We start from the raw sequence: 71877 nt of genomic DNA, 5'->3' as shown, positions 1-71877 counted from the left end.
AGATCCAGTCCTTTGCATTCCTACACTGATTGATGCAAATATGTTCCGTAATATCTTCATCTAGGAGTGCCCACACGCACCTTGTCACTGTACATTCCAACAGGGAGTGACGCCGATTATTGTCTACTCAGAGGATTTTTCTAGTGTGAATCGATAGATGCTTCATCCAGCTTCTCTATCCTTCTACTATAATGTTTACAAGTTACAGTTAAGCCCCTCTACTACTTTACATATTACAAGGACCTCCAACACTCCCCTCAAGATGGGGCAAAGATATTTTTTTTTGAGGATGGATGGGGCAAAGATATCAATAAGCCGCATCTTATTACAAGTTCTAGCAAATGATACAACACTCATTCCCTTGGTCAAAACATCAGCTAGTTGATCTACAGATTTAACATAAGTAACTTGAAGTACACCCTCCTCTAGTTTTTCTTTGATGAAATGTCTATCTATTTCAACGTGCTTAGTCCTATCATGGTGAACTGGATTGTGTACAATATTAATTGCAGCCTGATTGTTATAGTACAACTGGAGAGGTACACTCTGGTGCGTTGTAGTTCTATTAGCAATATTTTTATCCACATCAACTCACATAACCCGGATGCCATTGCTCTAAATTCAGCCTCAGTTGTTGACCTTGCAACTACCGTCTGTTTTTTACTCCTCCAACTAATTAAGTTACCACCAAGAAACATGCAGTAACCCGGCGTAGACCTTCGGTCATCTAAACACCCAGCCCAATCAGCATTCGTAAACCCCTCAATATTCAGATATCCATGAGCAGAAAACAAGATCCCTTTTCCAGGGCAACCCTTGGGATATCTAAGAATTATGTTCACTGCGTCCATATGACCAGAACTCACCGTACTCACCGCACTGACAGATATGCTATATATGGTTTAGTATGTGACATATATATATATATATATATATATATATATATATATATATATATATATATATATATATATGAGTCACCCAACTAATCGTTGGTATTGTTGTTTATCCACATAATCCCCATAGTCAATATCATCAACATATACAACAAGTACAATAATTGTATCATGGTTTCGCGTGTAAAACAGGGTATGATCAGCATTGCTTTGTTTAAATCCCATTGAACAAATCTTATTCCGGAATCGTCCAAACCATGCTCTAGGTGACTATTTTAACCCATATAAACACTTTTTCAGCCTCCACACTTTACCCTTAGTCTCTTGTGTACTAAACCCAGGAGGAATCTCCATATAAACTTCTTCATGCAAATCTCCATGAAGAAAGGCATTCTTTACATCCATTTGAAACAATTTCCACTTATTATTTGCTGCTATAGATATAAGGGTCTTGATGGTGTCCATTTTTGCCACCGGTGCGAAGGTCTCATCATAATCCACTCCATAGGCTATAACCCTTTGCCACTAATCTGGCTTTATATCTTTCTACTTTACCATTTGGATTTTGTTTCACGTTAAATACCCACTTACAACCAACAACCCTTTTATTAGAAGGGAGAGTAGTGAGTACCCACGTGTTGTTCTTGTCAAGCGTTGCCATCTCCTCCATCATAGCTTACCTCCATTCTGGATATTGCTCGGCTTCCTGCCAATCACGTGGTATAGGTAAAGTGGAATCTAGTCCAGCTATACATGATTTGTACTGAGAACCCAGAGATAATTATGAAACATAATTAAAAAGATCATATGGAGACAAATTTGGTGGTAATTTTCCAGCTGTGGCACGAGGCTTTTTTCTCAGAGCAATAGGAATATCTAAATCATCTGAGTAGATATGTGTACCATCGTTTGGAGGAGATGAGCCATGCAAATCTGATTGCGTCAGGCCAACCAAGGTCCCTTCTTGTGCTTGTAATACATGCGTTTCTTGATGATGTCGATGTCTCCGTGAATACACTTGAAGATTGTGATCTTCGTTGAACCTTGGCCACCGCATAGCATTTGATGTGTCTTGAATTCTTGATGCTCCCTCTGAACCTGTTCTTGCCCTGCAGTTCAAACATCATCATGCGCATCTTCTCTACGTATATATAACTCCAACTATTGTCTCTCTTGATGCCATGATCTGATTCTCATCTTCCTTATCTTCCACTATTTCACAGTTTATATCTGAAACATCACTTGTAAACATGTATGGAAACACATCAGTAGGGTCAGTTGGCTCCCCATAAAATGATTCATTCTCCATAAACGTTACATCCATACTGATAAGCATTCTTTATCAGCAGGACACCAACATTTATAACCCTTTTGTTTCCCTGAATATCCAACAAATATACATTTTAAAGCTTTGGGATCTAATTTACCAACCAATTCAAAGGCATGTAATCCTTCACAAAGCATACACACCCAAACATTTTTGGAGGCACCACAAATGTGTTCTCACCAGTTAGACATTCTATTGGAGTCTTATGTTCAAGTACCCTTGATGGCATCTTGTTTATCAAATAAGTTGTTGTCATTATAGCCTCACTCCATAGATATTTAATTACATTCATTGCTAACATTAGGCTTCTGGTAACATTTAAAAGATGCCTATTTTTTCAGCCAAACCATTTTGTTCTAAAGTACCTGGGCAGGTAGTTTGATGAATAATCCCAAAGCTAGATAAATACTCGTCAAACTCTCTATTCAAATACTCCGTACCATTATCCGTACGGAATATTTTCACACAAGCATATGGAAATCTCGGAAGCATTCAAACACATCACTTTTATGTCTTAATACCATGTAGCCCATTGATCGATCTCACACCACTAGGCCCCCATACATCATAGTGAATAGTATGCAGGGGTTGAGTACTTCTGTTATCCGATGACACATAAGAACTCCGAGTGTGCTTCCCAAACTCACATGCATCACATACTAAACTATCCTTCTTAATCCTACTATAGAGGACATATGTCCTAGCCGACGATGTTGGAGTAGAAACTCGTTTAGATGAGAGGGTGACATAACAGTAGCTACCACGGGTGAAGTATCCTTATCAAGGTAGTACAATCCATCATGCATCATCCCCGTCCCAAGCCTTCTTCCAGTCCCAAGCTCCTGAAACAAACACCATGACGGGAAGAACAAAGCAACACAATTCAACTCATTTGTAATGCCACTGATAGAAAAAGATTTATAGGAAATGAGGGAACATGCAACACAGAAGATAAGGATATGTTAGGGTTGCACACAACTGTCCCAAAACTCATGATATGTTGTGTCGATCCATCGGGGATTTTACCGGTTTCTCTCTTTGAACTAGGGAAATATTTCAAGAAGTCGTTGTAGGAACCAGCCATGTGTCGTGATGCACCCGAATCAATTAACCATGGTGCATCATTGTAATTATACTTAGCAGAATTAGAGATATTACCACAAATTTTAGTAGATGCAGTAGCAGCTTGGTTACGTCCTTTAGCACCATGTTTCATCCCTTGAACTGGTGTCATTCTTCTAGCTCAGCGGAATTCATCTCAACCTTTATATTTTGTGATGCATCATCAACAGTGGTCAAAGCATTTACCCTTCCATCTGGATGTTTTTCTTGGCCACGAATGCCACCACTATGGCCTTGAAGGGGACGTCCACCACCACGGCCTCTCCAGACCTGACCTCGCCCGCGCCCTCCTCCAATTAGTTCAGGACAATTTGGCTTCAAGTGCCCTGATTGACCACATTCGAAACATGTTCTGTCATATGTAGTTGTCCCAAGTTTTTGATAGTTACCAACTTCAACGAGCAAGGATGAGCACCTTTGTGATATGCCATGAGCCATTGGTCCCGCTACCTCCAATTTGAGATGAGTCTTCTCGCTTATTATTGCAGAAATCGCTTGCTCTAGAATTGACAGCTTCTCACTACCATAAAGAGCAGCTCTCCTATTTTGAAACCTGTGATGGAGACCATTTAGGAAATCCCTAACATGCCTTTATCATTCCACTTATTGTATTTCTCAATACATTTTCCACATTCCATCTCAACAGGAACATAGTAGTCTAGATCACTCCACAATCTCTTCAATTCCGACACATACTCGATCACAGTCTTCTCACCTTGGCTCAACTCTTGCAATTCCTTCTAAATTTTACATGCCAATATTTCATTTCCCACTCCTGAAAACGTACCCTTGAGGAGCCTCCAAATTTCTGAAGCTTCCTTGATCCTCTCAACTTGTTTTGCGATCTGAGATGACACTGAACTTAAAAGCCAATCCCTCACCAAAGCATTAGTCACCTTCCACTTTTGACCCTCTTTAGAATCCTCCTCCATGGGTTTCTTTATCGTTTCAATATGTATCCCTCTAATTTTCTTGAGATTAAGATGGTTTCAGCATGCTCTGCAGCTGACATAGGTTTCTCGACCTTCTAGTTTTATATGTGGCAGCTATAAAGGATGAATTTCCTCGTTAATCTCAGCTTCAAGTCTTAATCCTCTATGTTTTCTGCTAAGGGCGTCCAACAAAAGCCTGTACTTGTCATCCATTGCCTGCAATACAGCTATAAGCTCCCCAGACGTGACCCCTGCATGAGTTATCTCTCATCTTCTACCAACACCACTAATCACCCCACTGTTATGTTCTCTACAATACTACAACCTCACTGTAGATTCGCAAGGAAACCTCTCCCAAAAGATTCGACCACAACACACCTCCAAAAATCTCAGGTAGCAACAACACACCATCAGCAATCCTTATTATCTCCACTCCACCCTTCAGGATAGCAGCAGCCACAGACCCTATTCTCCTCTTCAAATGTCTTGTTGTAGGTGATCTGCTCGTCCCATATATCAGTACAGATCTGCCACTCCAGGAGACCAGGACCCAACTCCACCAACCTCCTTTCTCCTAGGGCTCGTCTCCAGCCACAAGTCACAGGATACGATCCCCTTCTTCTCCTTTCCAATCCAGCAGCCGCAGCACCCCCTTCCCTCCACTTCTCCTCACCGAGATCTCCTGCACGGGAACCGGGTTCAACGCCGGCGAGGGCCGAGGGCTGCCTCCTGCTCTGATACCATGTCTACTGAGAGGATTTTTCTGGTGTGAATTGATGGATGCTTCATCCAGCTTCTATATTATTCAATTATACTCCCTCCGGTCTCTTTTAATTGACTCGGATTTAGTACAACTTTGTACTAAATTTGAGTGAATTAAAAAAGAACGGAGGGAGTAACAGTTAAGCCCCTCTACTACTTTACATATTACAAGGACCTCCAACAATTATCATCAGTAGCTCCACATATAATGCAACTCGGATTAGTTGCCATGTTGCGGTGATGGAAAACTTCACCTGTTGTGAGAGAATGATGTGTAAGTCTCCATAAAAATACCCTTATCTTACTCGGGACTTTAGTCTTCCAGAGAGTAGTCCAAGATTTATGTTCCGTTGCTGAAGATGATTAGATGAACTAGCTGGCCAACCTCTCTAACTTTCTTCGTTGTAGCCATCATCCGATCAGCCAAGCGCACATAGAAATTCCCCGATCTCTGGAAGTGCCACACCCAAGCATCTTCTTGATAAATTACTCAGTGGTATTGACTTAATTATCTCAATATCCATTGGAAGAAAACTTCCTCTATCACTTGGGATTTCTTTTCTGGTTAGGACGACTGCCGATCTTGAATAGTTTCATCGATTTTTGCAGAATCTTTTCTGGTTGGGACGACTACTGGCAGTCTGATGTCCCACAAGTATAGGGGGTGTATCGTAGTATTTTCGATAAGTAAGAATGTCGATCCCAACGAGGAGCAGAAGGTGTTAAAAAGCAGTTTCGATGAAGGGTTCCCTGTAAATGCTCACAGACAAGTATTCAGGGGGTTTTAGTGTAGCAGATGAATAAAGTACGAGTAAGTAAAGTGCGAGAGAAATAATTGCAGCGAGTGGCCCAATCCTTTTTAGCACAAAGGACAAGCCGGTTTGTTTACTTATAATGACCAAACGTTCTTGAGGACACACGGGTATTTAGTCTAGTGCTTTCGCTTCATATAGCTGATTAATCTTCATTGTTTTGATAAGTGTTGTGTGGGTGAACCTATGCTAATGCACCGCCCTTCCTAGGACTAATACATACGTTTGATTATACCCCTTGCAAGCATCCACAACTACAAGAAAGTAATTAAGATAAATCTAACCACAGCTTTAAACTCTGAGATCCTGCTATCCCTCCTGCATCGATATACCAACGGGGGTTTAGGTTTCTGTCACTCCGGCAACCCCGCAATTAGCAAACGAGTACAATATGTATTCCCCTAGGCCCATAAAGGTGAAGTATCATGTAGTCGACGTTCACATGACACCACTAGAAGAATAACACCACAACTTAAATATCATAACATTGAATATTACCCAACATAATTCACTACTAACATTTAGACTTCACCCATGTCCTCAAGAACTAAACGAACTACTCACGAGACATCATATGGAACATGATCAGAGGTGATATGATGATGAATAACAATCTGAACATAAACCTTGGTTCAATGGTTTCACTCAATAGCATCAATAACAAGTAGAAATCAATACCGGGAGAGTTTCCCCTATCAAACAATCAAGATCCAACCCTAATTGTTACAGCGGTGGAGACGGCGGTGATGATGATGGAGATGATGATGATGGTGATGGAGATGATGTCCAGCTCAATGTCGGTGACGATGGCGTTGATTTCCCCCTTCGGGAGGGAATTTCCCCGGCAGATTTCAGCCTGCCGGAGAGCTCTTTTCTCTCTGGTGTTTTCCGCCCCGCAGAGGCGGCTGTGACTCTTCGCGACTATCCCCCTAGCTTAGGTTTTCGGGACGAAGATGTACGCGAAGAAGAGGAGGCCAGAGAGGGCTGTGGGCCCCCTCCCCACAAGGCGGCGCGGCCAGGCCTTGGCCCACGCCGGCCTGTGAGGTGGGCCCACGGCGGCCCTCCTCGGCTCCCCCTTCTAGCTCCCTTCGTCTTCTGGAAAAATAGGATTTTCCGTATAATTTCTGTCAATTGTTGATCTTCCGAAATATTGCCTTCTGACGACACTTTTTCCAGCAGAATCCTGGCTCTGGTGCGCGATCCTCCAAAAACTATGAAACATGCAAAATAGATGAAATAACATAAGTATCATCTCCCAATATGAAATATATCAATGAATAACAGTAAATTATGATATGAAATAGTGATGCAAAATGGACGTATCAACTCCCCCCAAGCTTAGACTTCGCTTGTCCCCAAGCGAATCTGAACTCGGTAAACAGGACCACATGTTTATGGAGTGAAGAGTCGATAAATGAAATACGGACAAGAGGCATCATATCAATTCACACAAGACATTCTAATGAACAACTTCCTCATATAATTCAACTTGAAACAAGTAGAGGGTAATCACAAATAAAGGTGCATAAGAAATCATAATTGGTGATGGCAAACTTCGTTCTTGGTCAGAGAACAATTAACATATTATATTAAAGCTAATATGGCACAACTTGCGTACTCAATCATAATAATCTCCTCATAATCATTGATAACCTTCAAAGCTATATTCATTCAGATAAAACTTGTACTAAACAGGGAAGAATAAAAGACATGATGAAGTAAATCACAATATAGATGGTTTGATTACAACAACTCAAATGCTTGCTTAAGATGGAGGGAAATAGGTTTACTGACTCAACATAAAGTAAAAGACAGGCCCTTCGCAGAGGGAAGCAGGGATTACATCATGTGCTAGAGCTTTTTCAGTTTTGAAATCATATGAAGAGAATAAAAGTAACAATTTGAGAGGTGTTTGTTGTTGTCAATGAATGGTAGCGGGTACTCTAACCCCCTTGCCAGACAAACTCTCGAAGAGCGGCTCCCATAAAGTTTTTTAGTTGGCACTCCTTCCAACCTTTACTTTCACAAACCATGGCTAACCGAATCCTCGGGTGCCTGCCAACAATCTCATACCATGAAGGAGTGCCCTTTTATTTTAGTTTTATTTAGATGACACTCCTCCCCACTTTTGCTTTCTCAAGCCATGGCTAACCGAATCCTCGGGTGCCTTCCAACAATCACATACCATGGAGGAGTGTCTATTTGTAAAATTATGAAAGTTAATTAATCGGGGCTGGGAACCCCATTGCCAGCTCTTTTTGCACAATTATTGGATAAGCGGATGAAGCCACTAGTCCATTGGTGAAAGTTGCCCAACAAGATTGAAAGATAAAACACCACATACTTCCTCATGAGCTATAAAACATTGACACAAATAAGGGATGATAAATTTTGAATTGTTTAAAGGTAGCACACGAAGTATTTACTTGGAATGGCAGGAAATACCATGTAGTAGGTAGTTATGGTGGACACAAATGGCATAGGTTTAGGTTAAAGTTTGGATGCATGAGAAGCATTCCCTCTCAGTACAGGTCTTTGGCTAGCAAGGCTAATTAGCAAGCATAAGAGTTGAGGGAAGCAAACAAATATACATGTGATAGAAACAATCATGCATCTTCCTTGTAAGCACAAACAATTTTAACTTCAAAATAATAAGCTATGAGCTAACAAGAAAGGAAGACAATGAAACAACTACATGAATTTCTCTTTCCTACTTAATCCTCAAAGTGTTGTTGCTATTGACCAATGCTAAGTTTGCCAAAACCAAATAGATTTACTCAATGCTCCCAAAGTGATACCAATACTAATAACAAGATCAATCATATAATAGAGATTGCAAACTAAAATGAGATGTGCAATATGTAAATGATAAGACTTCTCATTAGTATTTCATAACGATAACTCACACCAAGGGATACATAGACAACCAACTAAAGGAGAGATACTTCCACACTGCAACCCATCTTATATGATAACTTCCCTACTCATGATATGACACTACTTGATAGTAAAAAGTAAAAGATAGTGATGATGTGATACCGCGGAACTCCCCCAAGCTTGGAACAAACCAAGGGGATGCCAATACCGATGATGAATTACTCCTTCGGCGGTGGTGATGATGAATTCTTGACAAGCTTCTCAACCAGCTCCTGAAGCTCATCAATCTTGTACATGAGGTTGCGGATCATCTCCGAATTGTGCTCGACGCGGTTGAGAAGTATGTCCGATGGCGAGTCCCAACTCTTGGAGTTATCTCCCCACTCTTCAGCTTCAGGCTTCATCCTTCCTGCAGTGTTAGAACGATCTATATCCCAATTGCTAGGCAATGCTGCCTTGGGAGTCCTTTCAATTTGACTATTGTAAATTAGATTGCGGAAGGGGTTATAGGTGCCTGGAGAAGATGTCTTTGGAGCTAGGTAGTGGCGTGCAACCTGTCCTCCGGTGCGAATTCTTGCGCTCCTCTTGGCACTGAAAGGGTTCTCCACCACCCTGATGCTTGCGATTGTAGCACGCAGGTGCGCACGTGAGTCTTCCTCCACTTCTTCTTCATCTTCTTCCTTGACGCTCTCGTCCACCTCTTTCCACTCGGGATCTTGAATATCTTCATCCGAAAGCCCCTTGCCTTTGTTGTTGTTGACCATGGTGCTTCTAGATTGAAAACAGATCCTGGCAGAAACAGCTCGAAACAAAACACGTCGAGAAAACGATATACGGACCTCCAGGGGTCCGGGGGATTATATAGAATAAATTTTTACGGCAAAAGGAAAGTACCAGGTCGAACCGGAGTCGGAGAGGGGCAACGAGGGAGCCACCTCATAGGGCGGCGCGGCCAGGCTGGGGCCCGCGCCGGCCTATGGGGGCACGCCCTCGTGCGTCTCCTTCACTCCGTTTCGATCTTGTAATTTTTCATATTTTCCAAAATCAGCAAAAACATTGTCGAAAAGTAAAACGCGAACTTTTTATTACCAGTACTGTTACCTATTCAAAGTCGAACTCTGCAGAACTGTCAATTTGACCTTTGATGAAAGCTTCCGAAGTTACCACTCGAATAACATCAACATCTTCATTATAAGAATCACCTGAGATATAATGCTTGAGTCTTTGTCCATTCACTACTTGTGTGGCATTGCCTTGGAGAGAGCTAATTTTAATTGCTCCTGATCGATACACCTCTTCAACCACATATGGTCCTTCCCATTTTGAGAGTAATTTCCCTGCAAAGAATCTGAGACGAGACCGATACAATAGGACTTTATCCCCAATATTAAATTCTCTTTTGATAATTCTTCTATCATGCCATTTCTTAAATTTCTCTTTAAAGAGTTTAGCATTCTCATAAGCTTCGCTTCTCCATTCATCTAGAGAACTCAATTGTAGCAACCTCTTCTTACCGGCAAGTTTAGGATCTTTATTTAGTTTTTTTACCGCCCAATAAGCTTTGTGCTCTAGTTCTAAAGGTAAATGACAAGCTTTCCCATAGACCATTTTATATGGTGACATACCCATGGGATTTTTATAAGCAGTTCTATAAGCCCACAATGCTTCCTTCAATTTACTAGCCCAATTCTTTCTAGATTTATTAACAGTCTTTTGCAAGATAGATTTAATCTCTCTATTTGATAGTTCTACTTGCCCACTAGTTTGAGGATGATAAGCGGAAGCAATTCTATGATTAATACCATATTTAGCAAGAGTTTTTCTAAAACCACCATGAATAAAATGAGAACCTCCATCAGTCATAAGATATCTAGGAACTCCAAATCTAGGAAAAATAATATCTAAAAGCATTCTTAAAGAAGTCTCACCATCAGCACTTTTTGTGGGTATGGCTTCCACCCATTTAGTAACATAATCAACAGCAACAAGTATATGAGTGTTACCTTCTGAAGAGGGGAAAGGTCCCATGAAGTCAAATCCCCAACAATCGAATGGTTCAATAGCAAGAGTATAATTCATAGGCATTTCATTGCGTCTGGAGATATTACCAACCCTTTGACATTCATCACAAGATAAAATAAACTTCCTTGCATCTTTGAAGAGAGTTGGCCAATAGAAACCTGATTGTAGAACCTTTTGCGCGGTTCTATCTCCGGCGTGATGTCCTCCATAAACACTACCATGACATTTACTCAATATCTCTTGTTGTTCATATTCGGGAACACATCTTCGCAGAATACCATCCACTCCTTCTTTATATAAGTGTGGGTCATCCCAAAAATAATGCCTCAAATCATAAAAGAATTTCCTCCTTTGCTGAGCTGAAAAGGTTGAAGGCAAGTACTTGGAAACAATAAAGTTAGCATAATCAGCATACCAAGGGCTATCTCGTGAGCTCACCTTTATTACAGCCAATTGTTCATTTGGAAAACTATCATTAACAGGAACAGGATCATAAGCAATATTTTCCAATCTAGACAAGTTATCAGCAACAGGATTATCAACACCTTTCCTATCTATAATATGCAAATCAAATTCTTGCAACAAAAGCGCCCATCTAATAAGCCTTGGCTTAGCATCTTTGTTTTGCATAAGGTATCTAATTGCAGCATGATCAGTATGAATTGTAACTTTTGAATCAACAATATAGGATCTAAACTTATCACAAGCAAAGACTACAGCTAACAATTCTTTTTCAGTTGTAGCATAATTTCTTTGAGCAGCATCAAGAGTTTTACTAGCATAATGAATAACATTCAATTTTTTATCTACTCGCTGTCCAAGAACAGCACCTACAGCAAAATCACTAGCATCACACATAATTTCAAAAGGTAAGTTCCAATCAGGAGGTTCAACTATAGGAGCAGTTGTTAAGGCTTTCTTTAGAGTTTCAAAAGCTTCCTTAGAATCATCATCAAAAACAAAAGGTACATCGTTTTGAAGAAGATTAGTAAGAGGTTTTGAAATCTTGGAGAAGTCTTTAATAAATCTCCTATAAAACCCAGCATGACCAAGAACACTACGAATACCTTTAACATCCCTGGGATAGGGCATCTTCTCAATTGCTTCAACTTTAGCTCTATCAACTTCAATACCTCTCTCAGAAATTTTATGTCCCAATACAATTCCTTCATTATCCATAAAGTGGCATTTCTCCCAATTAAGAACAAGGTTAGTTTCTTCACATCTCTGCAAAACTCATTCCTTACCACATCCTTCATCTTAGGAATTAGACGACGCTGATGTTCAACAACAGGCTTTGCATCATCTTCCATATTAATGGCATGTTGGCAAATAGAGGGAGAAATCCCCTTCAAGTCATCCAGAGTGTAGCCAATAGCTCATCGGTGCTTCTTCAGTATTTCCAATAACCTTTCTTCCTCAATCTCTGAAAGCTTAGAACTAATAATAACAGGATATATTTTCTTATCATCAATATGAGCATATTTAAGATTATCAGGCAATGGTTTTAAATCAAAAACAGGATCTTCTTTTGGTGGCAATGTTATACCTAGATCTTCTACCGGTAAATCATGTTTAAGTATAGGTTGACGAAGGAAAATTTCATCAAGCTCATTTCTTTCTTCCCTAAAAACTTCACTCTCACTATTCTCCAAATGTTGCTGCAAAGGATTATTAGGAGCAAGAGCAATAGATGCACACTGTTCAACTCTAAAATCATTATTAGGCGAATCAGCTTTATAAGGAGTTTTGGCAAATTTAGAGAAATTAAACTCATAAGATTCACCAGCAAATTTAGTCAAAATTTTCTCTTTCCTGCAATCTATAACAGCCCCACAAGTATTTAGAAAAGGTCTACCAAAAATGATAGGACAATACTTACTAGCTGCAGAACCAAGTACCAAAAAGTCAGCAGGATATTTAATCTTACCACATAGAACTTCCACATCTCGAACAATACCAATTGGAGAGATAGTCTCTCTATTAGCTAGCCGAATAACCACATCAATATCTTCAAGTTCACAAGAACCAATTTCATGCATGATCTCCGTGTAAAGCTCATAAGTAATAGCACTAATACTTGCACCAATATCACATAAACCATAATAGCAATGATCACCAATTCTAACAGAGAGCATAGGAACACTAGCTTTCCTAGACTTATTAGGATGTGAAACAATATTAGAAGCATCTTCACAGAAAATAATATGACCATCTTCCACATTTTCGGTCACAAGATCTTTAACTATTGCAATAGAAGGTTGAACTTTTATTTGCTCTTCAGGTTCTATAGGTTTCTTTTCACTTTTATTAACCGCACTATTTATAACAGAGTACTCCTTCATTTTAGCAGGAAAAGGAGTTTTTTCAATATAAGCTTCAGGAATAACATGATCAACAGTTTCAACTACAACACATTTATTTATAGATGAATCAATTTTATCTTTATACGGTTCATTATACTTATCAAAATTCTTCTTAGGCAATTCATAATGAGAGGAAAAAGCTTTATAAAGATTTGCAGCAACTTGAGAATCGAGACCATAAGTGGCACTCATATTACGAAATTTATCAGTATCCATAAAAGCTTCAATGCATTTATAATCACAATTTATACCTGATTCTCTATCCTTGTCGTTCTCCCATCCTTCAGTATTCTCCTGGATCCGATTAAGAAGGTCCCTTTTAAACTCTTCTTTGTTGCGTGTAAATGATCCACAACAAGAAGTATCCAGCAAGGTCTTGTCTTGAAAAGAAAGTCTTGCATAGAAATTATCAATGATAACATTACCAGGAAGCTCATGAATGGGGCATTTGAGCATTAAAGACTTCAATCTCCCCCACGCTTGGGCAATACTCTCTCCATCATGAGGCCAAAAATTATATATGCGGTTCCGGTCTTTGTGAATTTCACTTGGAGGATAGAACTTAGAATAAAATCGGGGCACAATATCATTCCATTCAAGAGAATCCCCATCATCCAGTAATTTATACCAATGCGCCGCTTTATCAGACAGCGATATAGAGAATAGTTTCTTCCTCACTTCATCCATAGCAATACCTGCACACTTGAATAATCCGCATAATTCATGTAAGAACAGTAAATGATCTCCAGGATGGACAGTTCCATCCCCTGTATAACGGTTATCCACAACACGTTCAATAATTTTCATAGGTATTTTGTATGGAACCTCTTCCTCACCTGGCGCCTCATCCACTACCTTTGCAGTAGTAGTAGATTTTCCAAATAAAAATTCAAGAGAAGATCTCTCCATAATGAATTATAGCAGCAGGCAGAAATAAAATCAGCACAAACAGTAAAAGTTTACCTTACCAATTCCACTTACCAATAGCGCTTCACTCCCCGGCAACGGCGCCAGAAAATAGTCTTGATGTCCCACAAGTATAGGGGGTGTATCGTAGTATTTTCGATAAGTAAGAATGTCGATCCCAACGAGGAGCAGAAGGTGTTGACAAGCAGTTTCGATGAAGGGTTCCCTGTAAATGCTCACAGACAAGTATTCAGGGGGGTTTAGTGTAGCAGATGAATAAACTACGAGTAAGTAAAGTGCGAGAGAAATAATTGCAGCGAGTGGCCCAATCCTTTTTAGCACAAAGGACAAGCTGGTTTGTTTACTTATAATGACCAAACGTTCTTGAGAACACACGGGTATTTAGTCTAGAGCTTTCGCTTCATATAGCTGATTAATCTTCATTGTTTTGATAAGTGTTGTGTGGGTGAACCTATGCTAATGCACCGCCCTTCCTAGGACTAATACATACGTTTGATTATACCCCTTGCAAGCATCCACAACTACAAGAAAGTAATTAAGATAAATCTAACCACAGCTTTAAACTCTGAGATCCTGCTATCCCTCCTGCATCGATATACCAACGGGGGTTTAGGTTTCTGTCACTCCGGCAACCCCGCAATTAGCAAACGAGTACAATATGTATTCCCCTAGGCCCATAAAGGTGAAGTATCATGTAGTCGACGTTCACATGACACCACTAGAAGAATAACACCACAACTTAAATATCATAACATTGAATATTACCCAACATAATTCACTACTAACATTTAGACTTCACCCATGTCCTCAAGAACTAAACGAACTACTCACGAGACATCATATGGAACATGATCAGAGGTGATATGATGATGAATAACAATCTGAACATAAACCTTGGTTCAATGGTTTCACTCAATAGCATCAATAACAAGTAGAAATCAATACCGGGAGAGTTTCCCCTATCAAACAATCAAGATCCAACCCTAATTGTTACAGCGGTGGAGACGGCGGTGATGATGATGGAGATGATGATGATGGTGATGGAGATGATGTCCAGCTCGATGTCGGTGACGATGGCGTTGATTTCCCCCTCCGGGAGGGAATTTCCCCGGCAGATTTCAGCCTGCCGGAGAGCTCTTTTCTCTCTGGTGTTTTCCGCCCCGCAGAGGCGGCTGTGACTCTTCGCGACTATCCCCCCAGCTTAGGTTTTCGGGACGAAGATGTACGCGAAGAAGAGGAGGCCAGAGGGGGCTGTGGGCCCCCTCCCCACAAGGCGGCGCGGCCAGGCCTTGGCCCGCGCCGGCCTGTGAGGTGGGCCCACGGCGGCCCTCCTCGGCTCCCCCTTCTGGCTCCCTTCGTCTTCTGGAAAAATAGGATTTTCCGTATAATTTCTATCAATTGTTGATGTTCCGAAATATTGCCTTCTGACGACGCTTTTTCCAGCAGAATCCTGGCTCTAGTGCGCGATCCTCCAAAAACTATGAAACATGCAAAATAGATGAAATAACATAAGTATCATCTCCAAATATGAAATATATCAATGAATAACAGTAAATTATGATATAAAATAGTGATGCAAAATGGACGTATCATAGTCCTCCTTTTCCAGTCATGTCTTCGATGTTGCAGGTGGGTTGATGTTGCCAAAGTCAATTTGTAAAGACAAGGTTATCCATTTTCATTCTTAAGGGTCACGTTCAACCAATGAAGGCCACGGTTCAACAAATAGATGATGTGTATGTGTTACTATTACCGAATCTGACCAGTGAAGGAACATCATAGATCTTCAACATGCAAAAGCACGAAGGATGTTTGAGATATCATATGACATTGTCTTTCTGCGCCATCCAAACCTCTACACGAAACCACCGTGCTAAGGGAAATTAATAGAATAACAAATCCGTCTGCAGTTCTTCTACATATCCCTTTGTATCTGTTTGATATTTTTTTAAAAAATTCTAGCCTATTATGGTAGTTAACACCCTAGTTATGATCCATAAAATATTGCATGTGATCTTGATCCGATTAGATGATCCAAGATTGACATGAGATATCCCATGCCGATATGCGTAGCTGCTAAAAAAAACTATGTTTTATCTGAATGTGAACCCAGTTTCTAGTGATTTATCCAAAATTGGAACAAATTTCACTTAATATTTTGTGACTTTGTGAAGTTGAAATAGCTTTAACAGTAGCAAGCCAACCTAATATTAATATCTACGGCATAATCAACATCCTAATTCTTAGCTACATTGCTTTCGCGCATTCTCTATAAGAATGAAACATAATAGATATAATAATTGTTTTACAGTGGTAATATTTATTTGTATGTATAATGTAGGAGTATAAGGTGCGTCGATGATTAAAAAATCCTTCGCGAAGATGTTTATTGTCAAATCACCTCATAATTCAAAGAAGTCGCATAAAAATCTCAATAAGGTTAATGGTCTCTTCTATTGAATTTTTTTAGACAAGAGCTGAGATTATTGACTCTGTTTTTTTAGTTCTGTTCTCCGGCGAGGTGCCTGGATCCATTCTGGACTAAATTGATGAATGAAGAAAGGAGGGAAGATATACAATGGCCACACACACTTATTTCTAGCAGAATAAAGTAGTAAGAACAACCATATTGTGCTGATCATTGCTCATTACAACTTTCTTGGATTTTTTTATTTGATCAAGCATGATCATCTCCATGTATGAAAAATAGAGATCTTTGTCCTCCACTTGTAATGATATTTGCATAAATTTAAAACAAATACAATTTATACTAAACTTTTATATTTCTAGAAAAGTTATTTTAGCATGTTATTGTCATAACAAGCTCAATTTTATTACTTCAATACAATGATCTCATGAGCTGCCTTACATGATTGAGATTCATATGAGGAGCTTTGTATCACTATTAATCTATGTGCTACTCTAGTGATGTTATTAAAGTACTCTATTCCTCCTCCATGATGTAATGGTGACAGTGTGTGCATTATGTAGTACTTGGCGTAGTTTATGATTGTGATCTCTTGTAGATTATGGAGTTAACTAATACTATGATGGTATTGATGTGATCTATTCCTCCTTTCATAGTATGATGGTGATAGTGTGCATTCTATGTTAGTACTTGGTATAATTGCGTTGGTCTATCATGCACTCTAAGGTTATTTAAATATGAATATCGAATGTTGTGGAGCTTGTTAACTCCGGCATTGAGGTGCTCTTGTAGCCCTACACAATTAGTGGTGTTCATCATCCAACAAGAGAGTGTAGAGTGGTTTTATTATATGATCAATGTTGAGAGTGTCCACTAGTGAAAGTATGATCCCTAGGCCTTGTTTCCAAACATCGAATCTCCGTTTATTTACTGTTCTGTTGCATGATTACTCGCTGCCATATTTTATTCAGATTGCTATTACCACTCATATACATCCATACTACTTGTATTTCACTATCTCTTCGCCGAACTAGTGCACCTATACATCTGACAAGTGTATTAGGTGTGTTGGGGACACAAGAGACTTCTTGTATCGTGATTGCAGGGTTGCTTGAGAGGGATATCTTTGACCTCTTCCTCCCTGAGTTCGATAAACCTTGGGTGATTCACTTAAGGGAAACTTGATGCTGTTCTACAAACCTCTGCTCTTGGAGGCCCAACACTGTCTACAGCAATAGAAGCATGCGTAGACATCAAGTACTTTTCTGGCGCCGTTGCCGGGGAGATCAAGACACACTGCAAGGGGAGTCTTCCACTTCCAATCTCTTTACTTTGTTTTTGTCTTGCTTTACTTTATTGTATTTACTGCTTTGTTTGCTTTCTTATATCAAAATACAAAAAATTAGTTACTTGCTTTACTTTATTTACTGTCTTGTTTGCGCTCTCTATATTAAAAACAAAAAAAAAATTAGTTACTCCCATTTACTTTACTTATTTCATCATGTTTCCTTCTAAGTTCACACTGAAAGACATACCGGTAGGACAAGGGTCTATCATTGGAAGAGATAATATAGAAGAATTTTTCACTCATGTTAGTATGATTGAAGATTTTGAAGATAGACACTTGGTAGAACTTGCTCCTACTTAAGAAATTGCTGATGCCTCTTTGGTACACATGATGGAAGCTAGATTTGTCAATCTCAATCCTATAATGCAACATATGTTTCTTACATTAGGTGATATGGAAGAAGGAGAAAAGAAAGATTTTGTCTTAGAAACCCTTCTCAAAGAATTTGGTGGTGTAGCTAGAGAGGCTAGAAAAGTTTTTATTAAGCATAAGAGGCTTGGGTTGTTCACCGACTTCGCAAAAACATTTGAAAAAATGGACATGGATAGAATAAGGTACACTAATAATGTTAATAATGGTGAGGAGATTAAAGTACCAATACCTATTAAGCTCTTAGGAATACATGAAGCACTAGAAAAGAATTTTGATTGGATTGTTCCTGAAAATTTGTTTGATGAGAATAGCAAGCCTAAGAGTAATGAAAAAGGAGCCTCTGAAACTTACATAGATAAGATACAATGCATTGATGCTTCATCTCTCGATAATACTTGATACACACTTTCTGCGCCTAGCTGAAAGGTGTTAAAGAAAAGCGCTTATGGGAGACAACCCATGATTTTACTTCTGCACTTTTGTTTTATATTTGAGTCTTGGAAGTTGTTACTACTGTAGCAACCTCTCCTTATATTTATTTTATTGCATTGTTGTGCCAAGTAAAGTCTTTGATGGTAGAAACAGTTTTCTTGCTGTCACGAAATTGAGTCGCCACGTCTGTAGGTAACTCAGAAAAATATGTCAATTTACGTGTGTGATCCTCAGATATGTACGCAACTTTCATTAGTTTTGAGTTTTATCATTTGAGCAAGTATGGTGCCCCAGAAAAATTCGTATTTACGGACTGTTCTGTTTTGACAGATTCTGCCTTTTATTTCGCATTGCCTGTTTTGCTATGCTTGACGGATTTCTTTATTCCATTAACTTTCAGTAGCTTTGTGCAATGTCCAGAAGTGTTAAGAATGATTATGTCACCTCTGAACATGTGAATTTTGGATTATGCACTAACCCTCTAATGAGTTTGTTTCGAGTTTGGTGTGGAGGAAGTTTTCAATGATCAAGAGAGGAGGATGATACAATATGATCAAGGAGAGTGAAAGGTCTAAGCTTGGGGATGCCCCCGTGGTTCATCCCTGCATATTTCAAGAAGACTCAAGCATCTAAGCTTGGGGATGCCCAAGGCATCCCCTTCTTCATCGACAACATTATCAGGTCACCTCTAGTGAAACTATATTTTTATTCCGTCACATCTTATGTGCTTTACTTGGAGCGTCTTTATGTTTTTATTTTTGTTTTGTTTGAATAAAATTGGATCCTAGCATTCATTGTGTGGGAGAGAGACACGCTCCGATGTTGCATATGAACACATATGTTCTTAGCTTTATTCTTAGTGTTCATGGCGAAGGTTGAAACTGCTTCGTTAATTGTTATATGGTTGGAAACAGAAAATGCAACATGTGGTAATTGGTATAATTTCTTGAATAATTTGATACTTGGCAATTGTTGTGCTCATGTTTAAGCTCTTGCATCATGTACTTTGCACCTATTAGTGAAGAAATACCGTAGAGCTTGTTAAAATTTGGTTTGCATCATTGGTCTCTCTAAGTCTAGATATTTTCTGGTGAGGGTTTGAACAACAAGGAAGACATTGTAGAGTCTTATAATGCTTGCAATATGTTCTTATGTAAGTTTTGCTGTACCGGTTCATACTTGTGTTTGCTTCAAACAACCTTGCTAGCCTAAGCCTTGTATTGACAGGGATTACTTCTCGTGCATCCAAAATCATTGAGCCAAAAACTATGCCATTTGTGTCCACCATACCTACCTACTACATGGTATTTTCCGCCATTCCAAAGTAAATTGCTTGAGTGCTACCTTTAAAATTTCATTCCTTTGTATTTGCAATATATAGCTCATGGGAAAAATAGTTTTAAAACTATTGTGGTATTGAATATGTACTTATGTATCTTATTTCTTAATAAGTTGCTTGTTGAGCGATAACCACGTTCCTGGGGACGCCATCAACTATTTCACTTTGTTGAATATCATGTGAGTTTCTATGCATGTTCGTCTTGTCTGAAGTAAGGGTGATTTATCATGATCAAATGGTTTGAGTATGCATACATTGGGCCACTAACTAAGGCCATGATCCATGGTGGAAGTTTCAGTTTGGACAACAATCCTCAATCTCTTACGAGAATATTATCTGTTGTTGAATGCTTATGCATTAAAGAGGAGTCCATTATCTGTTGTCTACGTTGTCCCGGTATGGATATCTAAGTTGAGAATAATCAAAAGCGAGAAATCCAATGCGAGCTTTCTCCTTAGACCTTTGTACAGGCGGCATAGAGGTACCCCTTTGTGACACTTGGTTAAAACATATGTTATGCAATGATAATACATGTAAATCCAAGCTAATTAGGACAAGGTGCGGGCACTATTGGTAATCTATGCATGAGGCTTGCAACTTATAGGATATCTTATACATAACACATATGCTTTATTACTACCGTTGACAAAATTGTTTCTTGTTTTCAAAATAAAAGCTCTAGCACAAAAATAGCAATCCATGCTTCCCTCTGCGAAGGGCCATTCTTCTACTTTTATGTTGAGTCAGTTTACCTACTTCTTTCTATCTTAGAAGCAAACACTTGTGTCAACTGTGTGCATTGATTCTTACATGTTTACCTATTGCACTTGTTATATTACTTTGTGTTGACAATTATCCATGAGATATACATGTTACAAGTTGAAAGCAACTACTGAAACTTAAATCTTCCTTTGTGTTGCTTCAATGCCTTTACTTTGAATCTATTGCTTTATGAGTTAACTCTTATGCAAGACTTATTGATGCTTGTCTTGAAAGTACTATTCATGAAAAGTCTTTGCTATATGATTCAGTTATTTACTCATTGTCTTTACCATTGCTTCGAATCACTTCATTCATTACATATGCTTATAATAGTATTGATCAAGATTATGATAGCATGTCACTTCAGAAATTATCTTTATTATCGTTTACCTACTCGAGGACGAGTAGGAACTAAGCTTGGGGATGCTTGATACGTCTCAAACGTATCTATAATTTCTTATGTTCCATGCTACTTTATTGATGATACTCACATGTTTTATACATACTTTATGTCATATTTATGCATTTTCCGGCACTAACCTATTGACGAGATGCCGAAGAGCCAGTTGCTGTTTTCTGCTGTTTTTGGTTTCAGAAATCCTAGTAAGGAAATATTCTCGGAATTGGACGAAATCAACGCCCAGGGTCTTATTTTTCCACGAAGCTTCCAGAAGACCGAAAAGATTACGAAGTGGGGCCACGAGACGCCGCCACACCAGGGCCGCGCGGCCAGGGCTGGGGCCGCGCCGCCCTGCTGTGTGGGGCCCTCGTGTCCCCCCTAAACCTAACCTTCCGCCTACTTAAAGCCTTTGTCGCGAAAACCCAGTACCGAGAGCCACGGTACGAGAAACCTTCCAGAGCCGCCGCCATCGCGAAGCCAAGATCTGGGGGACAGAAGTCTCTGTTCCGGCACGCCGCCGGGACGGGGAAGTGCCCCCGGAAAGCATCTCCATCGACACCACCGCCATCTTCATCAACGCTGTTGTCTCCCATGAGGAGGGAGTAGTTCTCCATCGAGGCTAAGGGTTGTACCGGTAGCTATGTGGTTAATCTCTCTCCCATGTACTTCAATACAATGATCTCATGAGCTGCCTTACATGATTGAGATTCATGTGATGAGCTTTGTATCACTATTAATCTATGTGCTACTCTAGTGATGTTATTAAAGTACTCTATTCCTCCTCCATGATGTAATGGTGACAGTGTGTGCATCATGTAGTACTTGGCGTAGTTTATGATTGTGATCTCTTGTAGATTATGGAGTTAACTATTACTATGATGGTATTGATGTGATCTATTCCTCCTTTCATAGTATGATGGTGACAGTGTGCATGCTATGTTAGTACTTAGTATAATTGCGTTGGTCTATCATGCACTCTAAGGTTATTTAAATATGAATATCGAATGTTGTGGAGCTTGTTAACTCCGGCATTGAGGTGCTCTTGTAGCCCTACACAATTAGTGGTGTTCATCATCCAACAAGAGAGTGTAGAGTGGTTTTATTATGTGATCAATGTTGAGAGTGTCAGTAGTGAAAGTATGATCTCTAGACCTTGTTTCCAAACATCGAATCTCCGTTTATTTACTGTTCTGTTGCATGTTTACTCGCTGCCATATTTTATGCAGATTGCTATTACCACCCATATACATCCATACTACTTGTATTTCACTATCTCTTCGCCGAACTAGTGCACCTATACATCTGACAAGTGTATTAGGTGTGTTGGGGACATAAGAGACTTCTTGTATCGTGATTGCAGGGTTGCTTGAGAGGAATATCTTTGACCTCTTCCTCCCTGAGTTCGATAAACCTTGAGTGATTCACTTAAGGGAAACTTGCTGCTGTTCTACAAACCTCTGCTCTTGGAGGCCCAACACTGTCTACAGGAATAGAAGCGTGCGTAGACATCACCATCATCCGATCAGCCAAGCGCACATAGAAATTCCCCAATCTCTGGAAGTGCCACACCCAAGCATCTTCTTGATAAATTACTCAGTGGTATTGACTTAATTATCTCAATATCCATTGGAAGAAAACTTCCTCTGTCACTTGGGATTTCTTTTCTGGTTGGGACGACTGCCGATCTTGAATAGTTTCATCGATTTTTGCAGAATCTTTTCTGGTTGGGACGACTACTGGCAGTCCTCCTTTTCCAGTCATGTCTTCAACGATGTTGCAGGTGGGTTGATGTTGCCAAAGTCAATTTCTAAAGACAAGGTTATCCATTTTCATTCTTAAGGGTCATGTTCAACCAATGAAGACCACGGTTCAACAAATAGATGATGTGTATGTGTTACTGTTACCGAATCTGACCAGTGAAGGAACATCATAGATCTTCAACATGCAAAAGCACGAAGGATGTTTGAGATATCATATGACATTGTCTTTCGGCGCCATCCAAACCTCTACACGAAACCACCGTGCTAAGGGAAATTAATAGAATAACAAATCCGTCTGCAGTTCTTCTACATATCCCTTTGTATCTGTTTGAGAATTTTTTTAAAATTCTAGCCTATTATGGTAGTTAACACCCCAGTTATGATCCATAAAATATTGCATGTGATCTTGATCCGATTAGATGATCCAAGATTGACATGAGATATCCCATGCCGATATGCGTAGCTGCTAAAAAAACTATGTTTTATCTGAATGTGAACCCAGTTTCTAGTGATTTATCCAAAATTGGAACAAATTTCACTTAATATTTTGTGACTTTGTGAAGTTGAAATAGCTTTAACAGTAGCAAGCCAACCTAATATTAATATCTACGGCATAATCAACATCCTAATTCTTAGCTACATTGCTTTCGCGCATTCTCTATAAGAATGAAACATAATACATATAATAATTGTCTTACAGTGGTAATATTTATTTGTATGTATAATGTAGGAGTATAAGGTGCGTCGATGATTAAAAAATCCTTCGCGAAGATGTTTATTGTCAAATCACCTCATAATTCACGGAAGTCGCATAAAAATCTCAATAAGGTTAATGGTCTCTTCTATTGAATTTTTTTAGACAAGAGCTGAGATTATTGACTATGTTTTTTTAGCTCTGTTCTCCGGCGAGGTGCCTGGATCCATTCTGGACTAAATTGATGAATGAAGAAAGGAGGGAAGAGATACAATGGCCACACACACTTCTTTCTAGCAGAATAAAGTAGTAAGAACAACCATATTGTGCTGATCATTGCTCATTACAACTTTCTTGGATTTTTTTTATTTGATCAAGCGTGATCATCTCCATGTATGACAAATAGAGATCTTTGTCCTCCACTTGTAATGATATTTGCATAAATTTAAAACAAATACAATTTATACTAAACTTTTATATTTCTAGAAAAGTTATTTTAGCATGTTATTGTCATAACAAGCACAATTTTTATTACTTATTTGCAATAATAAACTACATAGCTAGCAATATTGCTAAATTTTGGTTTGTGTTCTTTCTTATACGATGTAATGTATATCATTTATAATTCATTTGTTTTTTGAAACGTTTAAACTGTATTGTGTAACATAAGGCCCTTTTTTGAACACTATTTTTACAATTCCATAATTTATATAGTTTATACACACCTCTCTAAGAGTCCAATCTAACAAATATCTTATTAGTAGTTTCCAATATATGATTGGGTAAGTACATGCATGGGCGGATACAATGTATTAGCTAAGGGGGTAGATGGGGATATTCACTTTGGCTCATATGGGCATTTGCTCCCCTTGTGTGAATCTATATTTCGAAGTGTCAAAAATTCTAAAATAAAATTTTCCATGTTAGTACACAAGTTTTCATAAAAAACTAAAAAGTTATGTAGCTCCTGTAAAAGAGATAAATTTTGATGCTATAACACGACTACGTACATGACATTTTTTTTATGTTTTTTGTACACGCCACATAAAATATTGCTTCTCCACGAAAACTTGTGCACTAACATAGAATGTCACGATATACACCCAAAAATTTATGTCAGAATTTTTTAATATTTTAAAATTGTTTTTAATTATTTTGTATAGTAGGAGCATTTTTTGATATGCCAAAACGCCGCCTTCGGGTAGATGCCCCTAATCAATTTTTAGCCTCTTTGTAATATGCCAAACTAAACAGTGAGTTACCCCCACTTAGCATTTTTCTTGTCCCATTTGACACATCCTTGCTCCCTCTAAAACAAGTTCCTGGCACCGCCCCGAGGTATATCTATAAATAAAATTAGAATATAAATAGAATTATTGGCATGACTACTTACGTGGTCCAGATGAGTCTTAAAAATTGAAAGTAGTTCGGTAGTAAAGTGATAACACATTCATATAGAGAAATTCAATTTGGATCTAGGGTGCGTATGCTCCCTCTACCCCAAGAACACATTTTTATAATTGTTAAAAATGCAAACAAAAAAAATTGCATGTACATCTCGATAATCTATGTGTGTTCATACAGTTTCACCAGAACTGATAATTTTGTGGTCGTTGTAAAAAAGACAAAACATGTCTCGCAGAAAGCATTATTTTTAGCACCAAATCTTATCTTTTTTACACAACCCAAACTACAAGTCAATTTTTCCTGGAAAGACTTTGTGCACACTTAGCATGTGACGATGTACACGTCAATTTTTTGTTTGAATTTTATAATATTTTAAAACGTATCAGAGATGCATTCAAAATAAAGAGAGCATATGCACCCAAGAGCCAAAACAGCACTCCATTTATGAAGAAATTCAATTTGGATCGTGGTTGCATATATCTTGGTACTGTAATACTCCCTCCGTCCCATGAAACATGTCGGAATTTTGTCTAAATTCCATAGTTTTAAATAGCTGGCTATATGATATAGCCACGACCTGTGAAAAAGGCTATAGCTAGGCTATGCGGGCTATAGCCACCTTTTAACATACAAATGCCTTTAGCCGCACCTTGTTCGCTATAGCCGGCTATTTAAAACTAAATTTAAATATGCCTAGATATAGTCAAATTTAGAAGAACTTCCAACATGTTTCATGGGACAGAGGAAGTAGTATCAAACACATAGTAATTGCATGCTCTAGAACACGTTAAAGGGCTGGGAATCCCCCTCACACTTCACTGTGGTGAGGTATGAAAGCACATTCGAATAAGCTCCAAATTAAAACATTGTTTTCATTATTTTCTTGAAGCAATTTGCAAATATTTACAACATTATCTAACAAATCACGTTAGAGCTAATTGTGAACTACGGGTACCGAACATAAAGGAGTCCAAAGCAGTAGTGCAGTACTAGACTTCTGCCCTCAAAGGCTGTATGTCAAGGCTGGCCCCGAAAATCGATGGATCTTCTACATGGTGCTAACACAGCTTATTGTTGGTGTGTCGTTGGCTTATCTTGTTGTTTCTCTTGGGAGACTGAATAAAATTAGAGGGGCTTACATACGACTTATGTATTCAAATGATCATCTGTATAGGGATTTAGGGTTCAAACTTCTACATTGTTTTCTGACTTGGTATGAAATGTATATTTCTAAAAAGTCTGGATTTTATAGTATCGACATGAGTAAATTGCTTCACAAGGTTCTACGAACATGGTTTATGAACACAAGCGTGCCGCCACACCATGTTTGTTGTTGTGTTTGTGCCGAATAGTGTGTATGTACGTTGTTAGATCGTACTCGGTGTTGTAACTATTGTGGATAGGATATGTTAGTGTTGGAGTCAGACATGTTGTAGAGGTACATCACATGTTATAATCCATGACTACTAGATAGTGAACACATGGCGTGTGTGAGCGCCCAAGTGGCTATTATTGTTGCCTCGATCAGGAACAGAGGTAGGCATTCACGGGGTAAATGCGCTCTGAAAACCTCATTCAAAAATATTGGTGACATCGTCGTGTTTTGATGTGACTTCCTTGAATTTAATCCCCGCACTTCCAAACAAATAGAAATGGCTAGTTTGCAAAACATGATTGACATTACTTACCAAGCCACTTGATCACTTGTCCTCCATCATGGAAGTGCTACCATGATCTTTAAAAGTTATCTTCAAACACCCAACATAAATTTATGGTCCCTCAAACTTCAATAATATGTTAATCTCGATGCCTATCTTGATCTTAGTGAAATTATTTGATTTGGGAAGCTTTTTTATCGAAGACCACATTCACATGTAAATCACACGATGATTTGCAAGATTCACACCGGCAAGTGTCCATACATGACGCTTATCTTTGTTAAGCTTCATGCACTAGCCACTTGAACCAAAAGTCCGAACTGATGGAAAGGGCTAGGCAATCTACTTATACACTTCAACACCCCCTCTCACGTGTGACGGGAAGACGAGAAGACAAGTCAACACGTGTAGAGAGGCAAAGAGGCAGCGGAAGGCCGGGCGCGGCAGGAGGCTGCGAGAAGAGGGGGGAGAAGAGATAATTTTTAGAATAAATTGTGAAAGGCAGAATTTGAACTCGAGACCTAGGGCTCTGATACCATGTTAAGATTCATGCACTAGCCACTTGAACCAAAAGTCCGGACTGATGGAAAGAGCTAGGCAATCTACTTATACACTTCAACAATCTTGATCTCATCATTCTCATGTTGATGACTATCCAGTTGCTTCATGTCATCTTACAGAATGGAACCTAACCCACACATATCTCTCCTGCATAGAAAATGGGTCAGTGCAATTTGAAAATTGCTTACCATGACCTCTTGATCATATAGATTGCAAGTGACACATCCTTTAAGCACTATGTTGGATATCCTGATTCATGCATGATGCCACCTTGCTCGACAAGATGTCCTGAATACGAGGAACCAACAGGCGCTATAATCATATATATACAGCTACTAGCAAAGCGTGCTTGTAACGGTTCTGCAATGAATGAATACGTGCTCACAACCTTTTTTAAGAAAAAACACCTGTATCAACAGACAACAAGACACAAAATAGTCAACATAAAATAAAATTACATGGAAAATCATATTGGCCGGCATCACTTGTTCGTCGACACAAGCGCGGATCGATGCAAAACAATGGCCCATAATCAGCCCAAGCGCTAAGTACCCAGGGCGCCATGCCTTCCTAGTCGAGGATGTACCAATATAACTTCAAAGGAAGATTTGATGCCCACGTCTATGAGAATGTGTGAGTGTCTCATTTTATCATTGAATAAAGTGCAACCCTCCTAGCACAGCCGCATGAGGTTTAGCTAGTATTTAATTTAAAATAAGTCTTTACTATTATACTAGGACAATTGCCCGTGCGTTGCCACGGGATAGGAAATTTTAATAGATAATAATAAATTGAAGCATGTGTCCTAATTTATGTTTGTTCACATGATTTCTTAATTGTGTTAAACTTGCTTCCATTTTCCCATAATCCCATCAGTACATGTCTCAAGTTTATATCACCATCATACTTGGAAATATAATTTTAAAATGTAATATTTATATACTCAGTTCAATCCATATTAGTTAACTCTACTTCGTGTCAATCAAGTCAGAAAAAGTTCAGGAAATATGAAAAAGCTAGAAAATAAATTATATTGTTCCAACTTTACACAAAGATGTAATAATATGCATAGATCATTCATAGACATTTATATACGTTTTTTACAATAAATTATTGTTCAAATACATGAAAAGACAACTCACACATATACCAAATCGTGGATCATTGGTTAATGACCCTCCAAAGACACATAAAGATCGAGGTGATGCAATAGTTTCAACTAATCACAACACACACCAACACAAATTAATCGACCTATCAAAAACATGTAAACATCGGTTCAGGTGCGGCGATTCCCAAGTTAGGACGAGTGAAAGACAAGCTGGGCCGAGTAATATGGTGCATTGAGATAGAGCGAAGTTAAATTGTCCCTAGGGTGAGCTCCAACAGGATCACCAAATACGCCCAAGCAAACGGAGGCAAAGGGATATTTTTCCGTGTCAAAGAGGGAGTAAGATCTACAATAGAAATTACGAAGTTACCAGTAAATGAAGGATACATAGTTGACTGGTGAATAAATAAATGAACACAAAAACAAATTGGGGGTAAATAAATAATCAACCCATGTAATATTTGGAAACTAATAAGTATTTAGATTATTTTCAAATGATGTTTCTAATTGGTTCACAAAACCATTTTTACAGTTTTATTGCCCAAAGAGTGATAGTAAAACTCTTTGTTATATATTAATGAAACAACATATTGCTTAATTATGTGATGGATTAAAACGTGTTTGAAAATATGATTTATAAATGAATAATGTGAGAGGGGAATAAATAATATTAATGATCGATCTATTACCTAACATTTGGTACAGATTGCCAAAGTTGCATTTCCAAATTATCTGAATGAGACAAAATGTACAAAATCGCACAACAAAGATGAAGTAAACTATCAACAAATTGGCCCTTGAGTTGGTTCCTACAATATTTCATGGTTCTGGAATAGTATACGAACATAACAATATTTTATGTTCATCAAAAAAGTGTCGGTGAATTAATTTTCTAGAACATCCATATCCAAAGAAGAACCGGTAAAGTAAGTCTGTTGAGCAAGCATCGTCTCCAATATAAGCCTCTTCTCCAAATAGGAATATGCCTCAGGTCCTCCTAAAGTTCTTCTTTAGAAAAGATAGCACAAACGCTCTGAATGAACGTGCACCCCACAAAATAATTTATTTTAGCACCAGCATGTGCACCTTATGAATCCAAAAGGGTAAACAATGACACCAACAATTATCTCAGATATGATTAGTCTAGCACCTACAGGCTTTTTAAAATTCAGCTGAAGACACATTTGATAAGTAAACCATAAATCATTGGCTAATGGACACAACCTACCTAGCCAACGTACTGATAATTTGGCTCCTTTCTCCAAAATATGCTACAACAGAGCCACATCATCACAGAGGATGCTGCACTTTAGCTAAACTCAATATCAGTGGTTTAAGTTGGATGGTAGACACTGGAAGGTTGGCAACCTGTCCCAGACAGACGCTAGGAAGCATGTGTGAAACTTCTTACCGGCACCACTGGCGCAGGGAGTGCAGACCACGCTTGTCAACTATTTCAGCTGCATTCATGACATTAGGAATATCTTGTTTGTTTGCAAATACAAGCAACACATCATCACGCAACTCATTCTATATCACAGAAAGTTACCCTGATAATTACGAATTGGGTAATATAGAATGGAAACAAAAGCTAAATGTTCTATTATCTGCAAAGTAGAAAATAGAAGGGAAACCAACTGCTGAGAGGGAGAAGGCTCACCGTCTAAACTTCCGCCACTCATGCACCAGCTCGCGTCCCTGCTCCCAACTCTTTGCCGTGCCGCTGCCCCTTGGTACTGCAAGAGAGCCTGCAGGAAGAAGATGGCAAGGTCACAAATCAAATAGACGAATCCAGGGCAAAGATGGAGGAGGAGCATGGGTTGTTGAACGACAACTTCAGTCCATATACCCTTGTAAATACTAAGTCAGTAGCCTGGCACATTTTCAATATAGTTATACGATTCTACATCTAGTACAAATCGATAGGAAAGATATTGTATGTCTAGCAAACTACAAACAGACAATCCTCCAAAGCAGATCCTAAAGGATACTAATCCTCTTTATTAGCTCATCAATTGTCAAATTGAAATGCCAAGATCCCAAGTATGACTGGAAGGACAGTCTGCAGACATTTACAGTTTTGGCAGTATCAATGCAGGCTTTCTGGTTAAACTAAAGTTTGAGTGAAATTTGTTAGCCATCTTTCGATGCTAATTTTTTCTAAGACTTTTACATCATGGATATTTGTAGTACAATGATTTTTAACAGTAAACTATAGGAACAAATAACCATTGATTGGATTGTACATACATGCATTTTTTCTTGATTATTCACTCCCTGGATTTACAACATTTCACATGTGAAAAAAATAAGATCCCTAGGATACATAAACATAAGACGATATCCTTCTCCTTTTTGTTTTGTATGAAATGGTGTAATTCTCTAATCTATTTAATTGTCACATGCATATTTGATATTTCATACTCTTCACACAGAGCTTACAAGATATATATGTGATTCTAAAACCCGCAGTAGTAGGATAATGCAAGTAAATGCATAACATATGCCTAGAAAAAGAAAGAAATGGGGCTGACAAAAATGTACACAGGAGCATTCATATAATTGCTTGGGTAGACTATGTATTGAACATTATTTCAGTACAAAGTTGGTTTTTTGGATATATTTTCCTGTTCAAAGTAATTCTTTTAACTCAAGTTTTATTTATAAAATTATCCTAGGGATGTGGATTTGTCCTTTCATCTATAAAGTACCTTATGCTGAAAAAAAAGAAAAATCAAGGGAAGCTGGGCTATGTTTTTTTCTGTCCTAATGATAACCATTACCAGTTGGATGTGTACCAATATCAAGTATAGTTGGATCCAAGAAATATATTGTGGCACAGAAGTACAAGCAGAGATCAATGCAGCATATGCCCTAACAAAAGATCAATGCCACAGAATACTAATCGTGGAATTCTATCTCAGATTTCCACTATGAAGTTAGATTACATAAAAGGGGTTGTGGCGAGGCGTAGAACTTAATCGGGTGTGCTGCTCGGAACACGACGCGGCTGGCCAGGACCGTGAGCATATCGATCAACCCAACAAGCTCGGCTACAGTGGTTGGCGTCCTTGGCATTCTATGGTCTGCAGTTAATCAATCATATGAATAAAAATCAGAGAACCAAAATATCAGCATCCGAAGGTTCAGATTAGAAAATTTGTTTACCTTCCTCTGTTCATGTGATTCAAATCAGGAAGATGAAGAGCAGAATAAGGCTATCGGCTGCGGTGCAAATGGATGGCGAAGGAAACAGAGGAGATGCACCATTCTTACCTGCACCAAACATTTTAGTATGTGCTACATCAGACATCCCATATTAAAGATCAATAGAAAAATGGCAAGGTCCATTTCTCAATCAGAGATGCATTAGGAATGATACAAATAATCACTGACACGTATTAGAAGTAAATTTCGTGTTTTCTCAATCAGAGAAGCATTAGGAATGATACAAATAACTACTGACACATATTAGATGTAAATTTCGCATTATGCATACATTGCAGCAGAATGTATATTTGTCATTGGGTTTGAACAAAAGAATAACGCAAATCTGAGGAACCGACAAACCGAATCCCTCGAGAAACCTGCACCATAAAAGAGAGAAACGGTGGTTAAAAGAAAAAAAATTGAACATGTGTGCACTCTTTGTTTGTATCAACTGAAAAGCCAATGGCAAAATATAATTTCTGATCATGGGCATCTTCGTTTACAAAAAAAAAAAAACCCAATGGAACCTACCGAGCAACAAGAACAAATGTATGTTAGTATCATCTTACTTGTACCCTATCCCCATCTTCCTTATATGCGCCCTCTTCAGCATCAGGCCCCATCTCTTCCCCTACTGAAGAACAACACACTAATGAAGATCCCAAAACAGGAGTGGGAGAAAACACGTGCAAAAAAATTATCTACAAAGCATCCAACTAAAATAAACTGGATTAAATATAGACATAATGTTTCATTTCAGTTTGAATAGTGAAAAAACTGACCCAAAAAAGTTGTGATGCGTTAGCACCTCAGGAAGTCATCGGCAGTGTTCTACTAACTGAGATTCCACCATTTCATCAAGGAGGAGAACACCAATCACGAACATAGCAATCTAAGTTGACTGTTCCGTTCGGACTACCTGCTCCAGCCGCTGCGTGTAGCAAAGAGATTGCTCGATCAACTGAAACAAATGTACGCCGACACAAGGTTGGGCCTTGGCCAAGAGAAAGAGGACCATCGAGTTCTAAACCTCCCATTCATGTTGTCTCTGCCATCATCAAGAGTATTTGTATTGTCAGAAGTGGTAGCATTAACATCAATCAACGGGAGTTTATGGTTTGGTCAGTAGAATAGCTTCTCACTGGAAGTACTCATGCCTCTTAACAAGATGTGTTTACCACCCCTAAACAATTCTTCACTTACAGGTTGGGGGTGTGCTTGTTCACACCTCTCTTTTTACTGAAAAATAATCCTTCACCACCGTTACTTCCTACCTACCTATACAGTGAAACAACAATATGTAACCAACAAGATCTATGACCTAGCTAGAAGTTCAGTTACTGTAAAATATATGACCTAGCTAGAAATATTCCCAATTGAAAGATGCAAAAATCATAGCTAACAAATCAAGAGTTGCAATTGGAAATATGGTAGGACAAGGGGAAAATAGTAGAGGGGATCTGGGACACAAGGAGAGCCGGCCAGCCGGAGGGACGGAGGACATCTTGCAATCGGGCGGAGGCAGTTCGCGCTGTGAATCCATGTTGCTGAGCTGCACAACACGCGCGGCCGGACGAGATGAATCAGTCTCCGGCAGATCGCGTCCGTCATCCTGCGTGGCAACGAAGAAACATTCATCGACTCTTTTCGTGGCAACCGGTTGCTGCCAGCGCTGCCGTCTACGCCTTCGTCGCCTGCTCGTGCTGCCGCCAGCGACTCCTCGTCGAAGACCGTGCCGGTGGCCTTGGCATGGAGGTATTGGTAGGGCGGATGTGGAGGCAGATGGTGCGAAGGCATGGAGGTAGGGGCAACGCAGATCAAAAGAGAGGCCCCAACAGGAGATTGGGTTGATTACTGGCTTAGGGGAGGTGGATCTCGACATCGGAGGCTGATCCGATCATGAGGAGGAGGATCCCGTCGTGCGTGGAGCTTTTGTTGATCAGGGTCCTCTAATCGGTGGCGGCGGCGGCGAACGAGATATTGGCGAGCCTACGAGGACTGAGGGAGGGTTTCCTCTATCGTGGCTTCACGCTTCCAAACGGGTCCACCTGTCGGCGCGCACGGGACACCGAAGGACGACGACCAAGAACGACCAAACGTATTGGCGGAATAAGGAACCAATTGAGTCTTTTTAAGTAGTAGAGATGTAAATCCGTACGTCGTAAAAATGTTTGATGTCAAAGATTGAAGACATCTTGACCGTGTAATCCTATTAAACATCCATCTTATCAATTTCCAAAAATCTGTCTGCTAGATAAGGAAGTAGACATGGAGTATTAATGGTTGAATATCCATATTTAAGTAAACAAATAACTATTAATCGTGGAATTGCTACAATCAAGGAATGAATCAAGGAATGAATCAAGGAATGACCGAATCTCTACAATCAATCAGCACACAACAAATCGGTAATACATTTCCGTCCTTCCGCGAGGAGAGCAGTCAATAAAAGGAAAGATATAGTCTATTTCCGTCCTTCCGTGAGGAGAGCAGTCAATAAGAGAAAAGATATTATAGTCTATTTCTAATCAAATCACGTCAATCACGCGCCCACTCACTTTTCTTCCCACAAACATCTATCATCAATACATAAAGAACTAGAGGATGCAAATCCAACAAATTCAGACCATGTAATCCATGTCCTGCAGCTCACCATTCGTACTTTTTTTTGAAACCATAATTCACCATTCGTCCTTAATTATAGCTAAAACAGTATCAGACGCTAATAAAAGGCTGACCCATTCCATAACCCTCCCCGGTTTCCCCAATCAGCGCCATTACGTCACCGTCCTTCTCGCTGCTGCTCAGCAAGCCACCTCCGCACCCTTCAAAGCCCGCCACCGTAGCCCTGCAAATCGCCTTCGAATCCTTGCACGCCGCTGCAGCACTGCCTTCCCGCCGCCGGTTCCCTGCACGCTGCCACTGCTTCGCCCCACTGTCCCCATCAACCAGCTCGCGGCATCCTGCTCCTCCAACGCATAGTTTTAAAAACCGGACCAGTGACCGAACCGGTGAGGTTTTCGGTTCAGGTTTTTACCGGTCGGACCACTGGTTACCGGTTCATTGTCTGGTTTTTTAAGATATAGAGTAATATATTTTTACTTACAAATACTACAGTTAAAACAAATCATGTATACAAATATATTTTAGATTTGCAAAATGGCATAATAATCCACAAAGTAGTCAACAACTTGGGAACTTTGCCACGTCTAAGACAGCCAAGCACCTAACACACACTCTTGTATTTCATTTTTTGCATTCAGCAAAGTTGAAAGGCAGCAAATCCAGCGTATAGTAACATGCAGATGCAGGTATGCCATGCAACGGGAAAAGGAAAGCCCTATCGTGTTAGTTATGTATAAAATAAACTTTTGTATTCCTTCCAAAACCACCGGTTGAGCCGCGGTTCGTCCGGTTTTCACCGGGTCAGGTGCGTGAGCGGTCTAGTGCGCCTAAAAGACCGGTAAAGGCCCTGGTTCCGGTTTTTCCCGGTTCAACAACCGGTCCGGTCCGGTTTTTAAAACTATGCTCCAAGGCCTCTGCCCCCTCGACAACAGGCTCCTCCATGGTTTGTGGGCAAATTTTCAGCGCCTTCTCTTGCATCATCGGAGATAAGAGCGGTTATGCTGAGCTCCTCTTATCTCCACAATTTTAAGAAAGTTAATCGACATTGATTTATGTAGAGTGGTGGAGATGGGGAGACAGAATGACTGCCGGAATCTAATGGACAAGAGGATGTGAGCAGTTTTGGGCGCTAGGCTTCCCTTTAACATCTGGTATGTGGTATGTGGTATGTGTGCAGATACTGAGATACATGCATCAAATTGTGATTATTTTTTTCAAGTATGGAATCCTGAATGTTTTGTGCATTTCTTGTGGAATTGATAGATAGAGGAGACAACCACTCCGTCGACGAGATCCCAATTGCGTGCAAGAATGCCAGAATCCTAGATCAACTTCATCACATTCTTGCAACACCGTCGATGGTAAATGTTGCTGCAAAAAAACATTTATCGATGGTGAGGGAAGAGTTAATAGAGATTACCCAACCGGCCACCTTTCCACTATTGTTAAATGTTGCTGCAACGTAGAATGTCGGTTTTAACATATAAACAAAAGAAAGATCCCACACCATCGATGAATGTTTTTTTCGAGAAAATGCAAAAGTAGTTGTGTTTCATTTCATTGAAAGGGTAGAAGGTTCAAGAGTACACTACTCCTAAGAAGATAGAACGGTTACAGTACAGGTTACATGAATGCACATCCTAGGTCGCCGGCTATTGCTGAATGTTATCAATTTTATATTATTGGTTTGCATGGCAGGTTACTGGTCAAGTTATTCTCTCTCTTTTTTCTACTGCCATCTATCTTATTTTTTTTATATTTCTTATGTTACACCTTGAGGCCAGAGAGAGTGAGCAGGTGCAAGCATATCATATGCATCAGTCTTCCCACATATGTGTGTCGTTAGCAGGCCGAAGCCGTTGACACTATAGGCGCTCTTCAGACGATGTGCCTCCATAAAAAAGAGGGGAATCCATCAATAAAAGGATGCTAAGGGATTTCTCTGCATCCTATCAGTATGGATTGTCAAGGTAATCACTTTGAGTTGATCTCTTAGTTTTTTTTTCTGATGGTTGCCAGTATGCTTTCAGTTAAGGTGGTTTTATATTTGTACGAAATGTTCCTATAATAAATAAAATAGGCTAACCTCTAAATTTTTATATTGAGCATTGCACGCTGTATGCTTCCATTGCCTTGAATCCTTTATAAAGTACGTGAACAACTGTAAAAAAAAAATTGAGGCATGATGCATGATTGCATAACAGACTCGAGAAACTTTTTGAACTTCAATTGATGTGTTAGTTTCAGATGTGATTTGGAGTTACTTTTCAATAGCTATTACTTCTTGAATGCTATCTCACTTTCCGGAAAATGAATGAGGTGAAAATTTAGGAAACTAAAGGTGTTATTTCCATTGCATTATTGATGAATGCTTTGTTAATTTGATCTTATGGAAATCTTGCAAACGTATCTTCACTTGCATAAATGTAATGCTACTGTATGCGTGTGGGTGCACTTTTATCATCGGAGATGAATTCATTAAAAAAATGTTGGTATGCTGTATATTTTGGTCATTCGTCCTTATTTTAATTCCCTTAATTCAGTCCTAGAAACATGCACATATTTTGTGCTTTCGAGTCTGCATACAAGATTGGAGATGTGAAGTCATATCGTGCAAAGGCTACTGCATTGTGCAAGTCACGTATATATAGAACCTGAAAAAAATCTAAGGAAGCTTTGTTATGATATAGGTGGTAATGCAACTGTTGGTGAAGTTGGCTCAGCAAAATCCTATTTGGACAAGCACATCAAGGTTCTTACTCCCTTGTTGGCTATTCTAGGGAAGCATGCATGTAATTTAGATTTCAGTCGTGCTAAGTACTTTGTTTTTCTCATGAACCAAGTACATTTGTACTATATGAAAACCTGCAAGTGAACAATGACATTTTTGAAGTTTTTTGGGTTCAGGTTTAACACTTGAAGCGAACAGTGTCAATCTAGATCTCAGTGGCAAGTATTCAGCAGAATATTGACGCTGATGTAGTGATGTGCCAAGAGCTGTCCTGAACTTCTTCACAGATTTCCGGACCAAGCAATACTGCGTTCACAACAGCAATAGTACTCGTGGTTTGTTTACTTTAGCATTGCAATAACATTGTTTTCATTTATTCTGACCTCGTACTTGTTGTCTGAATTATTTTCATGCATTCAACAGAAATCAACCCATGTAATGGAATGCCATAGCACGGAGGGGAGCCAGGCTCCTCCAAGCCGCGATGCTATTTCCAATGCTAATATAATATTTAGAAACTTTGTTACAATAAAAGAGAACATGGATAGACAAATATAGATCCGATTAAGCACCAGGGTAGTCATCTTGGCTGAAAAGAGAAGAACATGCGGGTGTAGACATCAGAAAGTTTTTCCTTTTTGGTGTGCCATTTTGTAAAAGTGGTCATCAAATCGTGATCAAGCTTTACAAATTTTTCAGGTTTGTGTCGTGGTAACGCTCACAAAACATAGGAACCCGTAGCAACGCACGGGCATTCAACTAGTTAGTTATAATAGATCAGTTCTGGTTTAAAGTAAATAAAAATTCAATTAATCCGTTCTTTTCATCGTATGCCTCGCCGACTGATAGGAGATTGATCGATGGATTAGAATGAACAAACAACTAGGGGAATTGATAATTTTAATTACTCCAAATATTAGAGAGAATTCACTCATATAGTCCCACCATGCCCAAGTAGGTGGCGTATAAATTCAAGAAAAGTTTCAATTGTTTCTAAGTTTGATCAAATACATATAAGGAAATATCAACAACTATAATATTTAAAAAACATTATGAAATTATATCCTACTATGGATCTATTATATTGATCGGGTATCGTAAATCTTCATATTTTTATAAATTACTTACACATTGACTTTTTGACTCAATCTATATGCCACCTACGGATGAAGCACGGTGATCAGGTGGGTACGCGTGTCTCACGCCGTGTGTTGTGCCGTTGGGCTGTGTCCCACAATCTAATTCCCCCGGACGATACCCCGCCTCGGATTGTGGGCTGTGTCCCACAATCTACCCAGTGATTCGTACTTTTTTTATTCCTCTTTGACTGCGTCACACGAGGGATACAGTAACCACAGTAGCTGCTAATTACTATCTATATATGTTCAAAGACTACCCTCTCAACCAGGGGGTCTGAGAGGGGCAAATGAATCTGGGTCGTTGGTTTTTCCCAGCCACATCCCACTTTTCACTACAGCCGTTCGATCGGTAGTTTTTTTTCTCACTCGTTCAGCTTTTCATGGAGTCCATGACGCATGGGGCCAGGTACTTGCGGGGACCAACCGTCAGAGACATCCACAGGTGCTCGTTGGCGTCGCCTTCCGTCTCGAGCCGCGCGGGGATGGTGAAAACCTAGATCGCCATTCCCCGATTCACTCCCCAATCCCGTCCTTCCTCTCCTCCTCAATCCTCGTCTCTCCTCCTCCCCAACCGTGGCGGCGCGCCCGTTCCTGGTCTTCTGCAAGAGCACGTCGTGGAGGAGGCTGGCAGTGCGGGCCCGGGAGCAGCCGCGGGGCGCTGGAGCGCCGGCAGGTGACGGTCACGGCCGGTCGCGGGTGTCGCCGCGCGGATGCCTGCAGGGAGGCGGGAAGAGGCGGCGTCGTCGCTCTGCTGCGTCGACATGGGGTAAGATCGAGGATGGGCTTGAGGAGTTACTCCATCGCGGTCGCCATCTCCGAGCTCGCCCACGTCGCCCTCGTTGCGCCGCTCGTCCTCCTCGGCGGCGACAACCGGCGCGGGATCTCCTCCGCTGGTAAGAAACCCTAGATTCCCCGTATTTTCATTCCGCTCTGTCCTTCGCTATGAAAAATCCGAACCCGACCAGATCCTGATTCGTTGCGCAGGTAGCTGCAGAGGATTGCTCCCTGTCAGGGGCTGGGCGGAGGAATGCGCCACGGATCCCGCGCAGGCATCCGCGACAAATGAACCCCTCCCTAATCCACGATCCGAACCCTAACCGCCGCCAATTCCCACGATGGAGGGCGGCGGCGCGGTCCTCGGCGTCGCTCACTCCGAAGCTCCTAGCGGCGACGCCGCTATCCCGGACCAATCGCAGATGCAGGTCGACGGCCCCATCGCGCTTAACCGATCCGCCGAGCTCGAGTCGAGCGACCCAGGAGGACGAGCGGCGCGGCCCCAACGCAGGCACCGAGCCAGACGGTGCCGCCGCTGATGCAGCCTCCCACGACGTTGACGGACACCATCGTGCAAGTGCAGAAGTAGCTCAAGCGGAAGAGGGCCTCCAACGGCCCCGCGATTGCCACCGCGGAGAAGGAGGCCCTCGTCGCGGGGTGCCGCCAGGAGCTCCAGGGCCTGTTCGAGTACTACAAGGAGGTCTCGGGCCACAGGATGCAGCTGGAGGGCGGGAACCTGTCGAGCAACGCCATGATTGGGTGCCTCCTGGAGGAGAGCAACCTTGGCCTGACCAAGCTGGTGGACGAGGCGTTTGAGAAGCTCAAGGAGACCGAGGGTGTCTCGGTGGCTTCGGTCCGCAGCTCCGTGCTGCTCATTGGGCAGAGGATGATGTATGGCCAGTCCAGCCCGGATGCTGATGTGCTGGAAGATGAATCAGAGCTGTCTCTTTGGTGCTGGGAGGTAAATCCTACTATGTTACAAGCTGGTGTCGTAATAATTCAGTTCACTTACGTGTTTCTTAAGCTTAAATTATGTATTGATGCTTTGTGGTTGCTCACTTGGTTGTTGTTGATTGTGGCAGGTGAGAGATCTGAAGTTAATGCCTGTGAAAATTCGTGGTTTCTTAAGTGGGCGAAGAACTGCCAGAAAGAAGATCCATGAGAGGATCAATGCTATCCGCTGTAAGTCTTTTCTTTTTACCACCATGTCTCAACTTCAATCTTCCAAATTGATTTTCCTTTGGTCTTTGTAGCTGAATCTGTGCCTATTCTTTGCATATGTAACATGTTTTTCTGTTAAATTACTCTCCAAATGCTTTTGTAAGTTAGCTTTGGTCTTGACATTTAACTGCAAGAACTTAGAATTGTGAACTCAGTTAAATTGCCTACTCCATACCTTTGTTTTCTGCTCTCTAAGTGAATGTATATTTCAGTATCTTTGTCAGTTCTGAAATCTCCAGGAGCTGAAGCTCAAGTAAATAGGCTTAGAAAAGTATCAATAAAGCTAAGCAAAGCATTGAACTTGGAAGGGATCAGGTCAATGGTGGAAAGATTGACACAAAAGAACAACATTCCACGTTGTGTACCTCTTGCACTTTGTTTTCTTTATTGATGTTGGCATGCACACCTCATTTAAAGCTTTGAGGCTCTGAAGCACTAATATTTGTATTTATTTGTGATCAAAGGGTTGCCAAAGATGTAGAATCAATAGCTAACCAGTCAATGCAAGAGATGAGAGAAACTGAGGGAACTGCAGGCAGAATAGAGACTCTACATGGTTCTGAGTTGCCAAATGGAAATGCCTCTATGACTGTTAGTGTCTCTTTCCATTGCAACCTGCTAAGCAAGGGTTATTGGTAAATTGCAGTATTGTGAGTATAATCTCCATGTGACTCTATCCTTATGCAGGTCAATAAGGTGATAGTAGATCACGAGGTTGCAATGCAGCTCAGTAAGGTGATTGTAGATCATGAGGTTGCAAGGACAACTGGTTAGCAATTCTCCAGCTTTATTTTTATTATGTTATGAGGTTGCAAGAATAACTGGTTAGCAATTTCTTTGCCTTTATTTGATCATGTTATGCAGCTCAAAAGCAATTCTTCATCTTTGAGGACTTGAGGTCCTACTGGTTCTCACCGAGGCCACATTCCGAAGCATTGTCTTGTGCCCAGGTCCATTTTGTAAGTTAGGTTTGTCAGCTATAATGAAATAGAGCATGTGTTTTGGGACTATATGTTTTCTGAAACTGCAACTGGCTTGCGATGGCCCATTTACGTGCGTGGTCGGTGTTTTTGTATAAATGAATTGATGCCACACTTGAATATTCAGTGTGTGTCAGTTGTGAGTGATGAATATTCACACTCTTGCACCAGATCGTTTTTCTCTTCTTTTTCATTTCGAACTTTGTTTTCGTGTTCCTCTCTACCTGCCTACTGGCTTATTTTTTCTCGCCGCCGTTCTTCATGTCCAGATTATGCCCATGGCAGTATATGATCCATCTCTGGGGTCATCGGGTTATTTTCCTGGGTCTGCTTCTATTGTATGGTACAAGTATGTTTCTGGCTTCACTTCTTAGTTTGACTTCCCTAATTTGATGCTAGCTATACTGCATTGTATATTATTTCTGGCATACTTGGTTGTGGCATTTTATTCAGCCTCGACAGCCACGCAGGTGAATCTGCTGGAATTACAAGGACAGCCACGCAGGTGACGCTAGCTAAGAAGCTTATTGTTGAAGATGCTGCTGGTGCATTTGCAAAGATTGCGGTAGCGCCACTAGAGAGGGTCAAGAACTTACTTCAGGTGCAGAACGGTTGCTTACACCAATCATACAGTTCTTCCTGAAGCTTTTGAGAAATGGTCACAAGCTGTAATGAGGAAATTGCTTCCACGACAAATGGAAATTATTGAGGAAATTGACAAGCGGGTAAGTGTCATGGCACATTTACTATTTGGGGACACCACAGTTATGGCACAAAATGACAAAGTTGTACCATTGGCTTTCAGTTCAGAGAACTGGTGATCTCCACCTGGAAGCATATGGAGGGGAAGCTCGATTCGACGAGTGTGTTAGATAACTCTCCCCAGAAGCCAGTGGTGTGCGGATGGCGAATTTGTGTGTAGTGGCTGCACATACGGTACATGCAATTTATTTACCTTTGTTCTTTGTCATGTTCTACAGCTTGTTATTTCATTATCATGTTCTACAACCTGTTACCTCACAGCTTCACAAGGTTAACGAGTGCTAGCTTGAACATCTTTACTACTCCCTACGATCCATAATAATTGTTGGAACATTGAAGTAAAGGCCCGACGCTTATTTTGGATCGGAGGGAGTACATAAGATAGCTTTTAAGTTTGTGCAAATTCATATTTATCAATGGCATGAAAATCTTCAAGTTTATATTCACACCATGTTTGGTTATTGTGTTCCATTGTTGATTTCCATTGCCTCTTTGTCAAAGACAATAAAGACACAGTAAGCACATAAACAGTATTGTTATCTTTTTAACAGAGTATCCTCCTACTGGACCATGATTGCGTTTATTTATCTATTCTGCAAATCACAATATCTTAATCATTTTGAATCCCATTATTGGACTTGTTTTCATTGCAATGTAGTTATGTGTGCTTTAGTTCTCTACTCTGTACCTTCTGTGAGTCACAGCATCTATTTGTCTTCCCATATCACATGACATAGACCGTAATGCAGTGCACTAAATTATTATGACATGTTAATGGAGTGGCCGAGTTACACATCAACATTTTGAAGGAAGAGCTGTTTGCAGATTATCTGTCTATTTGGATCTGCGATGCTTCAGGATACTTGCTCACTAACATGTATCATCACAAATACCATTTGGGATTTGTTGAGAGATGTAGAGGTGGCCGACGTCTACATGTTGTGCCGGTGAAACCATAATTGAGTTTTTTATGTGTTCATAAAATAGATTGCTTAGGACTCCTATGCATTGAAAAATAATTAGTGAAGCTCTTACTGCATGATACTGGTATCCATGGTTTGTATGTATTTCCATCTACAGAAAATAATATAGCATTCAGATATCTCTGCTCGCTACTTATGGTACAATATTTTCTCGCTTGTGTCTGCGCTGGTGTCTTGTTGTGCGCTACTTCAACTATGGGTTGTTTCCTACGCAGTTAAGATAATGTGATGCACTACCTATCTGCCTTAGCGCTGTTTATCTTCTATGTTGTGGAATCAACCTCATGTGATAACTGTGCAAGCTTTTCTAAGTAGAACCTTATCGGATAGGGTAGGGTTCCTGAAAAGTCACCCGCCGACAACATTTTGTTTATTTCAATCTTTTGATCAACTTCCGCTTTCTTCGTAAGGTACACAGATTGTAGTGTTATTGACATGTAAGTTGGTCGAAGCAATCATATCTTCTTCAATCATGGCCTACATATTATGCTCAATGTGTGTCTGCATATGGCTTAGATATAAATCTCAAGCATATATAATATCATGGATAAAACTTATGGTTGCAATATTGTGTGGCTTTTGTCTTTGCCCGCAATGAGAGATAAAGAATAAAATAAAACTAAAGTGAGGGAATGGCTATCCATTTAGATCAAGTAACGAGCTAATTTAAAGTAAGTTATTATAAAATCTATGACTTGAATATTGTCTCCCTTCGCCCTTTTGCGCCAGCGGTGCAACGGGTTTTAGGATTTTCTACTATTTCTCTAAATGTATTATGTTAGAATTCGGGAATGACAACATATTGTCTTAGAATTCTTAAATGGTAAATCTATTTTGTACTCTATCAAGTGTTAAGTAAATCTTGGGGCGAGCAACAAAAGGTTGATGGCGTGGGTGATTGTGGTTGGTGGTGTGGATGGTTGTGACATAGTACTTGGTCAACGGCTTAGGTGGGATAAAAGGTAAGGGAATGGAGGGAAGTGTAGCAGATCAATGCGGAAGGGTAGGGAGATGATAGGTTAAGAGGAAGAGGTTGGCCCATTGATGCAAATCACAATGGGATAAGCGGTACCAACTGAGAATAGTGGTGGAAATTATTTACGCGAGGCAAATATTTGCAATAGTTTCTGGTTTCGTTAAAGGGCTCAAAATCTCGAAACCAAACTTTTTCTGTCTTGCTACTCACAGTAAGTAGAACTATTTTTGTTGGAATTAATGATTATCCTTTTATGATTCTTTTTATGATGTCACGTCTTTAGATACAATAACCATAATTTGATGGGGAGCCTGTACAAAAGCATAAAAGCTAAAAAAAAAGTGTGAAATTGTACTAAATTAAAACTTTCAATTTGGCTCTCGTGGTATGCTTCCTCTACCAAGAAAATATATTTTTAAGTGTCAAAAAAAAATTGGCAAATAATTCTATCGTATACATGTCCATAATATATGTTGCTTCTTCAAGTTTCGAGAAAAACCGATTTTTTGTGTGGTCTATATAAAAAAGAGAAAATTTATGTTGTGACAAGCCTTTATTTTAGCATGTAATTTTGTATTTTTTACACACGTCACAAACAAGTCGAATTTTCGTGAAACAACTTTATAGCCGTGCAGGATGTGAAGATGTATGTACGGATTTTTTGTTTCAATTTTTTTGATATTTCAAAATGTATCTAAGATGCATTTCAAAATAAAGGGATCATATGATCCCATGTGCCAAAACACCGCTCCTAGACTACTAAATTGTCATATCTTACTGCAACGCCTCGATGAAATGGTGCGTCTACAGTTATACCAAAGCAGCTAAATTCCAAGATAAGTCTTAATATTAAAATAAGCTAAAATTTATAGGTTAGATTCTGCCATTTGCGCGATAGCGCAACGGGTGGGGAGGGCAGCGCACGAAACGCTTCGTCCTCGTCCTCGGGTCGCTCCCCCGCGGGCGACTCCAGGACGCCATCCCTAGCACTCCTCCCCCGTCCTTCCCCGTCCTCCCCCACCGCCGCCGCCGGCGGAAGCCGCCGGGCAAAGCCCGGGCGGTGCCGGCGGCGGTGGCCCTTTCTTACCCGGCGCTTCCTCTCCGTGCGGGGCTGGCAGGCCGGCGACGGTGCGCCTGTGTCGGCGGGGATCCGGCGGCGGCGCTCCCTCCCGGCGGTGCGGCGGCGGGTGGCAACGAGGCGGCGGCGGCAGGCTCCTTGGCCGTGGGACGGCGCGATGGCTCGGGACTCCTCTGCCCGGCCCGGATCCGGCCCTTCGGGCCCCATCCGGGTCCGGCGGGCCGGCTCCTGCCCGTGGTGCTCCTCTAGGCGGACGAAGAGAAGGCCGGAGCTCGGGCGGCGACGCCGTCGGCGGCGCGTACACTGCAGCGCATAGACAGGAACTTCACGAGCCCGCTCGGGCTCGGCCGGGCCAGGTGGGCCTGGTGTGTTCCGGTCGCCGCGTCCGGTCGGTGTCCGCAGGTGGCGGTGGAGGTGGTACCTCCGGCGTGGCTGCTGGCGTGCTGTCTCCCGCTCCCGGCTAGCTCGTCCTGTTCGTGATGACCCCGCTTTGTTGGTCACGGTGAGACGGCGGTGGTGCTTGCAAGGCTGTGGTGGCGCATGGTGGTGGGTGGCGAGTGTGGTGGAGCACAATGGAGTGTCCAAGGCGAGGTTGCGAGGGTCGGGAGAAATCCCTGTCGGCTTTGCCGGCACCGACGCGGTGACGCCCGCGGGCGCCATTCTTCCTTCCTGGAGGGCGTTGGGTGAAGCCCTGTTTCCTCGTCCTTGCGTGTACCGGGGGAAACCCTAGGACTACTCCGGGCAGCAGTGACGTCGTCGTCGCACCCCTTCTTGAAGGTGTTGCTTGGTACACGGAACTTCGAGTGCTAGGAGCGTGGTGGGAATTATCCCGTGGCGCAAAGCAGCAGTTGCGAGGCATCTCCGTTTTCGTTGATCCGTCCCTTTCGGCATTAGTTTCTCTTTTCTTTCTTTTGTGTTTTCTTTTGGGCTTGCTTTGTGCTGTTTGCCCCAGCAATGGATCCTATGTTGTATCGGTGTTGTGCTATATTAATATAGCGGGGCGAAAGCCTATTTCGAGGACGATAGCGCAACGGGTCATCTAGTCTCAGAATAAAAGTCGCCACCGCTGGCCAGAGCCCACCGCTCGAATAAAAATCCCCACCTCTCTGTGCTACCGCCACCGGCCTAGAATCAAACGCCGCCAAAATCGCTCTTCCGTCCTGCCGCTCCTCCGACGACCAAGGATCAGAACGCCGCCTCCCTGGGCCCTAACCATCGCCTCCATTAACCAGCTCCACATATCGGTGCAGCCCGCAGACACGGCATGATCGAGCACCATCGAGCGACTCTGCCATGCGGGACCGCCGACCTGGAGCCTCACACCGCCAATCCGCCATCCCGTGCGGGTGCCCCAACGCCAAGCTGTGAGACGGAGGTCCTGGACGCTGTCCGAGTCGACCACGCCGGCGGCAGAAATCCGTGCGCTCGTGGTCGACGGTTTTCCACGCGATGCGGGTACGGCTGACGAGATCCCGTGAATCCAGAGCATCGGACGGAGCCTCCCATCATCGAGCGGGTGCGGGACTAGTTCGATCCCGTGACAGTTGCGGCGGCGTGGGAGATCCGCCGCGTCGGCCTACGAGCCAGGCCTGGAGAATGAGTGGCTCCCCCACCCTCAACTCGAGCCGGGCCACCTCCTTTCCTTCCCCAGTCGATGGACTGCGTGGACACTGGCGTGCCAGGTCCTCGTCTCCTACCTCCGAGGCCCAAATCCACGCCGCATCCTCTGATAGTCTGATTCCGTTGACCGGCGACCCTGGAGGGGCAATGGAGGTGTGATGTTGTTGGGCAGGCAAGGTGCCGCTGCTGGGGCCGGCGGCAAGGTACTGCTGTTGGGGCCGATGAGGTGCCGCTGCGGGAGCCAACGAGGTGCCGCTGCTGCAGCTGGGGCTGGCGGCCGGCGATCTGTTGGGCGAGCAGCACCTGGGCTGGGCGTGATGCGAGGAAGAAGCTTGGCTGGGTGAGCAGCACCTCGGCGGCCACGCGGGCCAGCAACGTGGGAAGCAGCACCTGGGTGTGGTCGCGGGAAAGAAGCGGGCCTATCCCAGGAAGAAGAGGAGCCATCGATCGATTGTGGAATAATCGGAGCGATGGCGTATGTATTTCGAACTGGGGGGTCGATTGATCTGTGCTCTGTTTTGGAGAAGAAAGTCGATTTGGTTCTTGAATGATTACGGCTTACTTGTTGGTTTTGGTTGGAGTATTTGGTGTTTAGTTAATTATCGCTGGAGATTTATCTTGTTATTTAAGTAGAAGTAGATATTAATTAGCCATTAATTTACAGAGAGAAAATAATTGCTTACCTAGATCTCTCTCATAACTACAACGATAACATAGTATACAGTAGCCATAGGATGTAGAGTACCAGACTTTCTTTATTCTCTCCATCAAACGGGTCCCATCCATGCATGCACTTTCTTTTGGAACCGTGTTCTCACCGTGAGCCTCACCGTGAGCCAGGAGAAGAATCCAACGGTGGTGAAGAATATCCAACGGCAATAGAGGCATGCGCACGTACCCACCTGATCACCAAATCCACTCTCATGCCACCTATTTGAGGATGGAGGGAGTAGTTGCTAGCTATGTTGTGTATGTCTGTTAATTGCATGGCATTTTGCATCGTTACCAGTTTTTTTTCCATTCCTCTTCGGAACGGAACAAGTCTTTCATGGCCTAAGCCAGCAATGATGTGTGTGATTAAAGATATTGATTTCTAGATGGCCTCTGGTACGATTTATGTATTCAGATGATCATCTGTAGATGACCTAGGGTTTAAGGTTAAAATTATTAGGTTGCTTTCTATGAGCTCTTCACAGTATATATGTAAATTTATATCTCTTAGAAGTTTGGATTGGCAGTTTGGCACTAGCACAGTTTGATGAACACATACAAACTTCTATCTCTTCGATTATTTGTTTTACAACTTATACACACATGATTTGATGAACACAAGCATTTACTACCACGGTCACACAAGAAGAATCTGAATGTTACAAGGTATGAGATTGGGAGATAAAATATATTAGGGGTCTCTGTAGTTTCAAAAGGGAAAGTCTGTTGACTAATCCTGTGTGTGCTGTGTGTGTTGTATGCCTTCTGATGTCTTCAAAGAAGAGATGAAAAAGATGACTATATGTATGGAGTTCCTGGAAACAATGACTACATGTATGGAGTTCATGAAAAAGTAGACTATATGTACATTGTGTTGTCAAACTGAATGGAGGTATGCGTATAAGAAAAAACTACCGCTATCTGATTTCCACTTTAGATGGCAACAAGTACACATTGCTCACCCTCTGCCATAAGACCTTATGGAACTAATTGCAGGCTAACTTTTTTTTGGAAGTCATTGTACAGGGTTTACAAGTATATCGATTTAAACTGCAGTAAAGAAAAAAAAATGCAAAACCTTCTAACCATATGTTCTGTTGTTAGCACACAGAAAGTGAAACAAAATCGAAGGTTCCACAGAACCTAGATGAAAGGGGAGCAGTGTTGCTTGCAACAATAAGAAAAGTATCTTGGCTCAGTTACTCCTGTTGGAATTAGGTTCTGCGCAGCTGCTAGTATACAGATAAGCTGAAGAGCAACATCCATCATTCATTTGTACCACCCAGTGAGCATGTATCTCAGCCAAAAGCAGAACAGGCATGAAAGAGCCTGCCACACATGAAGATACGAAGAGTTACTACCTCAGATCAAAATACTCACAAAATGAGAGTACTGGGAAGGATAATGTACGGTGCAAAAAAATGAAAATAAAAACTGTGACAGGAAAGTGAAATCAAAGTGGAGTTTCCGACAACTTCTTCCATTCAAATATATTATTACTTGAAGGAAACTCTAGTGACTATCTGAACTCCTGCAGCATAAGATCAGCTGCACACTTTTGCTGTCGAAAATCTCAATGAATTCTGACATGTCTGCTGAACACCATGACAAGATTTAGCAATACGTAGGGGACATCTTCCGTGGAAGAACTTGAGCATTAAGGGCAAGATCTAATGCAACGTTATTGTGAAACTGCAGATACTCTACTCCTTGCACTGCAAGCTGCTGAGCACATTTGGTACATTCTGTGTCGAAGTTCATCAAGTGTTGGCAGGGTGACAGCAAACACCGTGGCTACTGAGTAGTGACCCTGGTACGAAACTGAATAGTTATTCAGAGTTCTGATTTGACCACTACTTGGCATCTCTGTTTTTTAAGTTTTACTGCTGCTATAAGATATTAGACCGTGTTTGCAATCGCCAAGTACTCCATTATACCAAGAGTTACAAGGAAACAAAAAGTTTGCAGCAACAATGTATTTCAATTTTACCTGAAATATAAGAAGCCTTATACAAAGGGACTTCTCTGAGCACTTCCCAAACAGCCTAAGGAATATGTTAACAAGGTTACCATCCTTGGTACCTGTCAGCAGTCCTGTCCGTTTCTCGAAACTACATTAAGCACAATATATAATTTTATATCAAGATCAAAACCATATTGTGATAAATTCTACCAGCAGTTTCGTACCAAAAGAAATAAATCAGTACCTTGGCAACCTATGTCTTGGGCAATAAACAAAGTGAAAGAGCTGTACGCAATAGGCAACAATTTAAAGCATAAGCACACAATATATTTAATCAATCAAATGTTAATATACCAGTGAAGAGGTAAATACAAAACAGTTTCTGCGAACCTGTGGTACTGAGCACAGGAAATTAAGAACCTGAGGTAAGAAGAAGAGCAATAATGTCTCACTGCAAAACGAAAATAGTTTTATTAGCTGTATTATTTAATAATGGGTGGAGAAGACTATGTGTAACTAGCATATAATATAAACGTTGCATGAGTGCACATAAGACGTATAGACAGCACAAGAAAAAGTTGGGTCGCAAGATGGGTTTTCCCACCGCACAACATTAGAATATCAAAGATATATGGTCAAATATATGAACAGTCCAAGGTCAACAAGCATCATATAAAATGTTCAAAAACTCGATGTCGAATCCTACCGAAACTATAATAGCTATTGTCTACTCAGACCGCTGCCAAATTCCTGCACAGCACTCCTCCCCCACCCAAGAAGTTCCCTACTGGGACCCTTTTTACTTAAATAATATGGATAAATCAGAAATAAATAGATACTTATATGCACATACATCCAGAACAAGGATGATTAGGAGTACTTCATTCGAGAAAGTGGACTGCCAATTGTGTAGCATTCCATTCCACGAGCAGACATGAACAATGAGCTAGAGTAACTAAGAAAATAGTGAAACTTACGGAGATAAGTGAGGATGTTTGTTTACCTGAAATGCCCCAAAATACCTACCACAGCCAAAGTCATCCCAGCAAAATAGGTGTAGGTATCACCAACAAAAACAGACGAAGGATACCTGCATACAAAGTGATCCATTAAAAAAATGGCCTTTTGTTTTTACTAAGGTACCATGCTATTAAGGTCTTTACCAGTTAAAGCCCAGCAAAGCTAATGACGTGGTCAGGAAAGGAAGGACAAGATAAATAGAGAATGCATGAGCTTGCTGAGTTTCAGGGTCTTTGGAAGATCCTATGCGCATTACATTGTGTATCAATACCTGGAAAATGCTGTAATAATTAGTAGACGAATGGTACTCAAAATTCAAGAATCATGTAGTTCATACCGCAGCAGATATGACGACTGTCTGCCCAACTTCAAGACCATTCAGGCCAGCATGTATGTTGATCGAATTCGTACAAAAAACTGCTAACAAGAGCATGAAGAGCATGTACATCCAACCTGCATGACAAAGAATACAAGAGGTGGGTGCTGGTATTCTATCATCTGGTGTGTACATCTGTCTAAAGACAATATGATCTAGAGCAGAACTTGCATCCAATAGGCAAATAAGTAAACCGGTAGAAGAGTATGCAACGGTATTGGCACATGGATCTCTCAGTTCGTGAGAACAGGGCATCGACCTGTTGGTTAGCAGTGCAGGAGCGCCTGCTGCCCACCCGGGCTCGAATCCTAGGATTGACGGGTGCTCGCGGAGCTTTCTTCTATAAAGCTACGCTAGCCAGGGCTTGTACTGGCTGGTCGCATTTTTTTTTTTTTGGATCTCTCAGTTCGTTCATTTCAACGGTTGAGGTTACATATAGATAATAGTATATCTTCTGAGATTTCTCAAGATATTCTGAAGCATGTACAAAATGCACTTGGTTGTTGTTACAAATGATAAAATTATAAATAAGCGGCAATGCTTTCACCATACGAATATTTAGAACCACTCATTATTTAGTGAGTCAAATTTACTTATTTGGATTTGTAAACATACCTAACTCTAGAACTTCTACTCCAACATAGGATGCTAGAGGCTTCGGAATGATGATGGAAGTACCACCAGCATATGCCATCAACAGAGGAAGTGCTGCAATTGCAGGCAGCACCAGTTTGCTGTTCAATGTAGGCCATTCCGAACAAATTTGTCAGAAACACGAAAGTGACTCTATTGGAACAAATTGAATGACACTCTGAGAAAGAACATACACTCTCCATGGAATGTCAAGAACATCGTCAATAAATCCAAGAAGAATCATAAAACAGACAGACGCTAATGCAGCGTTATATTCAACAAGCCACTGCAAACATCAGCAAACACGTGTTTCAGGGCATAAGACATATTTCGCGAATGCAAAGAACGATAACTTCTAGACATAAACATACAATGGAATCCGGTGCGAAGTTGAAATGTTGAAATAGAATAGCAATGACCAAGTAGACAATCCCAACAACAATTCCCAGTGACTCAGGCCTGCAAAATAAGTTCAATGTTAGACAGTAAAAAATGAAAACTCACAGCTTTATATCTCCAAGCCAGGGAATGTAAAGAACTTCATTTGAATTGCATACGGTGGGTACTTTTGAATATTTTGAATTGCCCCCTTAGATGTACAGATGAGTATGTGCACACTTCTCTATAATAATGTCATATCTCTTTCCAAGTTTGCAGAAGAATGTTGAGGCACGTACATATACGTACGGCATGTATCAGTATCATAGCCCAAAGAAAGCATTCAAATGTATATTCATGAAAGGTCCTTAAGACACATATCGTTTGTCCTTTCTTGAAGTATATGTTCTTCAGAGAATTAAGAACTTTGGACAGCAAGAAAGACGGTGTATTTACTGTTCAAGATCTTTTTGGTTCACACTAAACCCAAGGACATGAATGGTGCATGAACTCTAGATGTAGGCCAGGTAGAGGAAACACTTAAGCACTGCATTCCTTGGTAGGAGTAGCATTTAAGGCAAAGAACATGAACTAGGTCCACTCTTGATAGAACTTATTTACTGCTTAACCCCAATATGGGATAGTCTGTCCAACAGAATAAATCAACACCTACCAACAAATGAAAGCATCCATCACTCGAGAAAAATCCACTCAGCTGTTATCCCTAATGTATGGCCCCTAGTTTTGAACTATACGAAAACAGCTACTGAAGCATATAGGACTGCTGTATTGACTGTCGAATACCAAACGCATGGATTTGAACTGAGCTGAAATCACTTCTTGTATATTCCATAGTTTCCCCCAAGCATCATAGCAGCTACCAATGCGACAACATCCCCTTTCCGTCTACGATTCTCTAAAGCCGCATGGTTTGCAACAGCAGACCAGCAGCAATGCCACCTAACAGTAAATCCTGAAGCTAGACTTTGAAACCTGGTTGAAGTTTGCATCTAAAGCAATACTATGTCTAATGTAAAAAAACAATATGCACCAGAAGCAAGAATACTGGCAGCAGCTACTTCTAAAACCACGGAGCGCACACTGCAGGTTATCGAAATTGCAGCAGTCGTGACTCACACTTTGATCTCGCCCATGAGCAAGCCCTTCTTGTTGATGTCCTTGCCGAACATGCCGCGACGGAGGAGGTAGCGGGCGGCGACGGGGACGAGGCGGAGCACGACGAAGAAGCCGACGAGGCTGATCGCCCCGCAGATCAGGATGGACCGGCGCAGATCGGCGTCCAGCGGGTAGTGCGCGAACGCGAGGTAGGAGAAGGGCGCGAGGAAGAGCGCCATCGCCGCGAAGGCCACGCGGAGGTTCGGCGGCCGGAGGACCAGATCCCCCTCCGCCTCCGCCCCCGCCGCCGCCTCGGGGATGGCGGCGGCAGCAGCCGGCTGCGGCATCGCGGGCCCCTGGGCGGCTGCGGCGCCGCGCTTGCGGCGGCGGGCCATTATAGGAGGGGTTCGGAGTTTAGCTGATTCGCTCGCGGACGAGCTAGCTGGAAGCTTCTACCTGGCGGTGGCGGCGGCGCGGTGTTCGCCGGCGATGGGGTTGGGGTCGGGGCGGCGGAGGGGTTATAGATGCGGCCGTGGGTGACGTGGCGAGATCTGATTGGCAGTAGCCTCGTGTTCGACGGGCAGTGGAGAGACTCTCGTGGAACCGTGCCTGGAATTTTACTCCGTGTGCACTGTGCAGGAACGGTCTCTGACGGTGGACCTCTTAGTGTTGGAGACTGACTCGGTAACGTGAACGACCAAACGGAACCGTACAGAATAGATTTGTCGAGTTAGTTTTCCCTCCGTTGCAAAAAGAAATCTCAACATGAAGGAGGCATATATAAACATGTTTTAGTTATAGGAGTTAAAACACACGTTTAGGGTTTTCGTGGATGGAGCAACGTTGCTCCCCACCTCTTCTATTTATATACTTGGCAGGTTACAATACAAGGCACATACGATACAAATACACACGTATGTGGACCGATCTCTTAACACTCCCCCTCAATCTAAACTACTATTACATACAAGGTTTAGATTGGTTCGAAATCGGTCTAGCATCTGCCGTGTCGCTGGCTTAGTGAAGATGTCAGCCAGCTGATCATTAGAAGAGATAAACCTTACCACCGGAGCGCCATCGCCACACCTGCTCTCGCACAAAATGGAAATCAATCTCAATGTGCTTGGTCCTAGCATGGAAGACTGGATTCGCCGTTAGGTAGGTAGCACCCAAATTATCACACCATAAAATCGGAGCTTGCCATTTGGGTAACACCAAGTTCTCGAAGCAATGAACAAACCCACATAGCTTCGGCTGCTCCATTTGCAAGAGCCTTATACTCTGCCTCAGTGCTAGATCTGGAAACCGTGGGCTGCTTCTTCGAACTCCATGAAATAAGGTTCGGACCCACGAACACTGCAAAACCACTCGTAGAGCGTCGATCATCAACATCTCCAGCCCAATCTGCATCAGTAAAAATACTAACACTCTGCTGCAGTGACCTCCTAATGCGAAGCCCTGTATCCAATGTTCCCTTGACATAACGAAGGATACGTTTTACAGCCTCCCAATGTACTTCAGTGGGTTGAGACAAGAACTGGCAAACCTTGTTGACAGCAAAAGATATATCCGGACGTGTGAGAGTCAAATACGCCAGACTACCAACCACAACTGCGATATCCGAAAGAATCCTCTGGACCAAGAAGTGCACCAGTATCTCGAGCAAGCCGCTTAGTGGGCACCATCGGAGTGGAAGTGGGGTTACAATTCTCCATATTAACCCGATGCAACAAGTCTAGCGCATACTTGCGCTGCATAAGTGTCATGCCCCCTGAATTGTACGACGCTTCCAATCCAAGGAAATATTCCGAACGCCAAGATCCTTGATAGGAAAAGTGGCAGACGAGAGCGAACAAGACCCTCAACAACGGCAGTAGTGGAACCAGCAATGACAATGTCGTCAACATAAACCAACATGAAAACTTGAACACCACGCTGATTGAAGATGAACAAGGATGTATCAGCCGGGAAGGAAGAAACCCCAAAGAAAGAGGCGAGTACTCAAGCGAGCATACCAAGCACGAGGACCGCTTCGGACCATAGATAGCACGCTGCAACTTGCATACATGAGAGGGAAAACGGACATCCTCAAAACCAGGGGGCTGCTGCATATAGACATCTTCTGTCAGAAAACCATGGAGAAAAGCATTGCTGACGTCAACCTGACGAAGGGTCCAACCTCGAGAAACAGCTAGAGAGAGAGAACCGGGCGAATGGTGGCTGGTTTGACAACAGGACCGAAAGTATCACCATAGTCAATGTCGTCTTTGTTGAGTGAACCCGCGAGCAACCAAAGCGAGCTTTGTGCTTCTCAACTGAACCATCTCGGACGATGCTTGGTTTTGAACACCCACTTGCTGCCAACAATATTAGTGCCAGGTGGTCGAGGAACCGAGTCCAGGTCTTCGTCTGAGCGAGAGCGGTGAATTCATCCGTCATTGCGGCGCGCCACGCCGGTTCACGAAGAGCATCATGGTGAGACACCGGCGCTGCAAAGAGAGCACGGCGACGAGTATCGTACCGCACAGTGCCGTCGGTGTAGTGCTTCTCACGACGAGTGTTGTCACGCGGACGAGTGACCATGCCATGGCCAGGCTGTGAGGCGCCGGGAGCTGCTCGGTGACGGCCCGCCAGGCGATGGAGCTAAAGGCGGTGGCGTGGGCGCGCCACACGCAGCGATCCGAGAGACGATGCAGAGACGATGCGGCGACGAGGGAGGGCACGCCGAAGACGTGACCGCATCCGTACCGATGTGACCCGGAGGCGGCGCGGCAACATCCGCGCCGTGAAGACCCGACAGTGACGTGGCAGCATCCGAGTGGGGCGCGGTTCCCGGGGCATGCACATGCACGTCCATAGCCGGAGGAGAGACGTCGACCACCGCGGTATTACGCACGGGAAGATCAACGGTGGAGAGGACAGGTTAGTGGACAGGTAAGATAGGTCATATTGACGCACATGATCACTCGTAGCCGGTTCGGTGACGAAATTAATAGCTTCACGAAGAGTGGGAATATCAACCGTAACCCCAGGAGTGGCATACGGAAACACGGATTCATCAAACACGACGTCACGGGAGATGTAGATACGACCCGTGGATTTATCAAGACACTTGTAGCCCTTGTGCATAGGACTATAGCCCAAGAAAACACACATCTTGGATCTAAACTCAAGCTTGTGAGCATTATACTTACGAAGACTCGGCCAACACGCGCAGCCAAAGATACGGAGAAACTCGTAATTGGGCTGAATTTTGAGAAGGCGGAAAAGTGGTGTCTCTTTGTTAAGAACGGGTGTAGGCATGCGATTAATCAAGTAGCAAGCCGTCAGAAAGCCTCATCCCGAAACGTAAAGGGAGAGAGGAGTGGGCGAGCAAGGCAAGACCTGTCTCGACCAAGTGACGGTGTTTGCGTTCAGCGACACCGTTTCTTTGGGAGGTATGAGGGCAGGAGACACGGTGTGAGACTCCCGTGCGCTGAAAATACTGATGGAGTTTATGATATTCACCGCCCCAATCGGATTGGACAGCTTTAATTTTGGTGTTCAAAAGGAGCTCAACATGAGCCTGAAAAGCATAAAACACCCGTTCAACATCAGATTTATGTTTAAGGAGATAGATCCAAGAAAACGAGAATAGTCATCGATAAAGCTAACATAGTACTTAAAACCACCGGAAGAAGCAATAGCAGGACCCCAAACATCAGAGTGTATAAGCTCAAGAGGCATAGTGGTAACACGATGAGACAAAGTATATGATAGTTGATGACTTTTGGCACACTGACAAGCATCACAAACCAAACGAGGACTAGTGGAAGTACAGGATAAATCATGGTTCTTAACAATAGTGTGAACGACATTATTTGTGGGATGACCTAGACGCTGATGCCACTGAGACGATGAAGCCTTGGCACCAGAAAGAGCACGACGTGTGGACGGCGAAGACGCACGGCTAAACGGAACGGGGTAGAGTCCGCCATGACTTCTACCGTGAAGCAGAATTCTCCGGGAGACCTTGTTCTTAACACAGAAAAAATATCGGTGAAATTCAACAAAGACATCATTGTCACAGACAAGGCGCTAAACAGAGAGAAGATTCTGACTAATATGTGGGACATGAAGGATATTATTCAGTTTTAGTTGTGAACCGGCTAAAGAAGAGTGACCAATGTGGGCAATAGACAAACATGCACCGTTGGCCACCTGAACCTGATCCGTCCCGCCATAGCGCTCCTGCATGTGGAGACGCTGAAGATCATTTGTCAGATGATCCGTCGCCCCGGTGTCCATCATCCAGGGCGGAGAGCTGGTCGATGCCAAGTTGCCGGCACGCTGCTGGTTGTTGCCGGTGCGCTGCTGGTTGCTGCCGCGCACGAAGTCGGGGTTGAAGCGGTTCCGACAGTCATCGGCGCTGTGCCCCCAATAGCCGCAGATTTGACACTGCGGGAGCTGACGCCGGCATCCTCCGTTCTGGCCGCGGTTGCCACCGCCGCCGTTACCACCGTAATTGCCGCCAGTTGGGCGACCGTTGCCGTTGCCGCCCGCTGGCGGTCCGTAGGGCTGGGCGTGACCGCCCGCCGGCGACCCATAGCCGCCTCCACCGTTACCGCCGTAAGTCTGACGGCCGCTGTTGCCCCCGCCGTAACCGGGCTGAGAGCCTCCGCCAGAGAAGGCGGGCAAGGGCGCGCGGGGCTGCCAGGGAGCACCACCACGAGCAGCAGCATTGGCAGACGAGGCCCACTCCTCGGTCTCAGCCAGCTGTGACAGCTGCAGGCCCTCGTAGTTCAGGACCATGGAATAGAACTCGGCAGCAGTAACCACCCTGGTGATCATGTTCAGGGACGCCGCGATCGGATTGAAAGCGGAGCCGAGGCCGGTAAGCATGTAATCGATGATTTCATCGTCACGAAGAGGAGACCCAGCGGTGGCCATGGCGTCAGCCAGAGCCTGCACCTTGTGCATATACTCGCTTGCGGTCGCATCGCCCTTCCGCAGTCCCTGAATTTGGCGACGGAGATGCCTGACTCCAGCGCGGCTCTGCGCGGAAAACATGGCTTGGATTGCCGTCCAAGCCGCGGCCGCCGTCTTGCAGCCGAGGAGCTGGCTCGCGATCTCCTCAGTCATGGAGGAGAGGAGCACGCCCAGCACCTTCTGGTCCTGAGTCCACCACGTACCATACGCGGGGTTGTCAACCTGCCGAGCGGCGTCGCCGGTGCCCTCGGTGATGGTCTTGGCTGGCGCCGCCACCGTGCCGTCGAGGTAACCATGGAGCGAAGCCCCGGAGAGGTTGGTGAGCGTAAGAGCACGCCACAGAGCGAAGTTGTTGCGATCGAGACGAATCCCAACAGTGGGAACCGTGGGAGCAGCCGTCGGCGCGGGCGGAGAGACAACCGGTCCGATGACGGAAAGCTGCATCGCTGCGCTAGAGGAACCCATCGGAGAGGGCGGCGGCGATGAGATCGGATCGGGAGAAGGGAGACCCGTGCGGCGGCTGTAGGCTCTGATACCAAGTTAAAACACACGTTTAGGGTTTTCGTGGATGGAGCAACGTGCTCCCCACCTCTTCTATTTATATACTTGGCAGGTTACAATACAAGGCACATACGATACAAATACACACGTATGTGGACCGATCTCTTAACAATAGGTACATTCATATCTAGGAAAAAATTGAGAAGCTTTTGATTAACACGGGGGAATCTTCTTTCGAACTGGGTGTGACGCTAAATAGAGCGAGAGGTGTCATCTTTGGGTGATGGCTCTGAACAGCCCCCTCTAAAGTAGACGTTTTCTTAAGGTTTGCCTTTCTTTTCAAGTTGAACTGTGATTGTAAAATAAATAGTGCGCCACACAAATAAATAGTCTAACATATGGATAAATAGTGTAGCACACAAATAAGTACCATAGTAGTTCACAATAATGAATGATGGTAATTGAATAAGTAAAATTGTCTAGTTGTCTCCTTTAAACCCACACAGGTGCTCGACAACATCATTTGCGCATGAGTACCTTGCCATGCAAATGGACAATTTTTCCATTGCCAATGGATGTAATCGATACTTCCGAGCATCTCAAAAAACCCCTCTCGCTTTATTTTGTGTCATGGTATGAGATGCCTGCTCTTCGGTTGGCCCTCTCAAATTGTGTGGCCCAAACTTTTCAACCACAACCCTGCAGAATTTGTATATGGCTTCTTGAACTATTTTGCAAGATAAAGAGCATGACATGTAGTTTGAGTGATCCAAGCTGCATACCTGTGTGGGATGGTGTTGACATTGAAAAATGATGATTAGAAATATGTCTTTGTTCACATGTTCTCCCCACCGCGAGGAATATGTATGTGCATCATGTTTACACTTCTGGAGAGAAGTAACTTCAGAGAGTCGTTGCACGTCCATTCAACTAGTAAGTAACAAAATAGAGACAGCTAAATCAAAAAGGCTGCGTCTAAGAGTATCTTTAGCGGCCTAAACCCTAAGGTCCATTTTGATTTGACCGGACAGATAAACAAAAAAATATCCAGCTTAACAACCTGACCTAAATAAATTGATATGACCGCCATGATGCATTTCGTGCCTAAATGTTGTAAAATAAAAGGAGAGAGAAAGAGTTTAGGCTGCGATGATCAATTTATCACCGGCTCATCTCATATATATAGCATGTCATGTGTACACGATAGATACAGATCTTAAGGTTGTTAGTAATCTATATGATGTTTGACAACCGACCGTACCTTTCTAATCTCATATGTCCAGCTCATACACAAATACTACAATGGTTAGGATACTACCTAACTTAACATCCCCCTCAATCTGAACGTGGCAAAGTCATGTTGAGATTGTTACGAAATTTCACAACAGTTGTGTTGAGAGGGGCTTTGTAAGAACATCGGCAAGTTGATCATGTGTTGAGATGAACCGAACATCAAGTGTCTTCTCTGCAACACGCTCTCGAAGGAAGTGATAGTCCATCTCTATGTGCTTCGTCCTGGCATGAAATATTGGGTTAACTGTCAGATAAGTAGCACCCATGTTGTCGCACGATAGACACGGTGACCTGATAAGGAAGACACCCAGTTCTTGCAGCAATCCTTGTATCCACATAATTTATTCATTAGCATTGGCCACAGACTTATACTCCGCCTCGGTGCTCGATTGAGAGACAGTATGTTGTTTCCGGGAACTCCACGCAACAAGGTTCCCTCCAAGGAAAATAGCATGTCCACTTGTAGAGCGGTGGTCATCGGGACACCCCGCCCAATCAGCGTCTGCAAAGCCACTAAGGAGAAGAGATTAAGCACTTGATCTCTGAATTTGTAGTCCAAGTGATGGTGTATGCTTCAAGTAGCGCAATATTCGCTTTACTGCAATCCAATGCATTTCAGGGTACTATTTTGTTTAGCTTGAGCATGCATAAAATTCTTGAAATTACTTTTAATTGAAGTATTACCATTGGTTGCTCCATTACCGTTGGTGAAGTTATTATTTTGAACTCCTGCATTATTATTATATTATCTAGAAAAATTAGAGCCATAGTTTTAACTCTTTCAAGCAGGGTTATAAGGATTTCTTGCTATGAAATCTATTTTCTCGACTGTAGTATTGGTGATGGCGCCATTAACTTGGGTAGTTTCCTTACCCTTGAGAATATGTATAAGCTCATCTACCTTTAAAGTAAGTTCTTCATTGTTATCTTCGGTGATTGCATTCACATTTCTTGAGGAGGATCTGTCTACATGCCATTGGGCATGGTTACTTTGCATATCATCTAGAAGCCTCCTTGCCAGGCTTGCTCATGAATGTTCCTCCCGTTGCAGTATCAAGCATAGACTTTGACATTGGGTTAAGTGCATTATAAAATAAATGTAGGATTAACCAATCCTCTATTCCATGATGTGGACATTTCATGGTGATTTCCTTCATCATTTCCCATGTAAGCGCTAGTTGCTTGTGATCTTCTTATCTAAAACTTGTAATGTTAGAATGCAGTTGCATAGTCTTTGCTGGTGGAAAAAATTAGTCATAAATATATTAGTGCATTCATCCCATGAAGTTATATTGCCCTTAGGCAAAGCTAGCAACCAGTTCTTTTCTTTTCCTCTTAATGAAAAAGGAAACAAACGTAATTTAATATTATTTGGATCAACATCTTTAATGTGTATCATATCACATATTTCAGTAAATGTGTTTAAGTGCATAGCTAAATCCTCAGCGGCTAAGCCTCCAAATTGGTTCAGCTGAACCAAACTTAAGAGGTTAGGCTTAATTTCATAGTTCTCCGCTTCAACAGCGGGCTGAGTTATTGGTGCACGAATAAAATCATCATGGGGGATAGCATAATCCCCAAGTTTCTTTTCTGCCATAGTGATTATCTGCCATAGTGTGAGGTCGTCGTTCTTGGCGGTGAGGGTGGTGACGAAGCTGTCGAAGTCCGGCCCGAGGCCGGCGAGGATGTACGCGATGATGTCGTCCTCGCGTAGGGGCTGACCGATCGCGGCGAGTGTGTCCGCCAGCGTCTTCATCTGCCTGAAGTAGTCCGCAGCCGAGGTCCCTTTCTTCTTGGCAGCAGTCAGCTGCGCACGTATTTGGATAGCACGCACACGAGTCCTGGAGGCAAACATCCTCTCCAGGGTGAGCTAGGCATCGCGGGCCATCCGTGCCCCATGATGTGGGCGAGCACCTCCTCGGTGACGGTGGCGAGAAAGCCACTCAGCGCGGTCTGGTCACGCACATACCAGGTGGCATATTCCGGGTTGATGGTGGTGACCGTCTACCGGTTGGTGCCCTCGCCGGTGGTGGTGGTGATGTCGGCGTCGGGGGCGATGATTTTGCCGTCGATGTAGCCTAGTCGGGAGTTGCTGCGGAGGTGGGTGAACATCTGCTCCTTCCACAACATGAAGTTGTTGTGGCTGAGGCGGAGGTGATCGCCATGGGCTTGGAAGGAGCAGCGGTGTGAGGAACGAGCGACATAGGTTAGATGCCCTCTGATGCCACGTAAAAGTAAAAGGGAGAGAGAAATAGTTTAGGCTGCGATGATCAATTAATCACCGGTTCATCTCATATATATAGCATGCCGTGTGTACAGGATAGATACATCTTAAGGTTGTTAGACTAGCCCCAATGAGAGTATCATAAGTAGTATCATGCATGCCATGTTGGTAAAAATCTGATGTGGCGCACCAATTAATGAGGTGAGAGATGAGAATGGTATCATAATATGATACCGTATCATAGCACGTAAAACTAGAAAACTTAGTGGCAAACACATCATGTACACATACTCCCTCCGTTCCGGTATTCTGGGCTTCTTGTGAAAAACTATTTGTTCCAAAACTCCTAAGGAATAAGGCCTGCTTTCATTTAATTCCCTAATTAATTGCTTCCTAGATTTACTCCTAGCCACACCGCATGCTTCTCTCTCCTTTTTCCTAGGTTGTGTGAAAAGGTTTCTTTGCATGAGGTGGGCTAAAATGATGGTTCACTTGCCCACCTTAATAGCTACATTTAATGAAAGAAATTAAAATGGCATGCTAATTGGTGAAGTCGTACGGAAAAACGAGACTCAACTTAGCCAATAGTTTTCCACCTTGGTCGCGGTGTTATTCCTAGTAAGCCCAGAATACCGGAACGGAGGGAGTATTTGCATTGAGATTCTACAAAACATTAAATGTGATGATACTATGATACTATCTTATGATACTATGCATTGTGCGGGGTAGTATCATAAACTAGTATTATGTGCATGATACTAGTGTATGATACTTCCCATTGTGACTAGTCTTAGTAATCTATACGTGGTTACACGGTACCTATCTAATCTCATCTGTACAGCGCATACACAGATACATACAATGGTTAGGATACTACCTAACAAATGTACTAAGTGCAGCAAACGCACCCTATAAGCTACTATATGTGCAGTTGGTTGGCACGAGCATCGCGTGTTTGTTTTTTGTGTAATCGTGCAGCCACCATCTAAACTTTTCAGAACTTAACTAATGTAATCACTCTGGGTGGAGTGGCTGACGGACTGATCGGAATGTGCATAAAGGAGGCAGAGAAATTGAAGCGCAGTTCATGCCAAGAAAAACTCATTTGGGCGACATGGTCTGCGATGATGACAGCATGCCATTGCAACGGAAGAAGGTGTGCGTGATCGGAGCCGGCATGGCCGGGCTGGCGGCAGCGCGGGAGCTGCGGCGGGAGGGCCACGACGTGACGGTGCTGGAGCAGAGCGGCGACGTGGGCGGGCAGTGGCTGTACAACCCGAGGCTCGACCTCGCCGACCCGCTGGGTGCCGGGGAGCCCGTGAAGGTGCACAGCAGCATATACGCGTCCCTCCGGCTCATCAGCGCCAGGGAGAACATGGGCTTCACCGACTTCCGTTTCGCGCCCAAGGACGACGACGGCCGCGACCGACGTCGTTTCCCGGGCCACCGCGAGGTGTACCTCTACCTCAAGGACTTCTGCGACACCTTCGGGCTCATGGAGTTCGTCAGACTCAACACTCGCGTCCTGCGTGTCGCCATGCAGCAGCAGCCCACGTCGAGGTGTCGGCAATGGGCGGTGAGATCCGTGGACCTGGCGAAGGCGGAAACGGAGGAGGTGTTCGACGCCGTGGTGGTGGCGAACGGCCACTACTCGCAGCCGAGAGTGCCGAGCATCCAAGGCATGGAGGCGTGGAGCGGGAGGCAGATGCACAGCCACTCGTACAGGACGCCGGAGCCGTTCCGGGGCGAGGTGGTGGTGGTGGTCGGGTCAGGGGAGAGCGGCAAGGACATCGCCATGGAGGTCCGCCAGGTGGCCAAGGAGGTGCACCTCGTCGCCCAGTCCATGAAGGAGGTGACCCCGGGGCTCGCCAAGGTGCTCGCCAAGCACGGCGTCAGCCTGCACGTACAGCTGCTCCTGGCGCGCCTGTGCGAGGACCGGCGGGCGGTGTTCGGCGACGGCTCCAGCGTCGTCGCCGACACCGTCATCTACTGCACGGGGTACGACTACTCATTCCCGTTCCTGGACACGGCGGGGGCCGTCACCGTCGACGACAACCGCGTGGGGCCGCTATTCGAGCACGTGTTCCCACCGTCCCTGGCGCCGTCGCTCTCCTTCATCGGCATACCCATCAAGGTGTTCGCGCCCTGGTTCTTCGAGGCGCAGGCCAAGTGGGTGGCGCAGGTGCTGTCCGGCAGGAGGACGCTGCCGCCGGAGGAGGAGATGCTGCGGTCCGTGGAGGAGTGGTACCGCTCCAGGGAGATCGCCGGCGTGCCCAAGAAGTACACCCACGACGTGAGCCGGTTTGGTATAACGGTACTACTGCATGTACTACTGAATCGACGAACTCACACGAGCACGAGCACGAGCACGAGCACCCATTGTTCATTCATCTGTATTTCGGAGATTAACCTAGCGCTTGGCGTTCTGTTTGTTTCATTCCCTGATTTTGCAGTACATGGATGAATTTGGGGAGAGATACTGCGACTTCCCTCGCGTGGAGGGATGGAATATCGAGCTGCTGGTGGCGTCCTATCTCAACATGGTTGAAAACCTCGAGACCTTCCGCGACGACTACCAAGACACCGACTCCATCCGCAAGGGTGTGGAGGCGTGGCAATTGGCTGCAAAACAGATCCACGTCAACCAAGCTGCTTCTGTTGGTGCACAAATACAGTCACTTGGACTTCCTGAACAACAACATATGGAGCCTTCCACTCCACGTACTCCACAATAAAATTACAGTAATGCTACACTTACGGGCTACAGGCTACGGAATTTGGTTACGGGATGACGTGGTGGAGAATCAGAGGAGGTTGGGGCCTGAAATCACGGGATGCTGAAACGAGATAACCAACCAACAACATACACGTAACCCCGTAAGATGATTTCCGTAGCAGACTCTCCGTAGGTCTAGCATTATTGATAAAATTACATAGAGTCGGTTTCACAAACAACTTATAAGTGGCACTTGTGTGTCTCCACATTAAATTTGGTTGTGTGCATCTTTGGCGCGGATAGCAAGGAAGATGATCTCTTCTGGAGTATTACCTCAAGAATATGTTTCACTACTCGTCCAGGAGAAACTACCAAAAGAACTAACAAGGTGGAAAGAAAAATTACCATCTCTTTCTTCCAGATACCCAAAGGGGTTTCGCACAGATTGGATTTTTTCTTATCAAGATTCTTCTAGCAAGAACATAGTGAGAAAAGAAAATATTAACCGCCTAAATGGAGTATGGTTTGCCGACACAAAGACCAAGGAGGTCTATGGATTCATGATGGTGAGGTCAAGAACAAGGTTCTTCTAAGGTCCACGAAAAGTTCCGTAGCTCCGCTGCCGTCGCAGACAAGATCCGAGGGGACAGAAGTCTCTGTTCCGACACCCTGTCGGGACGGGGAATTGCCCCCGGAGCCATCTCCATCGACTCCACCGCCATCTTCATCGTCGTTGCTGACTCTTACGATGAGGAGTGAGTAGTTCTCCCTCGAGGCTGAGGGCTTTACCGGTAGCTATGTGGTATATCTCTCTCCCATGATATGATCTTTATGTGATCGTGAGCTGAGCTTTGTAATCTAGTTGAATATGTAGATGCTATTCTCCAACTATTGTGCTACTCAAATAGTTTTATTATGTGATCTCCGAGGACATCTTGTCCAACGGTGTGAAGGTGACAGTGTGCACACTGTGTTTGTTTCTTAAGCTTAATTTACAGAAATACTTATGAATTGTGGTGTCTAGTTAGTACCATCTTTCTATGCTCAAAGTGACCGCGTGTGGTATCCATAGATTGGGAATGCGAACTTTAAGGAGTGTTTATGCAGCCCTACACGGTGAATTTGTGTTTGTTATCCAACCGGAAAGTGGTTCAGAGTAGTGTAGTGAAGATAGAGTAGTGTAGTGAAGAGATAATATCTATGTATTCAATTATGATATCATTATTAAGAGTGTCCACTAGTGAAAGTATGATCCGTAGGATTTGTTTCTAAGCATTGAAACACCGTTTACAACCAGTTCTGTTATATGTTTGCTTGCTGCTATTTTTATTTCAGATTGCAATTACTACTTACAATCATTCATATTACTTGTATTTCACTATCTCTTCGCCGAACTAGTGCACCTATACACCTGACAAGTATATTGAGTGTGTTGGGGATACAAGAGACTTCTTATATCGTAATTGCAGGGTTGCTTGAGAGGGATATCTTTGACCTCTACCTCCTTGAGTTCGATAAACCTTGGGTGATCCACTTAAGGGAAACTTGCTGCTGTTCTAAAAACCTCTGCACCTGGAGGCCTAACACTGTCTACAAGAATAGAAACGTGCGTAGACATTAGCGGGTTTTTCCTGGCGCGCGGATTTGGTGGGGGTGACGTTGTCTCCGGTTGCTCCTTTGCTGGTGTCACCCGCGCCGGCCATCATCACCTCGACGCTACTAGCGGGGCGATCGGTACGCGACCCACAGGCTGCACCAGACCTTGGTGGATCCGGCGCCACCAGCACCACAGAAGGATACCGGCGCTCCGGCATAGTGCCGACGTAGACGCGATGCGAACCGAAGACCATGATGCCGCCGTTCCTGGGGAACCTGGTGTCGTTGGCCAAGCTGCTGGCATTGTTGCCGACGAAGTCCAGCGAGCCGAGGCGCTGCATGAGGCCAGAGACCACACGTTCACCAGAGGTGGTGATGAAGCCCGTCCGGATGCGAACCCCAGCATGCACAACTACTGACCCCACGGTGGGTGCCAACTGTCGTCGTGGTGAAACAAAATATGTCATGGGATGGCTTAAGTTGGGGTCAAATGTGCGCAAAGGGATCCGTAGGAGGGTAGGATGAGAAGAACAAACACGAACACACAAACACAGGCGATATACCCAGGTTCAGGGCCCTCGTGAGGAGGTAAAGCACTAAAGCCCCTACTCCTACATGTCTCCACTATCAGATCTCAACAAAGAGCTACAAATATGCTTTTCCAGCACTTGGCCAGAGGTTGAAGATGAGCTAGAGGTAGAAGAACCTATTAGAGGTGTTTATCCGTACAGCTAAGGACTCACGTTCGCTCTCTCGTGCAAGGGAATTGCAAGGGAAGGAACCCACCAGGGATCTATGTCTACCTAAGCTAACTTTATAAAGCTTCTTTGGCTCAGGTCATGATGTTTGATAACCCACAAGTATAGGGAATCGCAACAGTCTTCGAGGGAAGTAAAACCCAAATTTATTGATTCGTCACAAGGGAGACAAAGAATACTTATAAGCCTTAACAACTGAGTTGTCAATTCAGCTGCACCTGGAAAAGCACTAGTAACAGGGGTGATGTGAAAGTAGCAGTAATATGAGAGCAATAGTAACTGTAACACAACAACAGTAGCAGTAACACAGAGGCAATGGCACCAGAGAATAGTTGATACTACTTCTAATGGCATATAAGACCGAGTGAGTATTTGATGATGAAAGATGAACCGGGGTTCCCAGCTATCTACACTAGTGGTAACTCTCCAATAACAAGTGTTGGGTGAACAAATTATAGTTGGGCAATTGACATAATTATAGCATCAAGACAGAACATCCAGTTTATTAATCATGTAGGCATATTTTCCATATATAGTCATACGTGCTCGCAATGATAAACTTGCATAACATCTTTTGTCCTACCAGCCGGTGGCAGCCGGGCCTCTAGGGAAACTACTGGTAATTAAGGTACTCCTTTTAATAGAGCACCGGAGCAAAGCATTAACACTTGGTGAAAATATGTGATCCTCATATCTAAGCCATCCCCTCCAGTTATCCTAGTTGCTGTCACTCTGGGGTCTCGGGTTCCGGACATAGACATGTGCAAACAACTTGTAGATACAATCTAAGCAATAATTATAGAGCTTAAATCTAAGATCATGCCACTCGTGCACTAGTGACAAGCATTAAACACAACAAGATTGCAGCAACAATAACTTCACAAACTTTATAGATAGACTGATCATAATGTAACAATTCATCGGATCCCAACAAACACAACACCGATTACATCAGATGGATCTCAATCATGTAAGGCAGCTCATGAGATCATTGTATTGAAGTACATGGGAGAGAGAGTACCAACTAGCTACTGCTAGAACCCGTAGTCCATGGGGGAACTACTCACGGAGCATGATGGAGGCGGTGGCGTCGATGGAGAAGGCTCCGGGGGTCGATCCCCGTCCCGGCAGGGTGCCGAAACAGGAACTTCTGGCCCCCGAAACTAGGTTTCGCGATGGCGGCGACGCTCCGGGAGTCTTTCTGGAGTATGATCGATATATCTCGGGTTTTCGCGTCGTGGGGGAATAAATAGGCAAAGGGGCGATGTCGGTGGAGTCCCTAGGTGGGCTCCCCACATGCCGGCGCGCCTGTGGGCCCGGCCGCGCGGCTACTGTCAACACCCGGATTTTTAAGTCCGAATGCCTATTATGTCATACATCGCAATCCCAGGAATATTGTTGTTGCGAGGCATAATAGTTAAGTATCACAGTCATCATTCATTACAAACCATAAGTCTTACAAATTGGAATCACATGATCCATATTACACGAATAGTTGATCTATTGATCAACGAATAAACACAAGTTCCTAGTTCAACATAGCGGAAGCGTAAGATACAAGGACTCTCTAGTCCACAGGCCAACGCTTGACGTCGGAAGGCGCTTAGTTGTCGTAGGCGTCCTGCTGGTCATCTCCTTGGTCATCTTCATACTCTGGCCATTTGAATAGCCAGGGACAAAGCCGTGAGTACGTTGAGTACTCGCAAACTAATACTAATGTAAGTGCTAGACATTCTAGTAGGGTTTGCTAAGCTCTAGTTTATTTGCATAAAGCTAGTTTTAGTTCACAAAGTTTTGAGAAAAGCTTACTCAATTGCTAACTAACTCAAGTGGGAACATTAGTGTCATTCCCACCATTCAAGTGGTGATTTCAATTCAATCCACCACAAGTCATTTCACCATCACCTTTCAACATCATTTTCAAAGATATGACATCGGACACTGTATGGCCTTTCCAACCGTCCGTAACCGTGGACGCGGCTATTCGAATAGGTTTACACTCTGCAGAGGTTGCACACTTGTGCCACAACATTTGATTTCATCCGTCGGGATTTCCCCGAATCATCGTAACACAGTATGCGGATCATCAACCATAACCTTTCACTTACGAATCCTAGTATGAGCACCTCTCCCCATGAGCTTGGCCTCCCAGTGAAGACAGACAGTCAGCCTGGGAACTGCACAGGGCTTGGGCCGGACATTCACCTCATTTCGCATCATATTGTATCGTTTCTTTTGTGGTAGAGGCAGCTTTCGGCATAACCCCGATGACGCTTGTTTAGAGGGAACCCATACTAAGACGCATAAACTTCCAGTTAAGCCCTACCCATAATCAGGTATTGTGGGGGTACTTAATAATTGGAAAGGTATCGCATTCAAACCAACATCATGTTTTATCAAAAATCACCATCTTCTCTTGGTCATATTCACCTTCAAAAATCATTCAATGGAATGCATCTTCATTCCAAGGTTTCAAAAATCTTTCAACTTCACAAGGTTCCCATCTAGAGTAGTCAAGTTTAGTTCATTAGCACTAGCTCTAATTCATGAGGGGTGCTACCTTGCTTTGCTTGTAAGAGACTAACTCACTACTCTAATAACCAACTTGTACTTTGACCAAAGTTAACTATAAAAGTAACTCATTTAGAAAACAAGTAAAAACTTGTAAAGTAAAAACTTGGGATGGGTTCACCTAAGGAAAGATAAGAAACATGGTGCCTTGCCCCAAGGGGCTTTGCACTTTGCAAGAATATTAGCTTGCAAAGGTAGTAACTTGCAAGAGTATAGCTTGCCTTGGTAGTTCTCAAACTGTTCCTCCTCCTCCTCCTGGTAGCAACCTTCTTCTTCGGCATACTCTCCGGTGCTACCGTCTAAATTTGAATACGAGTACAATTACTCACTAATTCAATGGCTATTCCACACATCACAAATAAACACACAACTACTCTATGCACACCAAATAAATAAACTAGGGTGCATGGGTTGTGGGATTTAAATAGAATTTGTATTCCATATGTAAAGATAGTTTCCATAGGGTTCTTGAGAAATAATTTCCTCTCATTGAAATCTTCTTAAGATTTAATTTCTCCAACAATCCTAGATGAACTCATAGTGACCTAAGTCAAATGTTCATCATCATCATTTGGGAAAATGATTTAAATGAGGTAGACCACCTCATACCATTTAAATAGCACTACCTTTGATTTAAATCTCAAGTAATTCATATAAGAGAGTTTGGGACCAGGGGTCCAAACATCCCATGAATTCATGTGAGACAAGTTTAAATGAAGTATAGGACTTCACATAATTTAGCTTTAATAGTTTTGGATAATATCAACTAGTTAAACTAGTCAAAATATCCCTTCATTAAACCATGGCATGATCATGCAAAGTGACCACACCATTTTATTGCATAAACAATTAGTGTAAGTCAAATGTGAGCTATTAGAGTTGGAAACAACTTAATATCTATTTTGGTTGATTTTTAAGAATTATTTGATTAGGGAAAAGTCCCTGGCTTGTTATTTTTGTCACATTAATTCTACAAAGAATTTGACCAAGAGGCCAGTGGCATGTGGTAGAGAATTTCAGTGGCTTTCCAACAATATCAAATTCACTAAATTTGGTTTAGCCAATTTGAAACTATTTAATTTCAAAGTTTGGGCAGTATTGAAATTGGATGGAATTGATTTAAACGAATTTTGAATTAAAGGGCCGGCGGGAAAACGAAGCTGGGCCGATTTGAATTAAAACGGCCCACTCCAGCCCACCACGCGTCTGTGCCCGCGTGGGCTGCCTGACAGGGGGTCCCGCATGTCAGCGGCGTTTAAAACCCGAAACGGTACGAGCGACGTGGCGCGTTGGATTAGAAGACGATCCAACGGCACACGGTCGTCGTCTTCTCCGGCGAGAAGCAGAGGGTCTGGCGGCGAGCCTAGGGGGTGGGAGAGCTAACCAGGGCTCCCGCGGTGGCTGGCAGTGTGCGTGATGAAGGTGTAGACGACGGCGAAGCTCCAGGTACTGGCGGCGTCTCCTGGATCGGCTTCAATCGACGGTGAGCTTCCGCGGCGTCCGGCGGCAGTGAGGTGGCGATTGGGTGGCGTCAGTGAGCAATGTCGAGGGTGGAGTGGCTCAGGCGGTCGAGTGAGGAGAGGGGAAGGCGATGGTGTGCTTGGATTGACGCAGGGAGGTCTCCTTTTATAGGGACGCGAGGGTGCTGCGGGGCCGTGAAGAAGTCGACCATGGTGTGGCGTCTCCGGCGAGCGGTCGAGCTAGGCGAGGTGGTGGCAGTGTTCTACGGCTCCTGGCGATGCTATTGGCGGCGACAACGGGGTCGGGCGGTGGCTAGGTTGGTCGCGTTGCTTCCACGACGGCCGCGGCGCGTACGGGAGCAAGTCATCGTCTCCGGCGCCGGCGGTCACGGGTCTGGGCTGGGCGCATGTCCGTGGCTTCGCGGTGTCACTGCGGTGCTCAACGTGTTGCAAGCGGGGCCAGGGCGTGCTCGAGGTCGTGGCGCGGCGCGTGTCCAGTGCGTGTCCGCGTCGTGCATCCTTGCGACGCGAGCGGCGTCCAGGGCATGTGCGGACGCGCGTCGTCCGGCGTCTGGTCGCCGTTCCTTCGACCATGGCGGTGCTAGGGCTTGCTAGGGGGCGCGTTGGCGCATGGTGACGAGGGGGCCAGGGCGGTGAAGCAATGGAGAGAGGGGGAGGTGGTCGGGCTCGGGCGACATGGCCGGCATGGCCATGTCTAGCCTTGCTCCTCCTCTCCCTAGGGTTTTAATGTTGCCATTCAGGGAAAAAGGGGGCAGGGGAACCATTTGGTGCAAGTTGGGGTAGGTTAGTTAGGGTAGAATCACTATTTGCAATAGTGTGCAAATAGTGCCATATTTTGGAATTTGCAAAATATCCAAATTTGGATAAGTTCAAAAGGTGAAAGTTTGTGAAATGTGAGTGTTGAGATAAGTTGTAATTGACCAGAGATGAATTGAGGTGGTGGTGGAAAAATTAGATTTCAAAATTTGGCCAAAATGGCTAAGTGGAGATTGTTGAACTTGTTATAAAGTTGCAACTTTGGATGAGCATAGCTAATGATCCAAGATGAATTTGGCAGGGTGATCTTCATCAAAGTTGTTCACCTTGATGTTGACTTTGAAATGGTGCAAAGAGTTAGCAAGAATTGGTTTGAGAAAATTGAATTGCAGGGGCTCAAAG

At 43.1% G+C, this 71877-nt stretch overlaps 4 protein-coding genes and 2 long non-coding RNA genes across 23 annotated transcripts; 3 read left to right on the top strand and 3 right to left on the bottom strand.

Annotated features, from left to right (window-relative positions):
- Positions 1-28261: 28261 nt before the first annotated feature.
- Positions 28262-33601, bottom strand: LOC127331750 (uncharacterized). 18 transcript variants are annotated; one of them, XR_007869988.2, is made up of 7 exons: positions 32308-33601; positions 32095-32159; positions 31815-31902; positions 31484-31591; positions 29727-31401; positions 29544-29628; positions 28262-29401 (listed from the first exon to the last, which is right to left on the bottom strand). It is a non-coding gene; the product is annotated as an uncharacterized lncRNA (long non-coding RNA). The 18 variants fall into 18 exon arrangements; XR_007869989.2 differs by having other exon boundaries at positions 28262-28661; XR_007869986.2 differs by having other exon boundaries at positions 28262-29628; positions 29727-29845; positions 29976-31401.
- Positions 33602-39135: 5534 nt separating this feature from the next.
- On the top strand, positions 39136-40124 carry LOC127328355 (chromatin assembly factor 1 subunit FSM-like). The gene is made up of 3 exons (XM_071825297.1): positions 39136-39288; positions 39384-39755; positions 39877-40124. Exons 1-3 carry the CDS (start codon positions 39136-39138, stop codon positions 40045-40047), a joined length of 696 nt encoding a protein of 231 aa, XP_071681398.1. The 3' UTR covers positions 40048-40124.
- A 1344-nt stretch (positions 40125-41468) lies between these two features.
- On the top strand, positions 41469-42859 carry LOC139835981 (uncharacterized). Its single transcript, XR_011751491.1, has 2 exons — positions 41469-41720; positions 41801-42859. It is a non-coding gene; the product is annotated as an uncharacterized lncRNA (long non-coding RNA).
- A 5244-nt stretch (positions 42860-48103) lies between these two features.
- LOC127331748 (uncharacterized) lies at positions 48104-53215 on the bottom strand. Its single transcript, XM_051357935.2, has 11 exons — positions 52633-53215; positions 51489-51576; positions 51312-51403; positions 51100-51218; positions 50446-50561; positions 50252-50379; positions 50092-50178; positions 49479-49539; positions 49333-49373; positions 49116-49236; positions 48104-48454 (listed from the first exon to the last, which is right to left on the bottom strand). The coding sequence occupies exons 1-11, from the start codon at positions 53004-53006 to the stop codon at positions 48395-48397; spliced, it is 1287 nt and encodes a 428-aa protein (XP_051213895.1). The 5' UTR covers positions 53007-53215; the 3' UTR covers positions 48104-48394.
- Positions 53216-53788: 573 nt separating this feature from the next.
- LOC139835441 (uncharacterized mitochondrial protein AtMg00810-like) lies at positions 53789-55050 on the bottom strand. The gene is made up of 4 exons (XM_071825296.1): positions 54892-55050; positions 54627-54773; positions 54358-54546; positions 53789-54244 (listed from the first exon to the last, which is right to left on the bottom strand). Exons 1-4 carry the CDS (start codon positions 55048-55050, stop codon positions 53789-53791), a joined length of 951 nt encoding a protein of 316 aa, XP_071681397.1.
- Positions 55051-62646: 7596 nt separating this feature from the next.
- LOC127331747 (flavin-containing monooxygenase FMO GS-OX-like 9) lies at positions 62647-64724 on the top strand. The gene is made up of 2 exons (XM_051357934.2): positions 62647-63911; positions 64051-64724. Exons 1-2 carry the CDS (start codon positions 62685-62687, stop codon positions 64330-64332), a joined length of 1509 nt encoding a protein of 502 aa, XP_051213894.1. The 5' UTR covers positions 62647-62684; the 3' UTR covers positions 64333-64724.
- The last annotated feature ends 7153 nt before the right edge of the window (positions 64725-71877 follow it).

The sequence above is a fragment of the Lolium perenne genome, chromosome 2 (assembly GCF_019359855.2).
Source record: "Lolium perenne isolate Kyuss_39 chromosome 2, Kyuss_2.0, whole genome shotgun sequence".
Classification (NCBI taxonomy): Eukaryota; Viridiplantae; Streptophyta; class Magnoliopsida; order Poales; family Poaceae; genus Lolium; species Lolium perenne.
Note: the sequence above shows the minus strand (reverse complement) of the source record. Positions and strands in the feature narration are given on the sequence as shown.

Bases quoted from the DNA above. Each gene is read 5' to 3' on its own strand.
- LOC127328355 (XM_071825297.1), top strand. From the start codon at position 39,136: ATGGAGGGCGGCGGCGCGGTCCTCGGCGTCGCTCACTCCGAAGCTCCT. The intron at 39,289-39,383 runs GCGCGGCCCCAA...GTGCAGAAGTAG, and splicing joins GCGACCCAGGAGGACGAGCG to CTCAAGCGGAAGAGGGCCTC. The intron at 39,756-39,876 runs GTAAATCCTACT...TGATTGTGGCAG, and splicing joins TGTCTCTTTGGTGCTGGGAG to GTGAGAGATCTGAAGTTAAT.
- LOC127331748 (XM_051357935.2), bottom strand. From the start codon at position 53,006: ATGGCCCGCCGCCGCAAGCGCGGCGCCGCAGCCGCCCAGGGGCCCGCG. The intron at 49,540-50,091 runs GTAAACAAACAT...TTCGTTTTGCAG, and splicing joins GGTATTTTGGGGCATTTCAG to TGAGACATTATTGCTCTTCT. The intron at 49,374-49,478 runs GTTCGCAGAAAC...TATTGCGTACAG, and splicing joins TCCTGTGCTCAGTACCACAG to CTCTTTCACTTTGTTTATTG.
- LOC139835441 (XM_071825296.1), bottom strand. From the start codon at position 55,050: ATGACGGATGAATTCACCGCTCTCGCTCAGACGAAGACCTGGACTCGG. The intron at 54,774-54,891 runs GTTCACTCAACA...ACCCTTCGTCAG, and splicing joins CTCGCTTTGGTTGCTCGCGG to GTTGACGTCAGCAATGCTTT. The intron at 54,245-54,357 runs GTATGCGCTAGA...TTCTTGGTCCAG, and splicing joins ATGACACTTATGCAGCGCAA to AGGATTCTTTCGGATATCGC.
- LOC127331747 (XM_051357934.2), top strand. From the start codon at position 62,685: ATGCCAAGAAAAACTCATTTGGGCGACATGGTCTGCGATGATGACAGC. The intron at 63,912-64,050 runs GTACTACTGCAT...CTGATTTTGCAG, and splicing joins TGAGCCGGTTTGGTATAACG to TACATGGATGAATTTGGGGA.